At 37.1% G+C, this 70,597-nt stretch overlaps 7 protein-coding genes across 9 annotated transcripts; 3 read left to right on the top strand and 4 right to left on the bottom strand.

Annotated features, from left to right (window-relative positions):
• Nucleotides 1-13,024: 13,024 nt before the first annotated feature.
• Nucleotides 13,025-15,236, bottom strand: LOC118437762 (zinc finger protein 525-like). The gene is made up of 5 exons (XM_035857095.1): nt 15,126-15,236; nt 14,926-15,041; nt 13,909-14,220; nt 13,764-13,842; nt 13,025-13,399 (listed from the first exon to the last, which is right to left on the bottom strand). The coding sequence occupies exons 1-5, from the start codon at nt 15,234-15,236 to the stop codon at nt 13,025-13,027; spliced, it is 993 nt and encodes a 330-aa protein (XP_035712988.1).
• Nucleotides 15,237-17,176: 1,940 nt separating this feature from the next.
• Nucleotides 17,177-18,411, bottom strand: LOC118437754. The gene is made up of 3 exons (XM_035857082.1): nt 18,295-18,411; nt 18,090-18,224; nt 17,177-18,015 (listed from the first exon to the last, which is right to left on the bottom strand). The coding sequence occupies exons 1-3, from the start codon at nt 18,394-18,396 to the stop codon at nt 17,308-17,310; spliced, it is 945 nt and encodes a 314-aa protein (XP_035712975.1). The 5' UTR covers nt 18,397-18,411; the 3' UTR covers nt 17,177-17,307.
• On the top strand, nt 18,358-19,818 carry LOC118437755. Of its 3 annotated transcripts, none has more exons than XR_004836318.1 (4): nt 18,358-18,769; nt 18,855-18,974; nt 19,043-19,682; nt 19,754-19,818. XR_004836318.1 is itself a non-coding variant. In XM_035857083.1 (3 exons), exons 1-3 carry the CDS (start codon nt 18,592-18,594, stop codon nt 19,243-19,245), a joined length of 501 nt encoding a protein of 166 aa, XP_035712976.1. In that variant the 5' UTR covers nt 18,358-18,591; the 3' UTR covers nt 19,246-19,811. The 3 variants fall into 3 exon arrangements, 1 of the variants encoding a protein (XP_035712976.1); XR_004836317.1 differs by having other exon boundaries at nt 19,043-19,374; nt 19,457-19,811; XM_035857083.1 differs by having other exon boundaries at nt 19,043-19,811.
• Nucleotides 19,819-26,729: 6,911 nt separating this feature from the next.
• LOC110856631 (potassium/sodium hyperpolarization-activated cyclic nucleotide-gated channel 1) lies at nt 26,730-33,036 on the top strand. The gene is made up of 6 exons (XM_022105121.2): nt 26,730-27,790; nt 29,655-29,879; nt 30,427-30,838; nt 31,429-31,845; nt 32,476-32,754; nt 32,822-33,036. The coding sequence occupies exons 1-6, from the start codon at nt 27,579-27,581 to the stop codon at nt 32,891-32,893; spliced, it is 1,617 nt and encodes a 538-aa protein (XP_021960813.2). The 5' UTR covers nt 26,730-27,578; the 3' UTR covers nt 32,894-33,036.
• A 373-nt stretch (nt 33,037-33,409) lies between these two features.
• LOC110856528 (potassium/sodium hyperpolarization-activated cyclic nucleotide-gated channel 1) lies at nt 33,410-38,589 on the top strand. The gene is made up of 6 exons (XM_022105012.2): nt 33,410-33,677; nt 34,220-34,444; nt 35,705-36,104; nt 37,222-37,638; nt 38,068-38,346; nt 38,433-38,589. Exons 1-6 carry the CDS (start codon nt 33,487-33,489, stop codon nt 38,484-38,486), a joined length of 1,566 nt encoding a protein of 521 aa, XP_021960704.1. The 5' UTR covers nt 33,410-33,486; the 3' UTR covers nt 38,487-38,589.
• A 12,797-nt stretch (nt 38,590-51,386) lies between these two features.
• LOC118437785 lies at nt 51,387-53,987 on the bottom strand. The gene is made up of 4 exons (XM_035857149.1): nt 53,558-53,987; nt 53,358-53,463; nt 52,870-52,964; nt 51,387-52,390 (listed from the first exon to the last, which is right to left on the bottom strand). Exons 2-4 carry the CDS (start codon nt 53,443-53,445, stop codon nt 52,130-52,132), a joined length of 444 nt encoding a protein of 147 aa, XP_035713042.1. The 5' UTR covers nt 53,446-53,463; nt 53,558-53,987; the 3' UTR covers nt 51,387-52,129.
• A 7,843-nt stretch (nt 53,988-61,830) lies between these two features.
• On the bottom strand, nt 61,831-63,468 carry LOC118437863. The gene has a single exon (XM_035857254.1). The coding sequence runs from the start codon at nt 63,321-63,323 to the stop codon at nt 62,655-62,657; it is 669 nt and encodes a 222-aa protein (XP_035713147.1). The 5' UTR covers nt 63,324-63,468; the 3' UTR covers nt 61,831-62,654.
• Nucleotides 63,469-70,597: the final 7,129 nt, after the last annotated feature.

Genomic DNA, 70,597 nt, shown 5'->3' with positions numbered 1-70,597 from the left:
CGGGACGCTTCTTTGAGAACATCCTAATTTTCTCGATATTTCTTTTAGTCGACTGGATAACCGTCTGACTTGATATTTTCTTGTAATTCATGTCACCGGCAAGCTTACATCTTGTAATTATTAGGTCGACAACGAATCTACGATTTCCTTGCCTGAAGAAGTAATCAATCGTCTTTTTCTAATCACGCCGATATGAATTTTCGTGCGAGTGAAAATCGACACTTCCGAATTTTTGGATTCCGGCTCGTGTAATGCATAGACAAGATTTTTTGATGAAATCTGAAATCAGTTTTCTTAATCTACATGACATTACCTAAAATATGACTTATCTCTGATCAATTTTTTCTCGCCCGTTCCCTTAAAATCAATGGTTGACCGAGTTGCACCTTACTTTTGGGATGCCCTTTAGCTTGTAATTTATGAGTCACTGTATTTTTCTTCTTTCTGACTAATGATTTTTGTAAAGGTATATAACTTTTGTAATTAAATGTCTCTTCATCCCGCCAAATCTTTCAAAAATCTTCGTAGCACGACATTTCCACCTCATTGTCTATACTTATTTTTAATTTCTAAATTGAAATCCAGATTTATTATTGTGCATGTTCAGATATGTGTAGGTAGATTTTGAATGCATGAATGAATGAATTATTCCCTTCTTGGGACCACTCGTGCCCATTAAGGAGCGTATAATAGCGTACAAGTACATACATATATAATAATAATGCTAGGATTGCTTAATTGCTAGGCATAAAATTGTTAACAGTATGAGTTCCAATTTTTAATTATTGCATCTTATTTACTGCGTGGAGTGTACGGGAGAGGGTTGTATAGCTACATAGACTTTAATAAGTACTTAAATACATGAGTATTGTAAGTGTCTACATAATTAGATGAGTAAATAAATTGTACACACAATATTGAAGGGATTTATATTTAATTGTCGCCCCTCGTATTGGAAAAAAGTAGTTTATGAAAAAAATTAGACCTCAAGCTACGTATATAACCAGTACGAAAGCTGTATCAACTTTTGACACACAGAACGAAGTAGAAAATACAGAAAGTCGAGAGTGTTGACTTGAACGAAGACCTTTAATAAAAAGTTGTGTTAAAGTATTTAGCATACATTTTTTGTTTAGATAGGTTTGAAATTTTACGTAATGTTTTGTCACTAACGTAAAATAGGTAAATAAAAAAAATAATAACAACTCATGTATCAAACAAACAGCATTCAGTTATTTAAAAAAGTCAATATTTTTATATAAAAAACATGTAATCATACACAGCAAATGTTTATTTTTTTTAATTCCCCGTACAAAAATTGGAAGCTTAAGTATTGTGAGCATAGGCCAGGTATGCAATTGTGTGTGTCAATTATTGTGCATAAAATATGCAGATTTATGTGTAAATGTAACCAATCAATTGAGAAAAACTCGATTATTAATAAAACCGTGCAAAAATAACTCAGGTTTTTTTGTGGTTGGTAAACGTGACAAATTCTCTTTTCTTTATTTCTTTCCTCCTTCGCTGTCCAGAACATAACAATCCTCATCATCATCCTTCCCTCATTTACTCAACCATTTCTTTATCCCCTTTTTTCTTAACAAAGTACATAATCTTAACCTAATTCTTATCTACATACATACATGGGTTTCATGCATACATTGTACACTGTCGTATTGTCGTCACCCTCCCATCCGGTGGTGAGAGAGGTGAAAGATCAACCTCACACCAGCCAGTCCGTTATTTGACACTGTCTGGCCAGAGGAGAATAAATGGACGAATGACATCATGTTGCTGCTGCTGGCCAGTGTGGTGGTGTCGTGTGAATTTGCGAAGTTGACGATGATGGAGTTTACGCTGCGAAATCCGTGCGACAATTTATGCAGATTTTTTCATGTGGATTTGTATATGCCAATTTTTACAGGCCGCTCATAGTATTTTGATAAATCGTAAACGATAGGAGTAAGCGCAGTGTATTTTCCAGACAAAAAACAAATTTAGCGTCCAACTTTAAAATGCACGAAGTAATCATACATTTGTACAAAATTCATTTACGTGGAAAAATTGTATTACTTGAGAAATTCGAATGTATCTACTTAATAAATAGATATTTATCGAATTAATTAACCATTTAATCTGTGAAAGTGGCATATGTCGCTTTGGCGACTTGTCCATAATTCGTGACAAAGGCATATGTCATCGCCAAAATCCGCTCCATAACTCGTGACGACGACATATGTTGCCACAGAAAACCTTACCTTAATTCGTGACGTAGACGTTTGTCGTTCTCAGGCAAATTCGCCATAATTCGTGACGTCGACATTTGTTATTTAGCCAGAACCAGGGCTTCTGTAATTGTCATGTCCGTTCGTCCGTCCGTCTGTCCGTCTGTTTATAGATAACTCTGGAACGAGTTGGCCGATTGACTTGAAATTTTTACCAGATGCATATTGGACAAAGCTAGGAACCGAGTTCGAAGATAGGTAAAAGCGGTCCCCTGGTTGACCCGTATGGGTCATCTGGGTGGGTGGGTATTATGCACCAAAATTTCGAAATTGTCGTAGAAAGCTGAAATTTGGCACAGAGGTTGCTAATGGCTCCTAATAGATAAAAATGAGTTCAAGTTGGAAAAATTTTCATCTTGAGGAACCCTATGGTGAGGGACCCCAACTGATTTTGCAAAGTCGTAATATAGAACTGAAATTTGGTAGAAAGATTGCTTATGGTCCTAAAAGAAAAATATTTTCTCAAATTGGTAAAATTTTCATCTGGAGGGGTCTTATTGGGTGACCCATACTGATTTTTCAAAATCGTCATATCGTTCTGAAATTTGGCATTTGGTTTTCTTATGGCTCTTCATGGAAGAATATACATTGGAATCTGGAAGGACCCTATGGGGTGACCCCCACCAATTTTCAGGGATTAACATGGAAAGCTGAAATTAGGACCAGAGATCTTTACTGCTTTCTCATGAAATAATAGGAAGTTAAATATGAACAAAAATTTGCAGAGGGACACTAGGGGATGTAGGGTGACCATCCGTCCCGATTTAGCCGGGACATGTCCCGCTTTTCAAAACCTGTCCCGGCGTCCCAAAAATGTCCCGGTTTTGATAGTGTCCCGGTTTATCAAAATCTCAGGAAAAAATTAAATTATCCCGCTTTTTGCAAAAAAATATTGATGAAAAAGTAGGTTTTAGCACATAAATACCAGTAACGTGCATGTAATATTCACTTAATCTCCTACCCTAGCTCTTTCTCAAAATTCGGTTATACTCGAATCGACAAGCACTAGATATTATTGAAAATTTTTTCGCCAAGCACTAAATATTATTGAAAATTTTTTCGCCAAGCACTAGATATTGTTGAAAATTTTTTCGCCAAGCACTAGATATTATTGAAAATTTTTTTGCCAAAATATGTCCCGGTTTTAGTCGGGAAAAATATGGTCACCCTAAGGGGATGGTCCACACCGATTTCTTAAAATTGATATAATCAGCTGAAGTATGGAGTCGAGAAATAACTTAGGATTAACATTTACCCTATAGGGTACCTCAAGATAAAAATCTATTCAATTCCACGTTATATTCTTCCATTGCAAGTCATTATAAACTTTCACGCAAATTTTGAATTTTCGTTACCCTTGACCCCAACACCCATATGACCCCCACCGGCCAACCACTTGACCGATCGAACCAGTCTTCGAACTCGAGTTGTGTATTTGGATGGTCTATATGTGTGGAAAATATCAAGTCGATCGGATAATTTTAAAAAGAATTATCATCATACAGATGGGCAACACGGGTACATAAGCCTTGGGTCGGGCTAGAAATTAAAATTTTTTGTGAAAATGTTGTCACGGAGTAACATATTTGACTGGCATTTTTGGTTACGAATAATGATCCCTTAGAAATAAAGCTCCCTCACGAATTAAGGTAACTCTACTGTCGCCTGATGACACGAATTATGGACATCATGACTTTTACTTGTCCTCTTTAAATGGTTAAAGAATATTGCAAATTCTATAAGTTACGATATCCATCTTACCGTATGTAAATATTTATGTATATGTAGGTAATTTCCGCTGGATATTATTCCTCCGTACGCATTTGTACTAACGTTTTCTTAAATACGTAAAGAAGTCGATAACTGTTTAAATTAAGTTGAAGACGAGAGTATAGGTATTTTAGTAGTAAGTTTTAGGCATTTGAACAGTCAGGATTCTTTCAATTGTGTACTAAAATTTTAGTATTGTGCAGTAAAACTAACTTCGCGGATTGTTTTAATTAAAAAAAGGTATTGAGGGTATTCATTATTTCTTCGTATCCATCGTATCGTAAAATAGTTTACGAAGAAAAAACAAGGGGTCAGGTTTAGTAAAAATCGTAAGCGTAGTAACGTGATTTTCGATGAGAAAATCTTACGACGCTTACAAAATCTCGTAAGCGTCGTAAGTTATTTTACGATACGAAGAATACTAAGGGTACGAAGAAATAATGAATACCCTCATTATTTGGTAGTAGGTATCAAATTACATAAATATTGGATTTGTTCGTTTGTTAGCTGGCGAGACAATAAAAAGCAAGTAAAGAAACCCAGTAAAAAATAAGAAATACATGGAGTAGCTTAAATTACCTATGGGAAAAGAAGCACTATACTCTAGTAGCTCTCTACGCAACATGAATGGCAAAGTAATTTGTTCATCGATTTTTCGGCTAACCGATTTTGTCCCGATAAGTTTTGTCATCATGATTATGGCTACAAGAAGAATGTTACCATTTTGAGAAGTAAACGCACTCTAAATAGTACAAAAATCTAGAGTAAACTTGACAATGTTAAAGATAAGGTGAAGTAACAACTAAATAGATTTCGTGCTGGTGGTTAAATGTAGATTTGGTAATAAAAAACTGCTTTCAGGATTGGTAATAAATACGTATATAGTTCGTCTCTGGGTTTTTACTAAAACAATTTGAATGTACGGTAGTGCCCATTATCACCGTGCCGGTGAAGACAAATATTTTCACTGATAGGTAATGATTCAGTCCATTTCTGCTACGAGTGTACTCTTTATCGAGGTATTCATACCAGGCTGCCTGTTTATTTTTGGGAAAAATTACCAGAAAAAAGTTTCTTCAACGTCAGACTAAACCTTTTACAAAATGACAAGAGTACTGTTCACGACGAACCTCTCACTGGTCCTGATCGTTTTTAAATTATGTAACTACACTAAAATATTCCCGCTCCAGTTCAACAAGAAATTGCGTCTGTCGCCTCGCAATCGTATGACATTGTTTGCCCAGGCACTCCCCATAATTACGAATGTTGGGCATATTTTGGGATCACTGTATTGCTTCCTCACCAAATGGCTAGCGTCAACACTACCAACGTGGAAATTTGTTCTGATTGCGTACACCGGCTTCTTGTACGGGGTAATTACTGTGGGATTGCTGCATTTCGAGAGGGTGAAGAAAGACTGCGTTACGCTGGTTAATTCGTGCATGGAGGCAGAATTGAAAGTGATCAGTAGCTCCGACCGACCACCATTACCGCACAACTCGGAAGGCACACCTTACAAAAACAGTACATAATATTCTATACATGTTACAAGGATTGAGAAACGTTCAGAAACCATACTGGAATACCGTTGTCTAATCACCTTGCGGAAAAATCTTAATAATTGACCCCACAATTCGGGGGAAATACATATTCAGGTATTAATGTGTGTGGTGCTTACATCTAACCAACTTATCTAAGTAACTATTTGAAACTATTACAGATATTGATACAGTTGTTGGAAGACAACAACATCAAAATGGGTGACAAGTTTTCGGAACAGACCCGATTTGTTCAAAATGGATCGCAATTCTCTCAATCATCTAACCTCGAAATGTTCCAATCTCGACTTACCTTGCAATCGTGCCTTGGATACGGTTCCTTGGGTCCATTATTCAAAGCAACGAATGTAAAAGATAAGTCGCCTACTGCTGTGAAGTTCTTGTTCATAAACTCTCAAAAACAATACGTTATACGCCATTTCCCAAAAGATCTCGAGTCACATGAAAATGTCGTGAAAATAATAGATGTGACAATCATGCATTTTAGCTTCGATGAAATTAGAATACTTCTCCCAAAACATTTATTCCATAGCGAGGAACAGTTCAATCGACTAAATTTCGAGCTGCATTCATATTTGGATAGAGCGGACGTAATTTTCTTCGAAATAGAGCTCTGTGGTAAAGATTTGCGAGATTGGATCACAAAACAAACGTGTTCCCTGACGATAACCTCCTGCATCAACAAATCGTCATCATTCAAGACATCATAGCCGGACTGGATCATCTGCATCGAAACAAAATTATTCATTTGTACTTAAGAGCAGAAGATATAATGTTCTCCATGCTGGAATTCGCGCTTCCCGTCAAAATCGGGGGGTTTTGGAATTCCTCAATAATTGATGATAAGGCAAGTGACGAACTGGGAAATCAATCCGAAGGGTATGACTTAGCGATGCCGGAACTACATTCAAATAAAAAGTATTCCAGTGGTCTTTACGGGCTGGGGTTTGTGATCTTAGGTGTTGCTCAGATTGAAGGACCTGGCTATCATCAGGAGGAAGGCTTGGCAACACTTCATCCAAATATTAAAGTCCTTCGTCATCTAATCACAGCCTTAACAAAAAACGACGTTGCTAACAGACTTCAAAGCATGGACGAAGTCAATCAATTAATTGCAAATTGGGAATTTAGAGATGAATCAATCTTTCCCAAGTTCATGACGGCAAGAAATATGATGGAACTGCATAGATGTTTAGAAGACGCTAGTTCAGGGTCAATCATAACCCTAGGCGAGGGGGTATATTTTGGTGGATTTGTCGTCGCAGGGGAGAACATAACAATAAATGGGAAAGGACCATTAACCATTATTGAGAATAATAACGACTCGCCTGGTCTCATCGTAGAGGGGAAAGGTCACGCTATTTCAAACATTTCAATCTATCAGAAAGGTATGGGTTCAAGTCACCCTTGCTTGAAAGTATTGGGAGATGAAAATTACTTCTCCGGCCTCACCCTATTAGGTGGAATTTATGGATTTGCAGTATCTGGCAAACATAATAAATTTGACAATTTAAATATTTCCGATTGCATTCACAGAATGGTTATGGACGGCCCAGGCATGGTTGTGGACAGAATAAGAATTACGTCAGCCAGGCAAATATTGTGTGACTAGAAGGCGGAGTCCACCATACCACCATATTCCTACAAATTTATAATTTAAGGAAATACACTCTAAATAAATTTGATTAAAATTTACTCAAGGTTGAGTAAAATTTGCGATGACACAACTGGTTGAGTAAAATTTACACTATGAAAGTTAGAATTTATCCAACGTTGTAGAATTTTACTCAACCTTGAGTAAATTTTACCTTCGTCGGGTAAATTTTGCACAACCTGTTGTGTCATCCCAAATTTTGGTCAATTTTATTTGGAGTGGATCTAATATGTACATATTTACATGCGATTGTCACCGTTCGATGGACATGTTTGTGGACAACCCACACTCAACTTTTTACCAATGTTAAGCCTAACATGAGTAGGATAGGGGACCCAAAATCACCCTCTCACTTTTCTGATGACGTCTTATACATACCGACGTTCCCCAAGTGTGGAAAATTATGATTGCCGACAGCCAAGAGTCTTGGCTGTCGGAACTTCTTGAGGGTATTTGAAAACTAAAACTTTTTTGAAAGCTCATTTTTGATGAAATATGTACATTGTATGTAAATTGTACTATTCTAATAAATTTCAGTACATTTTATTTCTAATAATTTGAGTGGATATCTATTCATAATAGCATATACAAATATTTGATTATGTATGTAACAAAATATATGCAGATGCGTTCCTGCTCTCCTAGTCGTTAAAGGTTAACAGGATTCGAAATGTCCCGCGGACAATACCCTTCAAAAATTTGAGAACACTCAACCGCCTAATGACGTGATACCCTTCATACCCAGCGTACAGATGACGAACTGATTTTCTCCATTTCCTCACAAACTTGCTCTGCTCCCCAAGTTGTCGCCAGGACTCCTTATTTCTTTTGGAGGCTTCATAAAATCGGCCACCAAATTCGAGAATAATAGTCCAAAATGAAATCAGACCAGCTTCCATCAAAATCAGGACAAGTCGCAGAATTCCAAGGGTACCCCAGTAGTTTAACAACATCCAGTTGCTAAATAAGGAGAATTGCATCACGATCGACTGAAATGGGATAAATGTAGGGCCAAAAATGGGCATGTAGTAGTTGTGAAGCTGTTCAAACTTGCGATATTCTAACGGCAGGACGTCCTCAGTCCGGAATTCGGGCAGAGATATAAATTTCCCGGATTTTGGATTGACGCAGAATTCCGTATGAAATGGATACGTGAATGCTAGTGAAATAAAAAAGTAAAATCGTTGTTATGAATTACATATTTTTATAATCTGTAAAGCCGTAAAAAATCATTTAATTTTTCCTTACCCACTTGAAACGTAATAACGCTACAAACCGTTACAACTACGACGGAGGAAATGGTTATAAAATAAGCTTCCGTTAGGTAATTAGCCCACATCATGGGAGTATTCCAGTATTTCTTTGGGACCAGCGAAATCCAATTGCTTGGCAATATTTCGTGCAAAACTACCGCGCTCGATGTGACAAACGAGCTAACGATCCCTACCAGGAGAAATAGACACCAAAATCAAGTGAGTTTGATAGGCCCGAAATTCTTCTCGGGTCGTAAAAGAACACCATTTGGATTCGATGTACTTTGCATATCGCAAAACTCTTGTTAAGCTGCGCGCAATTACGTCTCCTCGGACTGACAAGAGGAGAAAGCAAATGATCGGAATTATCTGGCACATTGTGACAATGTAGATCATGTTGAAGGTAAAGATTTCTCCAGATTTTGAATATTTCGTTAGCTTTCTAAAGTCATAAAGACAGAAAATGCTGAATAATATTTGCACTGTGGACAATACTGTGGTCAATCGGCAAAAGAGACGAGTCCATTTCGTGGAATAGAAGCGTTTTGAGGAGATTTCGAACCTAATTGGGGACCCGCCCAGGTAGGAGGAAACTCCTAGAATTACGTAAATTAGGAGAACAGCTCTTTTCGAGTACATGATCTTTGTCTGGAGTATGGATCGTAACTGGAGTCTGGACTTGTGGATTTTTATATGTACTTGGGGATTTTGACTGTCAGTCTAGGATATACTGTTGGTTCTACTTTTAAAATGGGATAAACGTTGAGTAATATATATTATGTATGTACCTATGTTTTATCATGCTCAACAATTATTCTTAATTTTTGCAACAGTGCAAAGTTGTTTGGCTGCGTAATTATGATTTGTCATGGAATTTATACATTTATATCACGGGAGCAAGGTGAAACAGTTTAATTATTTCTGTCCAAATATTAACTTGATTCCAGGACCAGCTAATCGTCATGGCCGACATTATTTTTTTTACCAATTTTCACAATTTTAATGTCTGGTTGGATGAAATTTGAAATCGTGGAAGGGGAATAATGCTCGAGATTTTTTAAAATAGCCCATAATTTTGTGACCTAATTGGAGCTCTATTTATAATAACGATTCAACTTACTTAGACAATACTTAAGTTTTGGTGGAACAGAGCAAAAGTTTTTATTGGCAGTGTGCAAATATTATCCCAGAATTTAAAATTGGTGTTTTGTTCATAATTAGAAGAAAAACCAAATCGTGAAATAATTAATGTCGTTATTGCAACCTTCCAAAGTTTGGGAAAAATTTAATTGGCCCGACCTTGCTACATCCACTATACAATAACTGTCACTGAGGAAATTACCTAAAATCAAATGGCTTTGGGGTTTGAAGATGAAAGTCATGCAAACGTCCCTCATCTTATCTCAAAAAAAATGTTGGGCTGCTTGTAAGAATAAATACTCCCAGCTTTGTGAAATAGTCCATACTTTAAGAAAATTTTTGTTCCAGTGACAGAAAATGAGGAGCAATATAATTAATAAAAAACATAAAATTATATAAAATATCCTTTCGGTACGATGTTGATTGCATAATTACACCTAAATACTAGTAACCAATTAAAATTTTCAACCAGATTCCAACCTTTTTTAGTATTTGAAGGAAAACAGGAAAAATCCTCTTTTTAACATTGGTCGGTATAGGGAAAATTCCGAAATTTCAGAAGGAAAATGTCGTAAAAAATATTATTTTTAGTTACCATCGAATTCGCCACAAAATACCGTAGAAATATTTGTTTTTTAAATAACTTTTGGTTACAGGCTAATTTTTGAAAATTTCTGGAAATAACTATACAAATGTGCGTACTTCGTCGTTAAGAGGTTAATAATCTCCATATTTCAGGTCAAGACCAACAGTTTACATTTCACATTTGTAAGCGTTTATTGGCATAGATGAAAGACATGAGGATTGAAATAGATACAAATATAAATCGCATAAAAATAATGAGCACAATCTTGACTATATAAAACTATAAATCCCCCCAAAAATAAATTCTGGCATCTTTCCACTTTGCCACAATCAGGGTCATCAACTTTTACCCTCTGTTCCACCCTTAATTTTGTGCGTATTTCTTAAATGCTGGGCTAGATATCCGCTGTGAGCGAAGGCTTTTCCACAGCCTTCCACCTCACAGGGGAAGGGCCGTTCCGTGGACTGAACGCACGTGGACATCAAGGTCACCCTTTTGCGTGAACCCTTTCCCGCAGTCTGCGCACGTGTGCCGGATCGGGGCAACGTAGTCGGGCGTGTGCAGGCTTCGCACGTGATCGTTTAACCGGTCACGTGTCCTGGAGGCGTAGGCGCAGTGGGCGCAGGGAAAGGGGCGCTCGTCCGTGTGCGTCCTGGAGTGCCGACGGAGCTCCACTTTAGTCAGGAAAGAATTGCCGCAGGTCTGTGTACAAAAATTTGAAAAAAGTAGTTAATCTTTGCGTGGAAAGGGAACGTTTTTGAAATTTGTAACGCGAATAAGGGTGCGATTGGTACTTTTGTTTGTCCAAAAAATTGAGACATAAGTCCTTAAATTTTACATGTAGGTACATTTCAAAAAATAAATGAATCGAAACAAAGTTTTTAAAAAAATTGAAAACTATTTTTAGTTTAAAAAATTTAATCTTTTTGTACACACTTCAGCCAGATAGCCTCTCAGATTTTTGTGTTCCTATTTTTTCTGAACGAACGTTATTAAAAATGGATTTTTTCCTAAATTTTTAACTACACCTTTTTCCAAGTAACTTTTAAGTTTGTTGGATCAAAAAAGTGCCTCCAATAAAAAAAATTCATTCACTAATTTAAAAAAAAAATTGTAGGGAATCTCGGAAAATGGTGATTTTCTAAAATTTTGTCATAATTTTTAGCAACTCTCGTCACTCTTGCAGGTTTTCTCACCACGGTGCGCCATCATGTGACGTTTGAATCCTGCCGCGGATGTTAACTTGGTCCCACTAAATAAATATTTATATTCCACGTGTTTGCATAGTTTTTTTGGCAGAAATAGAACAAATTTATGGAAGAAGATGATTACCACAGGTCGCAAACCCACGCGTCCGCGCCATGCTGCTTGATCTGGTGCGCCTGTAATTGTTTGGGGAATACAAACTTTTCTCCGCACGTGGAGCACACGAGGCGCTTGGACTCGTCGTGCGTTTTGAGGTGGTTCCGGAAACTTGCGAGGAGGCGGAAAGTCTTGTCGCAAATGAGGCACACGTGCTCCTGCAGGAAAACAAAGAGAGTAGGATTTAGGGGAAGAAGAAGAGCTAAATTATACCAGGCTTTATTTAGCCGATCTGGAGTCAAATTTAGCGCCGTAAGCTAAATCGAGCTCTGAAGAAGAGAAAAATTTAGCTAAAAATGGGGACGCGAACCATGTTCAGCCCAGATTATTTTTTAAACTTTAAGCTCGAAGGAGCATTTATGTTATGAGGGACTTGCGCAGATGCGAAAAATTATGTAGGCTAGTTTTTTTGGGCGCTGCAAGTTCGCAGTAACGCTCGGCTTTCTAGCGGAGTGGCGTTGAATGTTTTCGCGAACTCACGGCGCTCAAAATTTGCCTAATTTTTCGCATCTGCCATTGAAGGGTTAAGATTTTGTTTAACCTTTTCCTTCGTAAGAGAATTCTCAAAAATATCCCGTTGCTGCGGAATAGCAACGCCTCGCAACCACAGCTTGGCGTAGCAATTTTTTAATTACCAAACTTTATCACGGAGCAAATGTAAATTTTAGTGATATGTTCCATGGATATAATTCCAAAATTATTCAACTTTCTGTGGAGGCATTTCATTTCAAAAATGACGTAATCATGGAGACATTTCAGCCCGACCCAGGACTTATGTACCCGTGTTGTCCATCCGTCTGTCTTGCGTCTTGCCCTTCGTGAAACTTATTCTATCAACTTGAAATTTTGGAAAATTAAAAATGGCAAAGTAATAGTAAAAATTTAAAGTCGATAGGATAGATTTACGAGAGTTATTGATAACCAGGCAGGCAGAGACACACCGGACAAAACAGGTACATGCATACATACATAGCCCCTGACTCGGGCTAAAAATCGAATTTTTTTCAAAATGCGTAAATCCATGGAAAAAATATTTTTTCAATGAGAGGAAATATCCTTCACTACGCAATAAAGTCAATGACCAGAGGAAAGGATATTTCCTTCTTTCCGTACCTATGCCGAATTTTGAGACAACGGATAAATCCGTTGCTCCGTCGCAACGCCTTAGAAATTAGGATGGAAATATCCTCTGTTCCGTCACAACACGTTTATGACGACGGATATTTCCATTGTTCCGCAGCAACGTTCGAAATTCGGCGACGGATATATCCATCGTTACGAAGGAAAGGGTTAATTTGTACTTAACAACTATTAATTATAGATCAAATTTAACGTTTTTAAGGTATGGCGCTAGATTTAACTTGTGGCGCTGAATTTAGCTCCAGACGGGATAAATACTTAAAGCCGGGCAGAATTTAGTTCTTCCGGCCCAAAGCCTCAGCCACCTTGTTTCCCTGCCCGTCCTGCTTGGTTTCGGTATGAGCGAGGGCCACGTGCCGGGAGAGGGCGTACCGATCGAAGAAGGATTCCTCACAGTGGTCACATTTGACTCGTTTTTCGCCCGTGTGGCGGCGCATGTGGGCGCGGAGCGTGTATTTTGCGAAGTACTCTTTTCCGCAGTGCGGGCACGTGTAGCGGACGGCCTCGTGGATCTTGCTGACGTGGGATTCTAACTCCCTCCTGGCTTTAAAAGAATCCTCGCACTGGTCGCAGGGAAATGGGCGCTCGTCCGTGTGCCTTCTTTTGTGCTGGAGTAGCCGCGCTTTAGTGACGGCGCGGTAGTCGCAGGTCTGCAAAATTTGAAAAAAATGTTATAAAGCAGATATAAATTAATTGTAAAAACCATGTACAAAATTGGATGTAATTTGTTAAAAATTGGACATGTTGGCAAATATGCAACGGTTTAGTTGTAGTCGATGCAAAAAATATGTTCATTTTTATGACAAGGGGCCGTGCATAAATTACGTGAGACGAAAGTCGCGATTTTGTACACCGCCATCTTCCCCTCTTGTGTTACGTAATTTATTAACGACTCCCACTTAGAACACAACTTGAAGTGAAAAACTGAATAGAGTTGAGAATAACTTAAATTCTTAAATCAGGAACTTTTTTAAAGGGTAAAATTGCAATTTCCCAAATTTCTGTGTAACTCACGTCGCATTTGTGTGGTTTCTCGCCACGATGCGTCATCACGTGGAGTTTGAGGGTAGTCGCAGTTTTTAAGGTTTTCCCGCTAAAATAAAATTCATCAATTAAAAAAATTAACGTCAAGCATGAAAATGTAGAAGAAAAAACTAACCACTCCTCGCAAATGAAGGGGTCGCCCGGGTCAGCACCATGGTCCTTGATCCGGTGCGCTCTTAGCTGGTTGTGGTACACAAACTTTTCTCCGCACGTGGCGCAGGCGTAGTTTTTGATATCGTCGTGCCGCCGGACGTGCCCCTTGAAGGACTCGACGCGCCCGAAACTCTTTCCGCAAACGGGGCAGACGTGGCGGGTTTTGGTGTGGACGCGCGCCACGTGACTGGACAGGAGCGCCGTGTCGATAAAGGATTCCTCGCAGAGGTCACATTTCGCAATTTTTTCACGCGTGTGGCGGTAGCGGATGTGTCTGAAAGGAAAAAGGAAAAGTGTTAGCTGCTAATTATTATTTTTAATTGTTGTTTTGTTAATTGGAAAAATATATTATTGAAAATCATTATTTTTCAAATTATCATTTAAAAAATTTGAAGGAAAATTTAGACTTTTCCTTTATTTTTTAAAAATTAATTAAGTAATTTATTTGCATTTGTTTTTTATTACAAAACGTGACAAGTGACAACAAATCGCAGCCTCACTATTTATTCCACTACGTTAGGAATTAGTCACCATGTGGTTACACTAATTTCTGCGAAATTATTATTTTTTAATTTTTATCACGTGGTAACAGTTTTTTTCAAGTAAAGTAATAAATTTTAATTTCCGAATTAAGGATTCCCGAGTAAAAATGTGTGTGGCAGATTGTACATAATTTGACAAAACCATTATGCTTAATATTTTACGAATAAAATTGTCTGGCGGTTTACGCAGAAAGCAGGTAGGCGGCTTTGTCGAAAAAAATATGTATAGAGGTCCATGACGTTTTATGCATGGCATATAAGCCCAAAAAAATATGCATAAATTTGTTCCCCTTTTATGAGTAAAATTTTTGCCATAATTCTTAATGCTAAACAACTGTGTCGAAAAACATTATTTTTTCTACAAGGTTCTACTTTATTCCAACTCTACATTATTCATCATTCGTGTTAACGAGCGTAATTCACCACCAACATCATACAAGCATATAAATTTCCAGAGATCAATTTTATCCATTGGCAATATTCTAAGATTGTTGCTCACGGCCTGAACTTGAAAAGAATCCAGTGATAGCTTCGAGGGTATTGTGCTGCACTTCTTCAAAAACATTAACGGGTGTATACATTCACTAAGTAATATTATCTTATATATAACAAAAAACTGGTCACCACTTCGAATTACTGAATTAACCCCTTTTTTGGTATCCCTTTGAGCCGTGTTAAAATACTTTCCTGCTATTAAACATGAGTTATACGAAATTCCTTGTGTTTCTAAATATCCCAATCGTGACATTTTATTTCTTTCATTATTACTAAAGATATACAATTTTCCAGTCCCAAACACAGTGCAACAACCAGGGGTGAATGACTTCTTGAAATGCTTGATATTTTCTGTGAACGACAAGTGAAGCGATTTTGCTTCCGAATTTCTAAAGCTACATTCAGCCGTCGAGAGCAAACGCTGAGTAACCACTATTCGTTTCACGATTTGCATTCCGACTTGTCTTGTTCCGCAGAAGCTATTAGTCAGAACACCGTTGAAGTTTTCAAATTGAAACAACGAGTAACTCCAAAGCGGACCCCAATTTTGTACACATTCCGCTGCATGAAGCAACAAATGGGCATTGAACGAGCAAAATCGGTCGCCATACAAATCAGGGATCGAAAAGCAGAATTTTTTGAGCAACTTCTTAGGTATTTCGGTATCGGTCACAATATCTTGGCAAAGAAGATATACTGCGTTCACCAGTTTTGAAAAATGTTTGAGATAACAACTTGGCAGGTTTCCTTTCAATAAATAGGTAGCCGTTAGCATCCATAATTTCCACTCACTTGCTTTCCAATATTTCATTTCACTTGTCTCCCGAAGATGCCTTCTACAGTTTTGGGGAAATTTTAGGGACAAGATCATATTATTTACTTCTGTATACTTGTTGCCAATATAGAATGGTTCCAGATGATTTTTAGAATCCATCCAAGCGTATGTGAACGATCTGACAACTCCCAATAAAACTGTGTGCATGTAATCGAACACGAATCCCCAAACGATGTCAAATTTTGGCACGAGCAGTAATTTCTAGGGTTGCCGCGGGTAGTGAAAATGCTACCCGTTACCCGACCCGCTACCTGCAGTCCAAGTACCCGTACCCGCACGGGTACCTGTGCGGGTACCCGTTACCTGTTACCCGTTATGAGAATGAAGTTAAAAACTAACTGAGGTCCAAAATAAAATCGATTTTATTAATTATTTGCTCTTTTCCGATTGATAAGCACTTTTAGATAATGCATTAATACATGCCGTAATAAGCTAGATGTCATTACCACCAAGCTTTTGCTTTAGCCCGATTTGCTGATATTTTGATTTAAATGACGTCCTTATTACGTAAAAAAAATCGTCTATAGACAAAATTTTTGCTATCAATTGGATTTAACTTTTCGGTTATCACATGATGTGATTCACATCACATATTAAGAGATTGTCAGTCAGCCTAAATGCATTGACATAGAGGTTAAATTAATGCTAAAATTCTGGAGCAGGCTAGTTATAAATACTTGCGAAGCTATAATTTCGCCGCATTTCCCCGAATTTAAATGAAACCTTTTTGCATGCCGTACAGGAGTTTTCCAAGGCGTTGTATAAAAAATCGAGCTAACAATTACGAATAAATTGGTACTTGTGTATGTACATATTTTTCCATTGATTGGTCCTTTGAAGAAATATTGGCAGCAAATTTCAATTTTATAGTGAATTTTCTGGTCATTTCCTCCCTGCAGTGAATACTAAGGCGCTCATACAAACTTTCCCCCCAAAATTTTTCTCGTGGACCGGCATTTAACGGAAGGATATGCAACATGTGTTGTAATTTTTGACTTATTTCTTGATGTGTAACTAGAGAATTCCTGTATAGCGATTTCTTAGAGAAAAGTATCTTTGTCGTTAGACTGTCGAAGACTTCTCCAGTTTCTAAAAAAACGCTCGCAATAAACGATTGTTGCTAGCAAATGACATAGTCTGAAGTAAATAAACAATAAATTGATGCTTTTGTTGGTAAACGGCCTGATGAGCTGTTAACTTTCCATTTAAACTGAGTTAGGAAGAAAATTAAATAAAAACTGAACTACCCGTTACCCGTGCGGGTAGCTTCAGATACCCGCATATAGCGGGTACCCGCAAGAATCGTGCGGGTATGCGGGTAACGGGTACCCGACCCGTTACCCGCGGCAACCCTACAAGACACCATGGGCAGCTATGTTCCCCGTTGAATTGATTGATTCCTTGCAGTTGACACCGAGCTACCGAATCGGCTGCCAGTAAGGGAGTAAGTATACACGACTGTATCTTTTCACATCTTTGAACATCCAATTTACGCCATTTCTTGATAATTCGATTGCTTGTTGGATAAAGGGTGCAAGAAAAATATCGAAATTTGGTTTTCATCTCCAAACCACAAACCAGCAAGTATTGTGAATTTTCTTCGCAGTTGATAACCCAGCTCGTTAATGGATATTAGTAGAGGCCAAATGCTGTGTTTTGAGCTATTGAATATGGAGACGCCATCCGTATTGATGCAGCAACTTATGTCGTTGTCCTTCAAACCGAGCCTGTGGTACATATCGCCATCTATGATATCTCGTATTTCGGACACCGCACCCATCTGTCTTCTAGTCAAATTTTCTGCCAAAGATTTCTGTATGGCTTGAATCTGTAGTAAATCTTGTAGGGACTTTTTGATGTCAAAGGAAACGAAAAAGTTACCCCTTGTCAAACACGTCGAGAAAGTAGTCGGAACTTGACATTTGCCACATTTAGAATCGTCCTCCTTTATTTCAACTTTGCAGTCTTTGCAGTAAGCTACCTTTTGAATTCGGCTGTAATCTCCTCCGACCTCTTTATCAAACAAATATGTGGACGTTGGAATAGTAACGCCATGAGGAACATGGTAATTGATTAAGTTTAGCAAGTCTGACAGTGCTGTCTTGGTAATTTTATGTCGAATTGAGTAACCCAGAATTAAGAGATTGCTTTCTTTCCGAGATATTCGTGCTCCTGTGTACAGTTCTTCAACTTCGACCTGCAAGTAATAATTATTTGCATGCCAGCATATTATAATAAAAGAAAACTTTCTAATTGTAAATTAAAGCTCACTTCATGTTCGCTGAATAAATCACTGGAATCGGAGTCATCCTCATTTGCGTCAGACGACTCGTTTCCAAAGTCCACCTCCGGTGGAATTTCAAATTCAGGAGGGCTATTGTTTTCCCGTACAGTATTCAAATAAGCCTGTAAAAATGAAAATATTTTACAAATTAAAGAAATTGTATTTACAGTTATTCATTGAAAAATTAAGTACCCTAGCAGTCCTCTTCCTGTGTCTTGTTCGTTGAGGAATATTTGATAAGGCTGCACTTCCCGAGCACGAGAAATATTTTTTGTAAGATTTTCTGCTTGACATTTCAGCATATTTGTTTTCAATAAAGCAAATTTTGAATATTTCTTCCGTGAACGGGGTAAGTGTGGAATGACGACAGCGCGGTATACCCAAGCCACAACATCGTGTTCTTATTTAGCTGGCTCCTTCACTCCGTCTATTTTTTTGAGTTGCCAAAATTAACTAACAGATAACTTCAAATTTCTGTCGAAATTAGAAATGACCTTCCTATTGGTAGAGTGGGTGTCACAAAAAGTTCCAAAAGAATATTCGGTAGTTCCGGCGGAAAGTATTGAGGATGGAGCTATTCGGCAAAATGCGAAGTCTCTAATAAACCAAATTGTGCGTATAATTTGGAAAAAAGGTAAAATTTTCCCTGCCGTAATTTTGGAAACAGGTGAGTTTTATCAATTTATTGTACAACTTTAATTATCGTGTCAAATGAAATCATTCATTACACCGCTTCATTTAATTAATCATAGGGGACGATGAAAAGCATCTCTGGGAACGGGCAGACTTCTACGGCGAAACAACAAAAGTTGGAGACATTTCGACAAATAAGCGAAGTCATGAAATTCTTGAAATGCCCGTGAAGAAAAAGGGTAACACGTCTTGCACTTGAGTTTCTAATCACCATTGAACCTTAATTAAGTGTCTATTTCTTCCTTAGGGAAGCAAGCCCGATTAGTAGCCGGTCGAGAACGAGCAGATGCCATCCAAGTCGTTCTTGACTCTCTAGAATCGGACCAAATTATTGACCTAAATCCTGACACAAATTCGTCCGTACAAACACCTAGTATCGTTGACGAGAAAGAAGGTCGGAACTTGGGCGAAGGAACGACAAACTTTGAGGGTGATTTAGTCATAACTTAAACGTTTTTATTATTTTTAATATTTGCAACATAATTTGCAACAGAAAAGTACCAGTCCTTGAAGGAGAAGCACAAATGGCTGAAGCAGAAATACAGAGAATTGAAGCGCAAATTTGATCAAAGTGATAATGTAAGCGATGTTTTATCATTCTAGATCTCTAAATAAGCTTGTATAAATATATTATCCTCCGTATTTTTATAAATATATACAGAACATCGAGCTTTTCGATGGATCAGGTGTAAGGATCGAGTCTTCTGTGCTGGCGTCTATGAGAGTGATCTCACCAAAACCTACGATACTTGCAAGAAATCTTTTTAGACAGCTATTCTCTGCTGAGGAGCTATCCAACCACTCATTGTTTGGGAAGCAATCCAATGCTAATCGCGGACGGGAGACGCTCCCGGAAATTGATAGTGTTCGCAGAGATGCCGTAATAAGTATGTCCACAAAATTGATTAAAATACATGATTGAAAATTCGATCCGTTTGCAAATAATTTTATATTGCAGATTTCATACTGAAAGACGAAGGCTTTGGTGAAGCGCCGGACACGGGTAACCCAACTGCTGACAAGGTCAGGTCAGCTGTCAAGGTCCAAAAATTTCACTTTACGCCAAAAATTTCACTTTACCCCAAAAATTGAACTTTACCCCAAAAATTTCATTTTACCCCAAAAATTTCATTTTACCCCAAAAATTTCATTTTACCCCAAAAATTTCACTTTACGCCAAAAATTTCACTTTACCCCAAAAATTGAACTTTACCCCAAAAATTTCATTTTACCCCAAAAATTTCATTTTACCCCAAAAATTTCATTTTACCCCAAAAATTTCACTTTACCCCAAAAAGTTCATCCTACCCCAAAAATTTCACAGTACCCCAAAAATTTCATCCTTTCCCAAAAATTTCACTTCACACCAAAAATTTCATTTTACCCCAAAAATTTCACTTTACCCCCAAAATTTCATTTTACCCCAAAAATTTCATTTTAGCCCAACAATTTCATTTTAGCCCAAAAATTTCATTTTACCCCAAAAATTTCACTTTACCCCAAAAAATTTACTTTACCCCACAAATTTCACCTTACCCCAAAAAATTTCATTTTTCTAAGTGGTGGCTATTAATGGGCCCTGAGATTATCTTAAATCATCAGATAAAAATGTCGTAATTTATCGGGAATTTAGGAAAAGGTAGCCTTCAAAGTGTCTTAATGAGCCTTTTTAGTCTGTAGCCTCTGACTAGAGCCTTTTTAGAGATTTTTTATCAATTTGTTACTATTGTTCAAAATAATTTTGTCATCTGACCCAACAACAGGCAACAACTTCAGGGCTCTTTGGATATGAACTAACCCCTAAAAGGATATTTTGATTAGAGGACCCAGCAGGGTAACCCATGCTGGTTTTTGAAATTGGTTAAAAAAGCGAAAATATTGCATGCTAGATTAAGGGAACGGATAGATGCAAGTAGTGGTTGGTACGGGTCATCTTATAAAATCTAGAAGTGAGCTATGACCTGACTATAAATTAAAATTTTGAGCGATAAATTAACGCTGCACATAGATTTGTCATGTAAACCAATGCCACTGGTTGGAGATTTTTATAGAATTTGTATCAACCGAATGGGTAGCGCAACAAGACACCCTGGATTAGACTCCAAAAATATGATATTAACCTAATCAAAATCGGTTAGGAAATGACTGAGTTGTGTTGTTTTCTCACTTTTTCGAGTTGAAATAAGGGCATACTTGCGTGTTTTTAATCATTGAGTTATTTGTGGTTTATAAATATATCTGTTTCTACGTTTCAACTAAAAAATGTTAAAATTTATTACCGGTTATATATTATATTAAGACATTTCTGAATTTTAAAATATTAAACTCCTGACAAATTAAGACATTTTCACCGGACGATTTAAGATAATCTCAAGGCTCATTAAATTTTACCCGTTTTCTAAGGTCAGGTAAAAACTATGGTTATATTTACACCTTACATAGTAGTTCCATGTGTTATGTGCAATGCAATTCGCTTGAAGATAAAGTTAGTTGGAGCTACTAAAGAGAGTTGTACTAAGTTTTTTGTAACCCAATGTGGCAAAATGGCAGTTCGGCAACGGCAAAAACATGTTGGGATTTTTGAGCAACATTTTGGTAAGCAAAAAATTCGTCATTTTTGAATTGCTTAATAGAAATCGGAATTGAACGCAAGGTGGTCAACCGTACCATAAAATGATACACTGACACTGACAGTGTTGATAACCTAAAAACAAGCAATGGCAAGAGAGGGCACCAAAATTCATGACCACGCGGAAAACTGAATTCGTCCGAATCCATGCCGGACCCAAAGAAAAATTCCCTCACAAATGAACCGATCAAGTAGAAGTAAGTCCCAAGCCCTTAAACTGAACCTTGGCCTTATATCTTCACGACATAAGGAGAAAAACTTCCTAGCTACACGCCAAGCAAAAACAGACCCATTAGAACCAGGGCGCAAATCATGCGGTACGCGCTTGAAAAACAGAATTGCTCAGCTTTAATCAGCCAGCCACACTTTTGTGATTGAGGCCAAATAAAATAGCAAAAGGACCGCGTTCATACTCCCCCAGTCCAGACTATTCATAAAAATTTCAAAAACGTTGATTGGATTTACAATCCTGCTTCTGTGATTTTTTTATTTGGCATAAGTTGGATTTGGTTGTAAATATGATTTTTCTTCCTCTGGAGGTGAACCATAGCGGCAAAAAATATTTGTTGAAGCTCTCGAGCGAATTGTGGAACCCCTGAACCACCTCCAATTCAAAAATATGCACTAGACATTCAAGTAGGGTTCAGGCCCTGGTCATTAGGGCAAAATAGTAAAGAGCTGGCTGGAATCGAAAGTTCTTGACTCGATTTCATATCAAGAAAAAAAACTGTCACTTCACTGTCACTGAACCTCGACCTTCTGGACTATGTCATATCTTCCAAACTGGAGCCAGATGCATCTGCTAAAATTTGTAAAGGTTTGAAACCCGAAAAAAATCCATTGTCTATAACTAGGACCATTATCTCCTGGATCGAGTGCGTACTGCGGGTGAGACGCGGACGCCAAGACTTTGGGCTAGTGTCGCTTCGAAAGGAGGAAATTTTGAAAACTAGTTGGCTTATTTTGGAGAGAATTTAATGGGCTTTCTCTTGAAGAGGAGATTGGTGGAAACTTAACCAATATCAAGTAACCCTTTGAACTCCTGGAATGCCATTTAGTAGAGGAAATCTCAATCAACAAGGCAGCCTAGTAACAAGAAAATTTGAGCAAGTAACGAAGACAAACAGCAGTCCAAGATGACGGATTACCAATTCCAGAAAAAGATCAGGTACAGCTTCTCTCTAAGACTCTGCAGATCTCCACTAGATTATGAAGAACTTATACTGTTGGGTAGCATATTAATCATGCATATTAAATTGCTGCTTTTTTATTATTATTAGAAATTAGAAATTGCTTTAAATCACTCTGCAATCTCTTCCTCGCATTGTGAGAGGAATAGTTGCATACTTTGTGTGTTAAACATAACACAGCTAACTTTCGGACTCTCATGCCACTCACTAAAACCAGTTTTTTGCTGATACATAGTTGCAGGTACGTCTTCACTCTGCATTATGTAAACCATGCAATATTATTGCAACTCTTTCTGATGCATGATGTTGCATTACTCTTTCAATGCAATAATGCACTTTCTCGAATTGTACATACATTATTATGCATTAAAATGCAGCTTTCCATTTCTTGGGATTATAATCTTTGTTGTCCAACACTGCAATCTTATGCACTTTCCATTTTACGTAATTATGTCCTCTTTGCTGGTGTTGGGATAATTTCGAAGTTAGTTGTAATTTGACGAGCAGCAAATGTACAGACTCATCTGAACGAGAACGGGACGAAGCAGCCCAAGTTACGTTTCAAACGGGACCAAGCAGTCCACAACACATTAATTCTTATTTTCCCTATTTTTATAAATACATTTTCAAGTGTAAAATAAATTCACTTTTTAACTTCAACCAATCAGTTACTTTTCATACACATAAATTTCATCTACAAACAAACATATACATAGGTGAGATTGCAAGGAAGGATGCTAGCAAGCAGAAAGAAGCAACTTATAAGTTTAGTTCCGCAAATGCAAATAGAAACTCAGTTATATTCAATTTGCAACAGTTAAAAATAAATACCTATTAAAGCACTAAATAGTTTAATAAAATTAATTTAGTAAATTTACACATTTAAAAACCTACGAAATTTTCAAACATTTATGAATGGCAATGAAAATAAAACACTTGAGTTTACATTAAGTTGTCAATATTCGACCCATTCTTAAATTTTTGATATTATGAACCACGAAATATTATGATAATTTAGTTAATAGTTGAAGTACAAATAAGATAAATACAAGTGAAGTAAATAAGTTTATGTATGTGTGTAAGCGCGAGGAGAAGAAGCCAGCCGGCTATGCCGAGTCAAGCTGAGTTGAAGTGGCAACTCCAGTTGCAGAATAAACCGAGAAAGCAATTGAGGTCCCAAATTTTTTCATCAGTGGTGCTGAATTGGACTGGAACATAGTTACATAATTTTTAAAACTTTTATCTCAAACGACGCTATCCATGTTGGGGTGTCACCTCCAGCAAGAGATTTGATGATGGCACGTCTCGTTTGGCCGCAGGAATTTTTTGAAAATTGTCAAAAGTATAGCCGAAATTGCCTAAATCTGCACACTAAAAAATATTTGTGATAATTTATTTAACAATCGTAATGTGTATTCCTTCCCTGCTGCTAGCATTAAACCGAATAAAGCCCGGTATATGGCTGAACGGTGAGAGACTTGACGATGAGGTCCAGCAGAAAAATTGTTAACTTTCGAATTTTCGTTAATAAGTACAACGAAATATTTTTTAGTGTGCAGATTTAGGCTATTTCGGCTATATTTTTGACGATTTTCAAAAAATTCCTGCGGCCAAACGAGACGTGCCATCATCAAATATCTTGCTGGAGGTGACACCCCAACATGGATAGCGTCGTTTGAGATATCTACGAAACCATAAATCATGTCGCGCACTGCGCCACAGGGTCGCAAACTGGGCGCAGAATGCAAAATTTCTGTGTTTAGAGGCCGATAACTTTGCTCTGGAGCGTCGTACGTTGGTGTAACTTATATGAATTTGGGTTATCTTTCAAAGATCTATCGAATGCAATAGTTTTCAAAGCCACACCCCCTCAAATGGAGATAACTCCTCCCCCAGGGGGTGTGGTTGTACTACAGTTATATAATTTGTGTCATCCGTCCCCAAACTACCTCATATGCATAAATAGCTCAAAAAAAGTCATAAAATAATTTATTCCATTTCCTACCATAAGGCGGCCCCATTGTGTACCTGTGGGACGAGTCAGAAGGAGAATTGGTCAGTTTTCGCCACGTGCCTAGTTAAATACATAGAAGAGAAATTTACCGATGACCTCCCAATCGTCATTTATAGCGATGGATGTACCAACCAAAACAGGAATGCTATGATGTCGACTGCATTATTGGATCACGCAATTAAAAATAATAAGACTATTACTCAAGAGTTCTTTGAAAAGAGTTCTTTGGGTCACACGCAAATGGAGGTCCATTCGGTCCACAGTGCCATCGAATGCAACTTGAAGAAAGAGCTAATTTATTTACCAGCTGACTACATTCGAGTTTGCGTCGAAGCAAGGACAAAACCATCTCCATACGACGTAGTATATTTTAACCCCGAATATTTTAGTGACTATTCTTGCAACGAGATGCAGCGGTATTCTAGCATATGACCTGGGTCAAAATCGGGGGATCCATTGTAACGGACATCCGGCAACTCAAGTACAACCCAGCCGGGACCATTGAATATAAGCTTTACTATCGATCGGATTGAGCAAACCTGCCAAGACACCCAAAACTTCTTGCGGAGATTATTTTCCCTGCGCTGTACGGATCGAGGTTAAAAATTCCCAAGCGGAAATATAACGACCTTCAGGATCTTCTACAAGTGACTCCGCAACAATTTCATGATTTCTACATTAATTTGCCTAGGCAGGCTTAATGGAACTTTTCAATGTCATTTAACTAAATCACAACCTCGAAACAATTGGTTTATGTATTACATAGATATGACTGGGATTTCAATCAAAGTACAATAAACTTGCTTAAATATGCATTTGTATTTCCATTTACAGTTTGATTTTGCATAAAAAATTACCACACCACTATTTTTGACGTCCACTTAAATCGTTTTACCATTTTTAACTTTGCATTATGATATTTCTTATATCTAGGGCTAATCCTATTAAGGTTTAACTTCAGCCACAGCACACTAACAGAGGGTGTTGTTTTAGAATTCCAAAGAATGAGTGTGGACCACCTACTAGACGTAACACAAACATGTACAAAAACATTTTTTGTTTTATTCATTGAATCGGTGGCACGGACCACACCCTCTGAGAGCTATTTTACATTTCGAATATTCTGCATGGATTGCCTCATCTGGCTGAGAAAAAAGATACCTTGCATGCCATATTTTGTTTAGTTTAATATAGGCGCCGAGGACCACGCCCACCGAGGGGGTGGCTTTAAGACTTCGAATATTCTATCGGAACTAGCCTCATGGGCCCAAATATTCATATTTCAGGTTGCAGTACCATTTTCATAAATTGCTAACTCGTTATAATTTTATAATTTCAGTTATCTCTTTTTACTAGTTTTTATTGTGCAGTTAGCTGGTTGTAAAATTAAGCGTTGACTGCACTTACAATGCGATGGTGTGAAGTGTAACCCTCCGATTTATCTTGAAATTATGTGATCCGTGTCAATACAATCAATGTTTCTTCAGGCAGTTTGTGCGATGGTTAAAATTTATCAAACTATTTGAGGTCAAAGTTAGAAAATATACGATTTTTAGGACGGGAAGAGAATGGAAGTTGAGTTTGCTCCCTCCGCCTGGTAAAAATCGCCCGTTTTCCAACTTTGACCTCAAATATTTTGACAAATTCTGACCATCGCACAAACTGCCTGAAGAAACGTTGGTTATATTGACTTGGACCACATAATTTCGAAATAGCAACCAAATCGGAGGGTTACACTTCACACCATCGCATTGTTAGATGTTTTTAGAATAAGTACGGCGATATCGCAAATTAACCTCTATAACTTGGTTTTCAATGATTTGTTTTTACTTTAAAAGAATGTTAAGTAATTTAACTATCCCGCGATAAGTAAATTAATTTTTGGGGTAAGATGAAATTTTTGGGGTAAAGTTCAATTTCTGGGGTAAAGTGAAATTTTTGGGGTAAAATGAAATTTTTGGGGTAAAGTGAAATTTTTGGGGTAAGATGAAATTTTTGGGGTAAAGTTCAATTTCTGGGGTAAAGTGAAATTTTTGGGGTAAAATGAAATTTTTGGGGTAAAGTGAAATTTTTGGGGTAAGATGAAATTTTTGGGGTAAAGTGAAATTTTTGGGATAAAATGAAATTTTTGGGGTGATTTGAAATTGTTCGGCTCGGCCACGGCCACGGCTGTCTTGCATCTCGGCCACGGCCACGGCTAACTTGCATCGGCCACGGCTACGGCTAAATTGCATCTCGGCCACGGCTAACTTGCAGCACATCAAAATCCGTGTGTCTCTCTTTGTCCTGTAGCCATCATTTGCATTTCAATACGGAAACAAAGGAATGCTCCTTTTTCCATGAAAAACCGTCTCAGCTCAGGTTGTATCCTTTAGTCAGTCCAGTATCGGCATTGTTCTTCTCAACCTTTAGAAATAAATTAAGCTTCATTTAAGCGAAATCTATTAAATAAATGTATAAAACCGTGTTTAACCCACGGACGTAATTTTCACATTAGAATAATTCTTTACGCTTTGTAAAGCATTTAAATTTCTTACACGCAATTGAAATGCTAATTGAACAGTGTATTGCATTGGTACATACATACGCAGAAAGCAGGAAAACAATGGTTAAACAATGCCGGGAATATATTATTTTTATAACAGGGAACGTGCATAAATTACGTCATGATTTTAGTTGGTGGGTGATTTTTGTAGGTCTTGATATCTTTCCCATGTTAAAATTCCACATATCCTTTAATGTTTGGTGGTTGCTAAAATGGAGAATTTTTGATGACGTAATATACGGATGGCCCCAGGTGACGAAGGTAATCCATTAACTTGGGTTAAGAATGCAATTAAAATTCTGACTAATTAAGTAATCCTAAAACTGTATAGCACAGTCATTAGTTCTGCGTCTGACTACTCGCTTAATCATCTCTCATGTTTTTAGAGTAGAGTGGGGGTGGAGAATGTCTTTAGAAACGATTTTATCCGATATGGAACGCAGTGCGAGGAGTAGTTGGTTTCAAAAGTTGAGACGGAATTTGAGAAATCTTTTCCTAATTTCGATAAATCCGAGAATAAACGGGGCAGCGGTGCGATATGGGCAAGCCGTTTTTAAAGAGAGGCAGCGGCAGATGGAAAAATATCCGAGAACTATTCATCCTTATAGTTGTTTCAGGTATGTATCTGTGCTTTTCTTATGAAAATGCAATTTTTGACGTCTACACTCCGGACAACACATGCTTCACAATACTTGCATGCTAAAGTTAAGTCGGAGCTTAGCCTCCTGGTGAAGTTTTTTGTAAAAAACTATAAAAAAATAAGGTTTTTTGGAATTTATTATTTTTACAAAAAAATACCGAAAAATTACTGCTACAAAAACTCAAAATAAAATATTACTATTTTGCGTATGCATTAATGTAACCTGGCAAATTTTTGTGGTAGCAAGTCACACGGTAATTTTTTGGGAAAATTGTAAAGGAGAAAAAAGTCTTAGCTTTAATGTTGGAAATGTTTGAGGTTTTGTTTACGAGAAAACTCACGAGGATAATTTCAGACATAGCTTTGGCATGTATTGTGAAGCATAAAACACGAGGAAACCTAGCTTGAATGACTCGCATTAAAGATCGGTCACGATGGTATCGGACTGACGAAATAAAATGCTCAGAACTTTTTACACAGTTAATGCAATTTCAAAAAAGTTGCATATGTTTACTACCAAAGGGTTTGGATTGCCATACAGTTAAAATTTTAATGATTCAATTCCGCTGTCTGCTACAGATTGCATTTTCTTCTTCCGATTTCGCGTCAAATTGCGCCCATAGACTGCACCTACTTTCAAGCTGATTTTCTTCCATCTGTTCTTAAATTTTCGTAAGATGTCTGGGGTTTCTGAAAGCTTAGAATATTTGGACTTAGTCAGCCCTCAGAATTTCTCAACTGGTCGCAATGGAGGAAAATATGGTGGGTTTTCATTTTTTGGCACAAATTCAATTTTTTTCAGATGAAAATACTAAGTGACCTTTTTGGCGTCATGGGACCTTGCGAGGTCAGGCCAAGAGAAAACTTTATTTTTTTATGATCTTTGGTAATAAACGATTTCAATCCCCCTTTAATGCATGATTTAAGATAAACCCCCTGGTTTACAGTACCCTCCAAAATGACGGGATCGGAAACATGACCAATTCTAGACTTGCCTTGCCAAATTCTTCATTTTTTTGTGAATTAGTCTTTCTGTTGGACTTTGTCTTCATATTTTACTTCACAAGGGTTGGAGCTATGGAAAAAATGCCTTCCTGGAAGATTTGAAGGGTCAGCTGTGACTTAGGGCTCATCGTCCATGATGACCACGTTTCCCCGAATTTTCTTCAACCATTTCTTGCATGATATATGAATCATTTCATTTTGTGTTGGTTTGTAATTTTGTGCTGGTTTTTTCCCCTGGCTATAATCCCTGGTTTATGGACTTCGATTTTGCTCAGATAGCTTTTTGAAATCTTGACCTTACTTTCCGCTGCAGCCATTGTCGTTGATGGATAATTTTTGAAGATTTTTTTATGCGATTTTTGGCTTTTGTCGTCGCTAGCTTTGCAGGTCGACCAGTGGGGACTTTGAATTTGAGTTCATTGGATTCCTCGTACTTTTTTTATGTAAGAGTTGACATTTGAATGAGGAATACCTTCTTGCTTGAAAAAGTGCCAAGTGATTTTAGAATCATACTTTGTTCGATTTTTGTGAAACTCAATCACTCTTTTTTCAACTCTTGCCTTTCAACCCAAGTTTTTCTAGTCTTAGCCATGACTCAATAATTGTTGGCATATATCGATGGAAAGCTTATACTTCGGTCTATTCAAAAATAATTTTTTCGAAATTTAATTTCGCTGTGTTCCCGCCTAGCGCACCCTTTACGGGGCAGTCCGATACCATCGTGACCGATCTTTAATTTTAAATTCAATTTTAAATGAAAATGCTCCAACTTTATTGTGATGAGGCTTACAGAGTTTCATTTACCCAAAATAATTAAAATGCGTATTTATTTCCAGATGGTATTGGGACATTCTGCTGACGATCGTTCTACTATTTTCACTAATCGAGAAACCAATCCAAATTGCCTTTTACGACATCGAGGAGGAGGGCTACTTCTGGGTGACGGTGATAAGTACGGTCACGTCCGCTCTCTCATTTTTAGACATCGCTTTCAATTTCTGCACCGGAGTTCCAGATGTCATGTCCGACACAATCATTTTGGAAAGGAGCATCATTTTCTCGTAAGTGGTAAAATATTAAGAAAAACTAGCATATAAGCCCGTCTACCGCCGGACGAAATGAGTAGGATTGTGCAAAATTTGCCACAATTATGTACATTTTTTAGTCCATATTATATGTAAGCTGAAACTGTCAAATTTTCATAGTATGCAAATTGTGGTAGAGTGCAATAGTTTTTCTGGAAAAAATAATTAAAGGGTTCAATAAAAATACAAAGCATATGCTTTGTATTTTTAAGTTATATTTTTGTACACATTGCTCAGGCAGAAAAGGGTATAATTAAGAAATACAAAAGTTAGTGATTGATCAGTTTATACAACAATTCTTAACTATTACGATTTATTTAATAAACCTCCAGATTCTAAACAATATAAATAAATATGTCATATTTTAAGGTTAATTAAATGATTAAGGCCTAAATAATTTTTCAAAAGAAATTATTTTTCACTTGACTTCAAAAATCGAATATTTACCTTACTTTTGCGTAGAAACCAAATCTAGCCTCGACGGACACCTAGAAATTTCCCTTGTTTGTTCTGTTTTTTTCAGAAAATACCTGAGATCTTGGTTCTTCGTGGATTTCTTCTCCAGCATCCCGTTCGACACGATATACTACATCTTGACATCCATCGAACACGTGCATCCTGAGCACAACCTGTTCTTCAAGTTCATCCGTCTCCTCGGCCTCCTGAAATTCTTCAGACTGATCAGAGTCGTCCAGTGTCTGAAAAGAATTGAGCAGGCGTTTCACATTTCAGAGCTTCGCATTCGTCTGATTAACCTTTTAGTCACGATAATAACGATCATCCACTGGATGTCCTGTTTCCACTGGTTGTCTGCGGACTTGTTCAATCCTCCCGAGAATCGAAAGGCAATGAGTTGGATAACCAAGACGAAGTTGTGGGATAAGCCGGTCTGGCTGTGCTATATCAATTCAGTGCTGAGGACGGTCTCTAATATGGTAATTGATCTTATTATCTACCTTACTTAAAACAAGCGAGTGTGTCGCTGCTGAGTGGCTTAGTTGAAAATTTAGCCTTTCATTTTCTCTCCATGAGTCAAGAGAAAAGGGAGGCTAACTTCGCTAATGTTAGGGTAACGGCAGGGTAAGGGCATTGCTTTTGAAAACCCATACCCATGCGTTGGGTTTTGATGGTAGTCGGGTTAGTCGGATTTGTGGGGGTAAACTGAGTCAGTGTCTCATATATTAAGTTTTGGAAACAATCGGGTTTTTTCCTCAATTTCGTAACAAAGCTGCGTACTAATTCAATTTCAATGACTGCGTAATTTGTATAATTGTTTGTCAAGCCCTGTTATCATACGTTATATAATTTGAAAACCCCGACTACCCGGGGGTATTTCTCCTATTTGCCACCCCAAAACCCCCCAAACTCGCAAAACCCTAATACCCCAAAAACCCATACCCTGCTTTGAGGCAAGAGAAAAAGCAGGCTAGTTTCCCTAATGCTAAGGTGACGGGTTAATCGACCGGCCGTGTGTGCCCCTCGATTGACGGGCTTCGACACTAGTAACTTATATAAATAAACCTAGGTCACATCCGGCTACGGTGGCGGAGAAACTCCCACCGAACCAGAGGACATTGTCATGACCTTGATAAGCATGGCCCTGGGTTGCACCTGTTTCGGCCTCTACATCGGAACAATGGGGAGCATTATGCAGAGGGTGAACGCATCCGGGAAGAAGTTTGACGAGATGATTCTCGAGGTTAATGAGTACATGAAATTCCGCAACATTCCTCCCCGGCTGCAGAAAAGGATGCTCCGCTACTACGAACAGCGATACCGAAAACATTACTTCGATGAGAATCAGATACTTGAAAATGTCTCGGATGTCTTGCGGAATGATTTATTGATGCACAATTGCAAACATTTGATTGAAAATGCGCCACTTTTTAGGGATCTACCAGACTCCTTTTTGAAGATGATAGTGCAAAAACTTACTTTTCAGGTGGGTAAGGCAAGGTGAGGGGCCGTTCATAAATTATGTAGCGCGAGTGGGTGGGCAGGGTGGGTCTGAGAGTTGCAAGAGGGGGTTGTGGAGGAGTGGTCAAAGTCACACGATGCGTCACGCAAACTAAATTATGCTAAAATCAGCAAATTAAGATGTAAGAAAATTAAATTCGTCCTTGCTGTCCAAAATTTTAATTAATCAGAACAAAAAATTGAATCAAAGGGTCAATCAAATCCCAATCAATGCTTACCTATACAATTGGGTAGTGGTATATGTGTGTGTGTTACCAGTTGAACTTAGCGCTGGAGTTCACATTGCCCCGGATTCATTTAACTTACCCTAATCCCGTCAAGACGGACCATTAAACTTGTCAATAAAGAAATGACAGCAGCATCAACTGTTCGAACTTTAATTTTGAATCTTTCTTTTTTGGTGGAAAATTAGACTTGCATTACAAAGTGGGAGGGTGGTCTTGGGTTTACATTAGTGTGGCAGAGGGGTGGGGGGAGTAGAACTGCAAAAAGTACTTGTAAAAAGTTGTCGATTTTTGGGTCACATAATTTATGAATGGCCCCTTAATTGTATTTTTTATTTTCATAATTAGTGATATGTGATTGTCTTTCTCAGGTGTATTTACCTGGGGACCTCATCATAGAGATTGGGAGTGATGGTCAGGGCATGTATTTTATTCAGGAGGGACAGGTAAACATCTTGTCGGGGGATGGACACCTAATTTCAACCCTGGATGGTGGGGACTACTTCGGAGAAGGCTCGCTAATTTTAGACAATCAAAAAACGAATGCCAACGTGACTGCGAAAGACTACTGCGACATTTATCGTCTGGATAGGGAAGATTTCATGGAAGTTTTTGTCAAACATCCAGAAACATTGGCGAAGATTAAGATTGTGAGTGGGAATAAAAATTGGGAAAATGTGCTACGCTAGGTTAATTAATTTGCTTAATTAATTTCAGTTGGCTCAATCAAGGCGAGCCGAGACGGACATGAAGACGAATGTTTCCAAAAGCTTGGTTTTCTCGGAGTAGTTTTTTTAAAATTATTTAAATATTCTTAAAACATTTAATGTGTACGCATTTCACATGTAATTGTCCCCATCACATGACGATGAGTCTGAACGCAAAAGAATAAAATTACGTGCAAATTTTTGCTCTTGTAGTAAAATTGAACGGATATGTAATCAATAGGGGCCGTGCATATATTATGTAATCAAAAATTGGCGATTTTAACATGAAACCGTTAAAAGTATTTGTACATTAACGAATATGGAAGTTTAACACTGGAATGACAGCAAGACGAAAACCACCAACTTAATAAAATGATGACGTAATGTATGCACGTTCCCATTTATGAATCACCTCTTAATAAAAATTTGTGCACTTTCAACAATAGAAACTGGTCCACCGAGTAGAGTTCAAAGAAAAGAATCTCATTAAATTTCAAGTCCATTCACAACCTAATTAGAATGCTAATTAGGAAATTAAATTAAGTCTACGGCGTCGTTAAAATCAGTGTTTATGAATTCTATTGTCAGAAACGGAGAGTACGTAGAACTGTTCATTTTACTTTAAGGTGCCAATTTTTTTGCAAGTACAGATTCACTTTTGAATAAAATTTAAAAATGAGAGAGAAATACGAATTGGACAATTTTTACAATCGGAATTTTTCTACGGTGTTGCGGGGCTACTTTCTCGCCTCGTTAAACAAGCGGATTTACCCGAGAGGGGCGAGATACACGAAAAGAGTGTTGAAAGAGAGGGAGCAACATTGCAAAAACCATCCTTGGACTATTCATCCATTCAGTGTTGCCAGGTATGTAAATGGTATAACCTGAATTTGAATAACATTTTTTACCTAGAGTGGCCATATTTTTCCGGACTAAAACCGGGATATTTTTGGCAAAAAAATGTATCTAGAAAATTAATGTTTGACGAAAGAATTGTCCATAATTTTTTTCAAAGACTTTTATGAAAAGCGGGATATTTTCGGGGGACCGGGATTACCCCGACAAAAATTAAATTAGGTATCTTACTTTTTTGCCAAAATACGTTTTGTATAAAAGTGAAGATTTTAGCACACAAATATCAAGAATGTGTTGGTAATGTTTACTTGATTCCATTTCCTGATTCTCTCTCAAAATTCGGTGATATTTGAATGACTAAGAACTATATTTTTTGGATAATCTTGTCACCAAGCAGTAGATATGATACATAATATTTTGCCAAAAATATCTCGGTTTTTAGTCTCCACCAATATGGTCACCCTAGCCGGGACAGGTGTCGAAAAGCCGGGACCCATGGTCACCTTATCATAGTCTTGCCTACTAATAATCACCTTCTTTTTCCTTATCGTAGATGGTACTGGGACATTCTTTTCATCCTGATTCTTATCTTCTCACTGATCGAGAACCCTCTCCAAATCGCCTTCTACCAAGCAAACAACCCTTACTACACGTTATTCATGGTCTTCAGCATCACCGAGTCAACTGCATACTTTCTGGACATTGTTGTCAATTTTTACACCGGATTTCCCGACCCAACTTCTGATCTGGTTATTCTGGAAAAGAGAACTATTGCCAAGTTCGTACTTACAATTCGATCACGCCAGCGGTCTCCCTCCGATTTTGACGAAACCACGATAATTTTGTAGCATTAGACAGAGCTGGGACAATCCAGATTAGGGATTGGTGGATTGGTAATCCGGATTAGGGATTAGTCAATCCATAATCCCTAATCCAAGCTTTGAAAATATTGAAAATAATCCACCAATCCCCAATCCCGAAAAAAAATCATTCAAATCAATCCCCAATCCAACAAAAATTTCCAAGCTAATCCCCAAGCTGGATTGGTCATAGATCTTGGATTAGTTTTAAATTGTTTTTCACCTGCGCGTTTCAAATTTCCCTTAAAATTACCCAGTGCATTTGACTTTTTAAAATTTTTTACACAAACAGAACCGGTTAACTACTTAATGTGTTGTTATTGCAGCTCTAAAATGATTTAAACTGGTTTAAAATAGTTGTCTTTTACTTCATTTCTTGACGTGAAATGATAAAAACATTGTTAAAAATGAATTAGAAAACAAAACATTTACAAAAAATCCTGAAACTTGAAATTAATTGGTTAATCCATACTGCTATATTTTTGCATAAAAATTAACCTCTTTGTCTGACGAACTGGTTAATGTGCAGTTGTAATAATATGATAATTTAACATTAATGTGTTTAACAAATTTTCTTTTAATTTTTCATTCCCTTTACTTTCTTTTGTATAGGGTGAAATCATAAAAAAATGTTAAACAAATTTATTAAGCAAAATAACATTGAAAAATAATCCCCAATCCTGATACTAATCCAGATTGGCCAATCCAAATCCCCAATCCAAATAAATTTTGTAAAGTAATCTCATCCGAAACCAATCCAATCCCCGAATCCATGCTTAATTCTAATCCCCAATCTAATCCAAAAATTTTGGTGACCAATCCCCAATCCGTAATCCGAGCAAAAAATCAACTAATCTCCCAGCTCTGGCATTAGATAAATAAGTAAACACGTACGTGTTTCAGGATTTTTCATAATGCTAAGGTTTAAACGAAGTTATGACGGGAAACGTGAACGAGAATTTCCATTTTCACCGGAGTTTCTCGAAATTACGGATGCCACCATAATTTCGTTTCAACTGAGCATTATGAAAAATCTTCGAACACGTGTTTAGCTATTTCTCTAAATTTACATAAATATCGTGGCGTCGTCAAAATCGGAACGAGACCGCTGGCGTCATCGAATTGTTAGAAAGTTGATTTCCTCCTGAAAATATAACCATTTCTAACTTTAACTTTAGAAATTACGTCAAATTTTGGTTCTGGATCGACCTCCTTTCCAGCATTCCTTACGACACGTTGTACTTCTTTGTATCCAGTCTACCAAACCATGAAACATATTTTAACGTACTGAGAATTCTTAGCATTCTAAAAATCCTTCGAATATTTCGTGTCTCTCTGGGAGTTCGAAGAATCCAGTGTGCCTTCGAGATCACCGAGATCTACACGCGACTCCTTAACTACATTTTGACCGTGTTAATCGTGGCGCATTGGTTGACGTGTCTGCAGTGGCTGGCTGCAGATTTCTACAATCCTCCCGGACATCGCAAGCCCTTGAGCTGGATCACCAAGTCAAACATGTGGGACCAACCGGTCTGGTTTTGTTATATCAATTGCGCGTTGCGAGCTCATTCGAACATGGTAACTGTAGTGTAAATCTTAAGGTGGTATGGTATCCGGGTAATGAGTAGGGCTGACAAATCCGGATACTCCGAATTCGAAAAATCCGGATTTTTCGGATTTCGGATACTTCGAAATCCGGATTTCATTTAGTAATGAATCCGGATTTCCGGAACTTAAAGAGTCATATTTATTTACGATGTAAAGATACAAATCTTTGCGAAAAGTGTGAATTTAATAAAAATTAGCAATATATTCATTCCAAATATAGTCTGTTTATCATATTCGACAGCAAACTCACTTTTTTGAAATTCTACATTTTTTCAGTTCATGAACTGAGAAAAATGCCCAGAAATTACGTGCATCGTCAGAAAATTTTCTGAAATATTGAAACTTCTAAAAAAGCTGAGATTGCAATTGAAATTAATAATTCTACTATCTGACGTCTATCTTATTGGTTCAAATATCAAGGAAATAAATGATAACGATGAATAATTCAAATCCGGATTTAAATCCGGATTTGGGTCCCAAGAAAAATGGACAATCCGAAATCCGGATTTGAAAATTCGGAACGGATTTGTCAGCCCTAGTAATGAGTTAGAATTGTTGTGCCTTAACTTTCCCTTCAACATGTTCAAACTACAATTTTGAAACCTATTCATCTCCGTGGATTTTCTACAATATAATGATTTTAATGCAAGTAAAAATCAATAATTTTTAAGTTTACAAAGTCAAGAATGTAGAATTCTGATTTTTTTCTTCTACGAGAAAATAAATATAAAATAGATACAAAATACATAATGCGCAAAAACTAGATATTTTCTCATTGAAGAAAAAATCGAAATTCTACACTCGTAACTTTGTAAACCTAAAAATCATCGATTTTAAAATCTTCATATTGTTAAGAACTCAGAGAGCAGTGAATAGGTTTCAAAATCACTATTTGAATATATGGAAGAAGGGAAAGTTGAGACACAACAATCCGAACTCACAACCCGCATACAATGAGACCTTAACTTCAAATTTTGCCAATAAGCAAAAAATAATTTTTTTAAATTTTTTTAATTAAAAAATAATAATTTATTATTTTTTAAATTTTTTAAAAATTTTTTTAAATTTTTTTTTGATATTTTATTAGCTTGGAAACGGTTACGGCATTGGGGAATGTCCCGTCGAGCCGGAGGACATAATCGTATTCATTTTCTGTTCCTTAATCGGCTTCTCATTCTATGGAACGTACATCAGCATTTTGGGCAGTGTCGTGGAAGCTCTAGATTCTCCGGAGAAAACTTGGATGGAAATGATGACAGAGACGAAGGGCTACATGCGATTTGCCGCAATCCGGCCGAAACTTCGGGGCAGAATGAAACTCTACTATGAACAAAGATATAGGAGAAAGTTCTTCCATGAGGGGGACATTCTTCAAAGTGTGAATGATGTCTTAAGAAATGAAGTACTCATGTTTAATTGTAGGCATTTGTTGGAGAATGCGCCCATTTTTAGAGAAGTGCCAACCGCATTTTTGAAAAGGATTGTTCAAAAACTTCGATTTGAGGTAGGAATTTGAAAATATTTGAGAAACAAATAACAATGATTTTTTTGTGGAGTGGTTTAGGGGACGTCCATAAATTATGTAATGCAGGAGTGGGGTCTATGCCTTTAATGATATGTTACAAATGTTTATGGGGGAGGGAGGGTCTGGAAAATAACGATTTTTGCTTCACGTAATTTATGGATGGTCCCTTAAACGTCACGCTACAATTGAACATTTTTGAATGGGAAAAGCCCTAAATCTCCATTAGTTACAAGATTTAAAAGTGTCATTAATTATTATTCAAACAGTTCGAACACTGAGAAGAAAATTCTCAAAATGTTAAATTTTAGAGGCAAAATTTTTAATGGAAACTAATGGAAATTTACGAATTTTTCCCATTGCATTTTTTCTTGTGTAACATTTAGACCCTATAAATATGTCTATTTTCAGGTTTATTTGCCAGAAGATAAAATAATTACATATGGTGAAGAGGGTCGATCCATGTATTTCATAAATGAGGGGAAGGTCCTGGCGACGACGGCGAATGGAGAGTTTATTTCCTTAATGGAGGCCGGGGACCATTTTGGAGAGGCCTCAATTGTCAATGACAATCAGAAGACGAATGCAAACATAAGGGCGAAAGACTTCTGTGACATTTATCGCCTCGATAGAGAGGACTTTAAGGAGCTTTTCTGCAATCATCCCGAAATTCTGGAAAGGATTAAATCGGTAGGATTATTTTTTTGGTTGTTACTTATTTACCTACAATTTGGTAAACTTTTTATTTTTTTTTTATTTATGTATTTTTTAACTAGATTGCGAGAATGAGGAAAGGAGAGCGAGGCGGAGGAAATCTCAAAATGGATTAGATTGAAAATGAATAAATTATGTAGCTTAAAATTATTGAGGCATTTAGCCTAACCGAACTGAGTCAATAAATATGATACCCTTCTAATTGGGACTAGGTGCAAATATAGTGTTCTTATTACTCTTGTGTTTGATTTTTAACGTTACTTTAAATTTCTAATTTGGACTTTAACATGACACCATGCAGCTGGATAAGGACATGGCTAAAATAAGTAAAAACAAAATGCAACCAGCATTTTGGCGTTCAATACCTTTTTCTAAATATTTTGTTTCGAGGTCGATATTTGTCACGAAATTGTTTTAACGCTATCACAAGGTCTAAGGTGGCAATCCAGGATATCTAAATAATTTACCATCATTGTTGTGTCTTAACATATACCCCTCGCGTTCATTCATATCAAAATGTGTTGTCGTGTTCTACAATTATGAATCAGAAAAAGTGTTCTTTAGTTAAACGAAAATTATGAAAACAACTTATACATGTAGCAAGAAACCTGCGTGACTTTAACACTAATAAATTATTAATAAAATATATGTACCTTGGTTCAGTTTTTGATTAGAATTTTGTTTGTTGACGTGGACTTTTGTACACATGAACAGAATGCTGACTTAGAATACATTCATGCTTAATTACTATGGAAACATTGAACATGAGAATAATATAAAGACAGACGAAAAAAATGTTTTGAATACTATTTTAAAATTCTGAAACATTTGTGAAAGAATAAGTGAAAACATGTTAACCAAATTTATACAATATTTTTTACACTATACATTCCTGTTCTGCCAATTTCAAGCACAAGTTTTACCACCGTACCTGGATTATATTTCAAATAGTTCAGTTCTTCATATTTTCATTGACCTGGTCAAAGTAGATCACAGTTTGGTTGAGCAAGATCTACTTGACAACCTACTTGATGACCATACCCGTCCGAAACTAATTTTCAACGTGCCCAATCTGATCCTTGGTCAGATCAAATATTACCAAAATTGTTACCACTATGCATACACTGATCCCAAATTGACCCGAAGATTCGATCAGAAAATGATTTATTTCATAATTCCCGCCATCTCAAAATGGCTTGATGCAAGGAATCTTTATCAAGTCCAATTGAGTCTGTCATCTTGCGGAGATAATCCAGACAGTGTGTTTCTAGTTGATACGGATGTTACGGGTAAGTCACCGATTTCACTGACATCGTACCCCTTAGTAAAGTGGACAGCTAAATTGTTCGTGATTAACCCTGCTCAACTCGAAACGTTTGTAATCTGTCACTCATGTGGAAGCTATCCCCCCGTCATGTAGAAAACAATGCCCAAAATTTGATTAGAGAATGGGAATTTTACAATCTGAACTTAAACGGGATGCTAATCTTGAGCAGTCATGCCTTCTCGACAGAGATGGTTACCTGCAGCAGCCTCTATTACTCAGGTAGATCGTACCCATGGTTAGCAGTCTGTCTGCATCTCACTTTAAAAAAATTGCTGAATTTTACCGATTCCAAACTCGACGATGGATCCGACTTAACTCCGGAAGACCCTAAAATATTTTACAATCTAATTTTGCCCTCGTTTTGTGTGGATCATTTTATTTTAAGTAATTCGTCATGGAGGAAGTCGGTATTTGTTTACACCATCAAAATAATTCAAACCAAAGTAACAGCCATCTCGGTCAAGTCGTCGTCTTTTGTAGATTCGTTTGAAACTTTCCTTCTTCCTTTTGACACACCCACGTGGATAGGGTTACTACTTTCAAGTGTAGCAATAGCTTTAATAGTAGCATCTCCAAAACTGCTGGAAGAATCTCTGAAAAGTGGAGTAAATAGTTTTAGCAAAGCTTTATTTTGGACATACGCCTGTCTCAGCGGGCAGTTTTCTGGTACCGGTGGGATCATGCGGATGCTGCCGAACTCAAATCCATTTATTTGTATTTCAGTCTGCTTCTTCTTCATGATAGGGTCAGAATTTTATCAAGGCTCACTATTGTCCTCCTTAATCACAAGAGCGCCTCCGCATCTACCCAAATCTAACCAAGAGGTGGTTGATTTGAACTTGGAAGTCATTACAACCGGTGTTGCTGGAGCAAAGATGAAAACTTCGATGGTTGTAGACGGCATGATTCCGGACAAAATGGGAAGAATTGATAAAGATTCTAATTTATACAAAATGTTGATCCAATTAAAGAACAGGACCATTTTAATACCCAGCTATTATCAGTTCGAGCTTGGAATGAATATTTCAGATTCGTTCGAATATGAGTTTAACGGTAGCAAGAGAAAACTTAAAGAAACTTTTGCAATTTTCGATAATGATCAAAATGTTGACGATTTTGTTGAAGGGTTGCGAACTAAAAAGAATTTGAGGGTTAAGACATTAGATGGACTAGGGTTATTTTATATTAATCCTATCGTGATGGACCGAACGTGGTTGTTTCCCCTATTTTCGCGAGGTTTAGGGCGAATCTGCCAGTCTGGTTTGTATGACCGGTGGAGAAAGTATGATAGATTGGGAGGGTTACGAGGGTATGTCAAAAGCCAACCGAGGAGGCGATTATTTCAGAAGGTTAGACACCAAATTATTTCCCAGGCGGTGGCGAGAGAAATAACTTTTGAGGAGGCAAATCAAGTTTCTGCGCTTGCATTAAGGCATGTGTTACAGTTGTATTTTATGTTAATCCTTGCGGGTAATTTTTTATTTATTTTAGAGTGCTCAATTCATGCTAGACATAAAGTTCGCATCCTGGGTGTAAAAGTTGTTAAGTTAATTCATAATTCAGTAGTATTAATTTTCAACGTTGGTTATGAAGTGGGGTTAAAATGTCGTATGTGGTAAGGAATAGATTTCCAGCATGTAGTGTATAAATATGAGCTTTCATGTTTGTTATCAAAGCAAAAGTTTCTTACTTTTGGCATTTACACAAGGATTTGACAGATTTCGGTTAACCTGTAGGGTATGTAACTTACAATGGTAAACCTATGGTCTCAAACATTAACCAAACTGTTATCGATGGATCATAAATTAAAATTTGAAGGATAAAGTAATAAATGCAATGGCGTGTGCATATAGACTGGAACATCCTCGCAGAAACTAGTGCAATGGATTTATTCACTGGCGTAGAAAATAATTATCACTATTATCATTCCATTTGATGATTCTAAAAATGTAATTACATTAAATTGGTATGTATAATTCAATTCCAATTATTCACAATGTTTAGCACAATTCTGTTAAGGCATCACGTCATTACGGGAAAAACGTGGTTCTCACGTTATGAATAAATTTATAAAAATTAGTCTTCAGTTTAACTTTCGTCATTAAAACTATCATTTTCAAAATTCTCCAGAATTCAGCAACCATAGCAAACAGCGCTATTGCCAAAGAACAACCACTTAAAATAAACAGCGTTATAAGTGCACTACCCCATCCCAATGGAAGATCGTCTCGTGCCGGTTTCTCCAATTTTGAACGATGCATGCTAATCCTCCTCATTCGTCCCTCATAATCCAGCCGTCCCTGAATTCCACTCTCTACTAAAGACTTTAAATACTTGGGGACTCGAGACTGCCCTTCACCCTCAAAAGTCCACCCAAATGGTGCCAAGCTCAAGGTGTCTTTACTTTTGTGGAATTTGATTCGAGGGAATTTCTTAGTTAAATATTCTATATCGGCAACACTATCAGACGATTCGATTATTAAGACGGATTTATCGCACTTTTAATTTCCTCTTCAGTTAGCAGCAAAGTTTGAGATAGCTGGGGCATTAAGGGACTGTACAAAGGCGTAACACCAAAGCCTCGTGGGACCTTGGCATATTTCGGGTTTCCTAGGAGAAGGATGATTACGGTTTCTAAGGATAGATGAGAACCATCCTCTTCAAGTAAGACGGACAAATATGTCTGGCTCAACAACTCTAAAAATACAAATCGATAATCGTTATTCGAAATCGTGGATAATATTATGAAGCAGGAGGTTGATCTTCTATCCGTGAAGGTATGAATAGACTGAGCAAGTGTAACCTTTGCAGTATTAAGCCAAGATGTTACATTTTTTCCATCGCCATACGCTTTGATGATTTTCGCATCTTCATCATCACAAAGCAAATCCTGAAACTTTTCAGGAATATTTCCATGCGGAAATGGTGAATTTAGATATGAGATCATCAATCCATTGTAGCAATTTGTTAAAATTATAGACATTAAGATCCAGCCTCCCAACACTAGGCGAAAAAGGTTTTGCTGCTCAGCCTTACGCGGTATGTGACTTGATTCTTCAAAAATGTTTGCTAAAACGTAAAGATATGGACAAAAATTGTCGCCAGAAGAAGCCTCATAATACTTTTGATACATTCGCGGCGTCAGCAGAAGGACTAAAATTATTCCGCCTAATGCGCCCCATACTTCAGGTTGGAAAGGGATTATGTAAAATCGGAATGAAACGAATGATTCTGAGTGACAAGTTAAAAACTGATATCCATTAAATTTGAATACTACTCTCGTTCTTACCCCATAATTGTTATGCTCCAAATTCATCCTCCCAAGACTCATGCATGCAACGGGGGGCTTGTACATGTCAAGCGTCTGCTTATACCGGCTTGGAAAAACGTAAAAACTAGTGTTGGCTTTACTAAAAACTGTGTGAAGAATGTGATGATATATTGAAAAATTTCTTGTTCGATCGAATGGGTTTGAATTTACTAGCTCCACGGTGACATCAAATTCTGTTGTTTGGTCAGAAACAATATCCATATTGTCCACGTCTTCAAACCTCCAGGATTTAGGATAAGAGATTAATTTGTTAAAAAGATATAAAATATTTCTTTCTACTGGTTCACACTGCATCGTGGAATATCGATACGATACAATTCCTGAGGGTTGAACACATAAAATATGAGATTTGTTTTCATTTGAATACAAAATTCCAAAATTGTCGAAAATAGGTGATCTCCCTGTTTTGCGAAATCTCCTTGGATACATAGAATATTTCTCAAGTTCTGATTTTCCAATAGTTGATATAAGAATTTTTCCAACATTTTTATACTGATAGCTAAATCCGGAGTAGTCCTTGTGGCTGTAACGATAATCTGATAGAAACAATAACCAACTTTCCAACTTCTTTAGTCTCTCTTTTAAAGTTGCTTTCTTAACGTTCGAAATTTTGCAGACTATCAAGCTTATCTTGCATTTTTAATCTCGAATTCGTGATATATCTCTGACAAGTTGACCTCCGAAACTACCGGAACGTTGCGAAACCCTTCCTAGAAAGTGAAGTATAGTAATTGGACGTAGATCACGTGGTTTGACAGCGATGCGTTGAGTATTATCGTAAACAATCTGCATTTCGCAGTTAGTGATACCATCCATAAATTCGGAAATACTCACAATGTCATTATCTTCGAAATCGGCTAGCGCTAACGTTTTTCCTGGTAGGAATGCTAAGATTAAGAACGTCACATTTATAGAGTACAGCATTGTCTTGAAGGCTATCTGTATCATTTTGATGAGTTTGATTTTGCAGACTACTTAGATGACTGCGAAAAGACAGAAAAATGCTTACACCTAATTTATGAAATGGAATGCAAACTGTCAATCATGTGTTTATTTTTACATTTTGTATTTTTGAAGCAGAATACCGGATGAAGGCATGGCTTGAAAGGTGAAAATGTAGTGCCAGCGAATAAATAAGTAAACCGATTATAGGGTTGCCGCGGGTAACGGGTCGGGTACCCGTTACCCGCATACCCGCACGATTCTTGCGGGTTCCCGTTATCTGCGGGTAGTGAGAACTACCCGCACGGGTAACGGGTAGTTTACTTCTTATTTAATTTTCGACGTAAATCAGTTCACAAAGAAAGCTAGCAGCAAGTTGGTCCATTTACCAACAAAAGCGGTAATTTATTATTTATCCATTTCAAAATTTGTCACTTGCCATTTGCCAGCAAGCGGCGTTTATAATAACGAGAGTTTCTTTAGGAGGTCACAGAACCCCACGCAGCCTCATATGCTTTTCACGTCCCGAAAATGCGGAGAAATTATTGCTTCTGAAGCATAATTTGCCTCCTCTAAAATATCAGTAATAATTTGACTTGCATTTGTGTGTATTTATGTATGTAAGACTGACGAGATTTTAATTTGTGCGTTGAAGATGAAAAACCTGAATCCGGTTGAAAGCAAAAAATTTATTTGTAGACAATTTTTTGAACAAAATCTTCATTTAAATTAAAATTTGAAAAAGTCAAACTAAAAATTGAACCGTTTTCTAGCTGTACCAAGATTGCCCAGGGAGTATATCAAAAAGTCAGCTAAAAATTAGGAATCGCGCGACACTTACCTTTCCGTTGAATGACCCATTCAAAGTATAATATTAGCGGCAAAGTTTAGTTTTAAATAAATGTTCTGTATCTTTTTCCTCCACTGGACTAAAACCATGCTGGACTTTGAACTCTGCCCTCCAATAGTTTCCTTTAAGCGGGTCATTCAACGGAAAAATAAGTGTCATATAATTCCAATTTTTTTGGCTGAATTCTTTGATATATATAAATCGCTAAGCAATATGCTTCATACCGGTATAGCTTGAAAAACGATCCAATGTAAGCCAAAAAGTTTGGTTTCAAAATTAACGAGTGGCTTCTACGAGCAAATTATTTCATGCATTACTTGCATAGCATTATCGCATAGTACATATGTGTCAACCCAAACGAACAAATAATTGATCAAATCAAATTTATTCTGAAGTTGGGTTAGATTTTTCTTAATTCTCATAACGGGTAGCGGGTAACGGGTACCCGCACGGGTACCCGTGCGGGTACGGGTACTTGTGCTGCGGGTAACGGGTCGGGTAACGGGTAGCATTTTCGCTACCCGCGGCAACCCTAACCGATTATAAATACTTTATTCAAGACATTAATTTATACTATATTTGTTAAGTTCCACATATGCTAATAAACTTATTACACGGCTAAGGAATAAATGTCCTTTGCATTTCGTGTCTGTGTACATCGTTATCGACTGTTTTTCAAGCAGTACAATATTACCCGTGTAGTATTTCTTCCATTTGTCTGCGTGACTATGCAAATAAAAAAGTCGACAAGCACATGTAACTGCATATAAATGTTACATAACAAATATCTAAATTTAGAAGTTTTGGCTGGTGCACTTATTCGGGCACATAAAATATTCTAACCATATGCACGCAATGATTTATTTGTAGAGACCAGACCAAGTATTGTAATTAGCGTAAGTATCTGGCCACCATGTCAGTAAGGGAAAATATAAGTCGCAAAAATTGCAGCGGAGCATCCATGGACCACAAACTAACCAATGACCCATTGTAGGGCTCGGCCTATTTTAAAAAAAATTTTCACAATTTTAATTTCTCGCCTTAATCTCAACCAATTCGCCCTCAATTAATTCACGAGGTTATTCGTCTACGCCGTTACTCGCCTTATTTTAAAGAAATTGAATACCCCTGGGTTTTTAGCAAGTAAATAGTTTATACACCCAGTAAGTAAATATCCCTATAAGTTTATACCTCATAATTTCTCCCACCAAAACTGCTGTAGAAATTCCTAAGGAGATTCCGCAAACGTAGAAACCTGACGTAATTTTCGAACTAAACCCTAATTTCGAAACGGTCTCGACTCGTGGATGGGTCCAATTTGCAAAATGGTCCAGAAGCCTGTCTGGTTTCCACCTCTTATACCAATATTCCCAATGCGCTGAAATAGCCGAAGACATCATAACTTTTAGACGCTTCTCTGGGTAACTTTCTCTCACAGGAGGCAGCACCCAACCTGCATAGGTCGTAAAGAAAGTGTCTCCACCTCCACTTGCAAATGCTATCCTTTCCTTATTATCATTTAAGAAAGTTGTTATCCTCGCAATATTTTCTTTTGACTCCAGCAAAGCAACCTTTCCACAACGGGACAATCTTTTCACGATGTCATAACTATCGGCCTCATCGTACTCTACTGGCTGTATTGGTAAATCCTGGAATGCCGTTTTGTCCAGAAGTGCTGACTTGTCATCAATATCCGGGTCTGAAAATGTCGTTTTCTTGAGAGGCATTAAATACTCGTCCAGCCTAAATCGACGTAGTAGTATTTCTAACAGGCCTTTGGCTTTATTCCTATACGCAATAAGTCGCTTAGATGCTGTGCTCTGTTCTGCTATTTGTTTACATCGCAAGAGAATTTCAAAGTAGAAGAACCTGTATTGTGCACCACCGGCCAGAGGCGGTGTATCATACTGATTGTCTTCCAGTAGCCAGAGAGGCATAAGAACTTGAATCCCCTCAACATCCATAACTCTTTCCCACGGGGATTGGTATTTGGTGGGGATTATCATTTCCATGGTGAACCAAGTTTTGTACCAATTCGTTAAAATTGTTCCTACTAAAAGAATCCAAATTGCAACAATGGTGTAGATCCCGATCGAACTGCCTTCCTCTCGCCGAACTGTTGACTCGTAAAATCTTGGGGATGGTAAGACTGAGCTTTCAATGGATATCCCGAGAACAATAAACACCTCGTCTGAAATGGCTTTTCTACGCAGTGCGATCAAAATTGTAACTATCATAATGAAGCTTGTTCTAAGAAATGTCCAGCTTGTCTTGTCAAAGGGACTTGATAGTGCCGAAGCCATGTCGAAACTTGATCTTGTATTATAACACGATACAAAACTGTAAGACTTGACGTCGTGGAGGAGAATTGTGAATCCGTTTATATGATCGTGTCTGTCAAGGCGTAAAATTGGTGACATGGAATGAAATGCCGTTACATTCCTTAAGTCGTGTTGTAGTAGGTCTTGTAAAATCAAGAACTTGAAAAAACCGCTCAGACTGGTGAAATTAGCTATTCTACGATGCCCATTATGGGAAAGATCAATGTTGTCAAGATTAGTAAACTTAAAAGGCGATTTCCAAAAATATTTGTTTAGTTTGGAAACATTTTTACTTGTTGTGCCCAGCAAGGATAAACAATTTGCTGGTAAACAATCAATCGTGTACCACGGTCGAGAATTCGGAATTTTAACGTGGGGTGTCGTAATGTGATACAAATTATGGTAGTGCAACCGTAGCAAACGACCTGCCTTCATCAAATTATTCATATCCACTATTATAACCTCTCGCAAACCGAGCTTATCTAACACATTCCAACGCGTGAGATACCTTTGAACCTCGAGTTTAGTAGTTGTCATCTAAATGAAATATTGTGACGGCGAGTATTGCCCAATAAAGCAGGGTTGCCAGATGAAAGGCTTATTATGAGGGAACAGACCACTTTTCTCTGGGAGGATGGCAAACGTTGCCCAACAATGCTGCACAGGATTTCGTCTTCTGTGGATAGTAAATTTGTGCATAATATTCTCCTTAGTTCCCATGTACTGAGAAATGACGTATCTTTGGTACTCAAGTAAAACAACTGGTCCAAGGATGGGCTTGATGAGAGAACGCCAAGGGTTGTTTCGAGTGAAAATCACTGTCGTACAGTTTTCAAATGGGTCCAGATACTCACTAGCTTTATCAGGTATTATGAATTCCCTATTATTTATTATGGAATTACCACGAATAAATGTTATGAAAACATGAAAAATAAAGAGACGACTTGGAGCAGCGAACGACATTGGGCTTTGGTAGTGGGAATAGCGATTAACTTAACTTCAGGCTGTATAGTTTTTATGACCGTCTCAGGTCTCAGGTAGGTTTGCAGTTATGAGAAATATCATCAGAAAATGGTACAATTTAGTTTTGCTGCTCTACACGGGAATCTGCTTTCAGATTCACTTTAATATTGTGTAGGACAACCTTTCAGACTGTTCGGAGAATAGAAAATTATTCATTTTTCTTTCTTGCACCTAAGCCAGGTTCTTGTCCAAACGCAGTTTTTTGAACTTGAACATCGTAATAACTTCAGTTGTAAAGTTTTTTCACACCAGAGGCACGTAATACGGCGCATTGTTTTATTGGCGTCTCTTCCAGTGTAACCTATTTAGTTCAGAATTTGGTTAAAAAAAAGTTCGTCGCTGCTCAGGGAATATAAAATTATTCGTTTTGCACTGGCATCATATAAATACGAGGTTCATGTCCATACTCACGCATAATTGATGAGCGTAGTTATTCACATGGACTTAATTATTTTAATAATTTCCTTTGTAAGGTTTTTTGCAAAAGTTTCTATGGAACAAATAGGCATCTCATACATACATCTGGCTCATTGTTTATTTTTCAAGCAGATATGTAAATATGTACATATGAAACTAACTTATTTGACACTAGGTATTTAAGCTAAGAAGTACATAGGTGGACAACAACCGGATATCATTCAAAAAGAAAGGACTGTGGAGTGGGTAGGACAATACTAAATAATATTGAGTGGAAATGGATTACCGAGCAAAATTACTTAATTATGCCCATTGACGCAATTACGGGAAAGGCCAATAATCCACAATTTGGCACGTGAGACTTGTTGTTGTTGGGCCGAAACTTACATTTGTTCAGTCCTCAAAATGTGTGTATCCTTTGGGTAAATTTTGCCTAAAATCATTTACATATGTACCAATAAACTTAACGGAACCTTAATATTGTTTAATGAATTTAAAATTATAATAGTCTTTTAGGAAAAAATGATTTACTTTATAATACTTAAAATGCAGGTCTCCCAACCTATGCTCACAGATTTGGACGAAACTCATCCGACCCCGGATATTTGAACGAGGCGAGAGGACCCGAATTTAAAACGAGACGACAAGAAGAAGGACCAATTAACGAACCGGAAACCGTGGCTCAAGAAAAACAACTGCTCGAACTTCTGCAAAGGTTGCTAGCTATGCAAAATTATTTGGCACAAAATCATGTCATCCAATTTTGAATACTTTCAAAGAATTTATATATAAATTCTTCGAAAGTATTCAAAATTCCGCTTTTTATAATTGCAGACATTATGGAGACGTAATACTTAAAGAATAGGCTATGTAACAGCCTTTTACCTAAAATGGGTTAAATTATTTAGACGATGAATTTTTACGTATAAAACATTGATCTTTATTCTATCCTTTATTTAGCGAAACATCATAAAGGGTTGCTCACAAGTTTTTGCGGTATGCAAATTGATAAAAATATATAATTTTTTATATAGGCCAAATATTAATAATGAATTTACGACTTAAATATGTATTTTGATACCGCTGTAAAGGCTGTACAACATATGGGTTATTCCTGATCAAAACGGTACAAAACGATAACAACAAGAAAATTTAATAAATGTGTATCACAATAAAGTTTTCTGTCCCGCATGCAAACTTGTTCAATTGTGATGTCACCTAAATATGTGTATTATAAATTGTCAATAAGCCGATTAGCGTATAATGCAATGAGTTTAGAATATGGTAAATCAGCAAATGTTATTTATTTGAAGGCTATGACGTTCCTATGTGATAAGCTAAAATAAATTAAATTTCCATCCGTCCAAAAATTCGAGCAAAGATACGAGAATTAAATTAAATTTATGCAAACTTCACGTTAGCAAAGTTGAAAATTCATGCAAAATTTGCGTACTCACGTCAACCTTCGCATATCTCGTAAGTCCCGTATCGAAACTTAACTTGCAAAGGTTTGTGGAATTTTCGAATGTCACCAAACTTTTAGTTGAAAAACTATGATATTTTTTTTCACAAAATTTATCCAGGAATTGGGCACGTTTTTATTTCGCAAGATTATTCGGCAAACTAATTCTCAACATCTGGACTAAAATAAGTTATACAAATCCGTGGAAACATTAGCAAAATATGTGTTTTTTTAAATTTGGGAACTCGTATTTTGCAAATCCCGTTACGACGATAATTTTTTAACGTTCGCAAGTTTGCTTAATAAGAAATAAGACGTTGCCATGAGTACCCTCAAACTGTAGATATTTCATTAGCTGTAGAATTTATGTGCATCACCTACCTCACACTTTACGTGACCGTTTGTCTCATGTATGACGACGTGATGGTCCAATGCGCGCTGACGGTTGAAAGTCTTGAAACAGTGGGGGCACGCCTTGTCTTTGTTTGGCCTGGACGCCATAATTATTTGACCAGGTGGATTTTTCGGGCAAGAAACTTTGGAAAGTAGGGAGAAATTAAATAATCTCTAATTAGTTAACTCTTGAATTTTTTGTAACTCTGTAAACACCTATTTTTGCACAAATCAATAGTATTCTAGAACATTTCTTAGTTGTAAATTCTTATAAAAATAATTGATAGGGAGGAGGGTGTTTTTAATGCTTTTCGGCTCGGGGTGGATAATAAGAGTGAAAAGGGCACCTGATTACTTCTTCCATCTCGAAAAGGGTACTTCTGTCGTGATGCCTTTTTTAAAACTGGATTGACAACGCGGCAGGGGATATGACCCTTTCTGTCTACATACATATCTATGTATATTTATAAACCTTATTCGAGTGGGGTTAAGAAACTTCATTTGTTTGTTTGCATTGCAGAAGGGATTTAGTGCATAATATGCACTAAATGCATTTACATATTATGTAAATGCTATATTTTAAAAGTATGTATTATGTATGCACATGCTTTAAAATTTTATTGGGAAACTTGCAAAATAAAATAATAAATTATGTATAAATTCTTGCGTAAAGATGCGTTTATGCTTCACGTAATCGTCACGTCCTCCTCCAAATCCGATTTTTTGATTGGTTAAAATTTTTAATTGTCGTAGTGATATTTTCGGTCAGCCAATCAAAAAATCGGATTTGAAGGAGGACGTGACGATTACGTGAAGCATAAACACCACTTAAGTACTTCTACTTTATAGGCAAGCGATAAAGACACTAGTTAACTTACAGTGGTAACAGAGAATGCGTTTTTGAAATGTTGGAAATATTATGTACATATTCGAATGATTTTTGTACTCAATGAATAATTAAATACTTGTTTACTGATCGTAAAAATTATTAAGTTGGAACACGAAATTACACATAAACTTTAGAATGGATATACTTTATTCATTAACCGTACAATTTTTTGATGGTGGATGAAGAAGGGCCAAAGCTAAGTTAACTTTAAACTTAAATACGTCAAAGTTAATTCAATGTAAGTATTATTGAAATATGTGTTCCACTTTGACGACAGAAGCATATTTTTACAACTAACGTTTCACGCTGGCGTTAGAGTTTTATACGGAAGAATTAAAGTACATCATACATACATGAAATTTAAGTCATGTATTTTGTATGCGTATAAATTATTTGATTATATATATTTAAATTTAACCGAATAAAGTCTTATGTATGACCAACAATCTCCCATTTAACAATACGATGGTTTGAAGTGCAACCCTCCGATTTGGTGGACATTTTTAATTTATGGGGTCCGAATCAGTACAACCAACCTTCTTGTGGTAGTTTCTACGATGGCTGGAATTTGTAAAAATTTTAGAGACCAAAGTTGGTAAATGGGCAATTTTTCCCTTCGAAGGGAATTGGAGTGGAATTTTCTTCCCGAGCTTCATAAAAATCGCTCATTTGGCAAATTTGGTTTTGCATATTTTGACAAATAAATATTGCCTCAGGCCACTAAATTTAAAAATTTGAACCACATCGGAGCTTTACACTTGACACCATCGCACTGTAAATCAACAGAATTACTAAATCGGAAATTCACTTTTCAATTATCTCAACCGTATCAAGATAGTTGTCAGCGTTGTTAGATTTCTCAGCTTCCATTTTGACCTTCATTTCAACTCGGAAGCAACCAACGAGCCAAATTGCGTAGAAACTGGACAAAGTTATGAAAACCTCTTCTTTCGAAATGGAAAGGTTTTTACCTTCCATGATATGCGCGAAAACCATTAATCCAAAATAAACAGTGAAGAAGCCGACCATACTTTTCCAGCAGCCCGTGACGGCCTCGAAGCTCGCCTGGAATTAAATGTTAAAAAGTGGCTTGAAACTATTTTTATTTGTAAATCTTGTCAAATTCGCAATGGCTCCAGTGCATTTTTTAACAACTTCTGAATTAAATTGCAAATGTGTGTCAGCCACCAGTCTGGGACTATTCAAATATGTAAAAGCATACCTGTTCACTATCATTCATCTGGCTGATTATAATACTTAAAGAATGATAGTGTATGAAAATGAATTTTAGGTCATTTGAAAATGAGTGACAGATTCAGTCATTTCAGATGAATGAGTAAGAATGAAAGGATTTCTCGGTCCCTTTAAATCTAATCATATTCTTTATACAGGGCGAAGTAAGAAATGAACCAATATAAAGTGAAATGAAACGAGTTTGAGGGAGAATGAGTGAAAATCTTGAGTCAGAAATCGGGATGACTGAACTTTGAATGAATGAAAAAAGTTTTTTTTTTGAACAGGTATGTGTACAAGGCAAATTTCACCTGGTGTATTCCCCCTAAAAGGCTGACGTGGATTAAAGCCAGGATCACAGAGAGGACAATTCCAAAGATCATGAATCCCTCAGAGATGGACGAGGCTGGAAAAAAATGAGAAATGTGGTCAACGTGAGTCACAGCCTACGTCATAAGAATGACGTCACAACCCCAAAAATCTGCATATTTTTAATTAATTGTCAGCTACGAGAAGGAATTTGAAAAAACTGCTTTCTTTATAAATTAATTATGCCAATTTTGTCCTACTATTTTGAAGAAGGGATTCGACATTTCAGTAGTTTTTGAAGGCTGAGGTACATACAAAAATTATGAAAGACCACGTGTCATTAAATTTATACATACCAGCAAAAATTGATAATGGAAATTGAAAAATTTCAAACCCATCCTTTCAATAACTCAATTTTCTATGTGAAATGGCGTAAGGCAGAATTTCTAAATTCAATTTTAAAGTTTGGGAAAATAGTTTTAAAATTTACACGTATTTTTCTCCCTCGCAACAACGATCGAATTTTCTACGCATGCGTCACGTTCACCAAAAAGGTAGAAGTACGACGTCACCAGCATAAAAGACGAGAAGAGGATCTAAAAAAAAAATTATTACGAAAGTATTTAAATTTTATCATATTTTTGTAAATGTGCTAGTTTTTGAAAAACAATAAATCGTAATTTTTCTAACAATTCCCAAAATTGCGACGCAATAAGCTGCTGCCTTGAGGGAAATCCCGCATCCAGAATATTCTCGGATGAAATGTCTGAATAAAGTCTCCGGCTTGTTGTTTGACCCTCCGGCCGCCGTCTTGACCACGGGGGACTAATACTTGCGCTTGGGACATTTTAGCAGTTTTTTTCATATAAATATAATGCAGAAATCGTTTCTTGTATCTAATTTCTAAAAGTGTGAGGTGAATATTCCGAAAGAGTTGATGCCAAACGGGAAGAAGAAGTGGAACAATATAGGAATTTTTAGCCTGGTTTTGACTCTGTGAGACGGTTAAATTTTATACACGTAAGGGATATTTATACATACATTTGTCTACGTATGTATTTAGGATTGGCGTGGTTGCTTATTGCATCTGTAATAATACCTAATGTAGATATTTTAATACTTGGTATGATTAACTGTCCACACTTTACTGAAGTATGTATGTACAGTCTTGCGTTATTTAAAAAGTTTGAAGGGAACTTGATATTGAGTGAGTAAGGTTGAGGTTGCTGCCATGGAACGGGCTGGAATGGACGAAAGTTACGAGATAAGAAGGCTTAATTACGAGTTTGTTTTGTCTCTTTTCGGGTGCAGAGTTTCAGGGGATCTGCAGAAAGGATGGAGTGGGGTTCAGGGTTAAGGGGTACCCCATGTTAATTATGACATTGGGTATATATGTATGTATGTACGTCACAGCGTGGGTGGTATGTAAAGGTCCTCGAAAATCGATTTCGATCGCAACCTTTGTGTACGGCCCCTTATTTTGACAACCTTTCTAAGAATTTTTTTCTCAGCTTTGTCTTCTGATAGAAGGTTGCACTTTGGACTGGAAAAATTGAAATATTTATGAGTGACTAATAATGTAATGTAATGTAAGATACGACATCATGCATAACGGATAGGATTGATAATACATAGATATGTATGGGAAAATGAGATGTAAATACATACATACATATGTAAGTTTCTTACAATGCACATGTCAGACATGTTTCACACGGATCTTCTTGAAACCAGCGCTAAAATATCAAGGAACTAAACACAGACAACATTTGGTGTGACACTTGAGCACTTCTGCAGAATTCGCGAAATGGCGAAGGTTTTAAGTTGGCAAAAATGCGTATTTTCACCATGCGATATGCAATATGGACCATGATTTTCACCATGCAATATGGACTAATGGAGTCACCTTTCCGCTTTCCGATTTTCTCCTGCGCTTCCTCTTCGCCAGGTCATTCGTTTTCACATTTCATTTAAAATTCAGTTTATTATTTTCCCAACCAAGTTCTGATCCAATTTTTCATATTGTTCTTAAATAATTTTGTAACATTTTTAAATATTTTAAATAGATCCAATTAACTTTTTAAGTCGAAATTATTATTTTTTAATTGGTTCAGAATAGTGGACTCGATTTTTCAAATTTCTTTCACAATGCGTATTTTTATTTGTAAACATATTTGAATATATTTAAAAAACCAAATATACCAAGTTTCCTATACATATGTGATAAGGGCCAACATATCACACAAGCTTGTAAGATTTTTTGTCGTCAAAATTAAAGAACAACCCAACGCGAAACAAATTTAAAAAAATCGAATCCACTATTCTGAACCAATTTTTAAAAAATTCCTACTATGGTGCATCTTAAAACTATTGAGCATCGGCCAATGTTAATAAATCCAAAAGGCTAAATGGCCGACCCCTCCATAAGCTATAACATGTAAAGTTTCGAAATTAATTGCACGGTTATTTCTTGATGGATTTTCAAAATGGCGCCCGTCTTGGAAACCTAGGACCTTGGGGAGAAATATGTATTTTCAGATTTTTCAAATTCGGCCCCACCCCCTCGAAATCCAGGTCACAAGGTCAAAAAACAAGTAACACTTCTTTATAGCATTTTAAAATTTTACGACTGGATTCGACGGACCTCGGGGAAAATTCTTGGCGGAAATAGTCAGGTCATCATATTCAGCGGCTAGTAGGCCGCACCCCCTGCTTTGGAGTCATTGTGGGGGTGGTCAAATGTCAAATCAACAAACTTAATGTAAAAAATTTCCCCCCCCACCGTAGTTTCCGAAATTCAACGTCGCCAATACCCGAAATCTAACCAAGGCCCCCTATGTGAACGACATTCCATTGTCGTAGACCCCGTGGCGACAGGGGGTGTGGTTTTCGGCGTTTCTGCCAATACCCTACCAATGCACGCCATGCGACATATCATTTTTCTCAGGCCAGTAAGGAGATTTCAGTGACATATTTTAAGCTTTAATATGCCACACCCCCTGTGGGTGTGGCTATCGGTATCCAATGGATAAATTTAAACCTGGTCATGTGACATATCAATTTTCTCAGCTCGCCAAGGGGATTTCAGTGACGTAGTTAAAATTTAGTAAACCACGCCCCCTGTGGGTGTGGCCGTCGCTATCCAGTGAATCACTTAAACCTGGTCATGCGACATATCAATCTTCTTAGGACGTAAAGTGGATTTCATTGACGTAGTTAAAATTTAAAAAGCCACACCCCTGCGGGTGTGGTTATAAGTATTCGGTGAATCTAACTCAATCTGGTTATGGGTCATCTCATGGCTGTTGTCTCAGCTCCCCAAGGCGACCGCGACGGGAGGTTTAATATATGCTAAACCACGCCCCCTGTAGGTGTGGTTGTTAGCTTCCGGCGGATTTTGCGAAACTATATCATGTGTTCTGCAAATTTTCGAGAGTTTTAGTACACTCATGGGTCCCTACCACATATCCAAAGGGCATCAAGATCTGTTATTATCAACCTCGCAAGCTCCCCTCCTCAGTTGATCAAATTTGGGAGCAAATTTTGGGTCATATTTGATAGAATCATTAGCAATGAAATGAACAACTTCCACTTTAATTTTATCATAAGAGCTGCATGTCATCTCGCCCCAATTAGCAAAAAAAAGGAACGCCTACATACGTGAGGCAACCACAATCGGGGGACAGAAGGGCAGAAAAATTGCGAAGCAGAAAAAAATAAGCTATTTATAAACTTTTAAAGCAAATTTATTATCATGAATGATGATGCATTATTTCATTATTTAGAAGTTTTTATACAATTTTTATTATTATCTTACTCTCATTTCACGGACACACCGATTTCGTAAATCTGCACGACACACGAACGTCAACTAAAACAAATTTATGTATCATTTATGGTAGGCTGGAAGCTGATTTTGTTGTGCCACAGTTATATAAATTGCAAACGGAAGGAATTTACTTGCAAAAACCACTATTCGTCAAGTTGTGACGAGCGTAGAACAGTGGGGGCAAAGAGGAGAAGTGAGTGCACGAGTAAGAATATTGTCACGGGGGACAAATCCGGCCTGGGGGAAACGCCGGAGGAGTTACGGGGGAGTTGTCACTCGTACCTGAGTACGGGGGACCAGTGGCGCAGCTATATTTTGGGGGCCCTTAGGCAAATGACCAAAAATGTTTTGTGTGTTTATGTATCTTTTTGTGTTTTATCATTTAAGATATTTTTTACATTCCAAAATTCGAAACGAATTATGCAGATTTTGGCTACAGAAGCTGATTAAACGTTTTTCAATTATGTTTAAAATATTTTTTGACGTCAAAAATCTGCATTATGTAGGTATTTGATAACCATTTGATTTTAAAATTCAAACATACACATATTAAGTTTGAAAAAAAATACCATAAAACTTATAATGAAAAGTTTAGGACCAATTAAATTCGTCGATCAAGAGTTTCTTTAACTAATAAAATTTTTTTAATTAGTTAATTATGTATGGTTAGCAGACGTGGGGGCCCCTTGATGTCGCGGGGCCCCTAGTTCTTGCCTACCTTGCCTATATGTAATTGCGCCACTGCGGGGGACATATGGGACCCCAAGGAAACAGGGACAAGATTCAAATTTGCCGACAGGGCATGATGTCCAACAGGCAATACAACACGCACTCCATCAAATCAGTTCACAAGGCTATCCAGCCTCCAATCCACAAATTACACAAGTGGGTTCCTCCGAATTCCTTGTGGAAGAAGGGAATCCGGAATTTTTATCAATCACATTCCGTTCAAAATTTAATTTCTTTCAGGAAGGTAGGATGCACGATTTAGCAAGCTTTACGTGCATACATATTTATGTCTTGATTTGAATAAAAAATTACCGAAACTAGTACCAATATAAATATATACCTATATATATATATTTACGTGTCAACGTTTGAAAAAATATTTTTGCTCATTAATATTCATAGCGGTTAAAACGGATCGCTACAAGAGGAAATTTATCAGAGGCCCTAAAATCGTAAATTTCTATTAAGTTACAGAACATCCTCGAGACTAAAAATTCTTATAATTATAATTTGCAATTTTAGTGTAGATATCATAATTTCAGCTGAAGAAGTTCAGTAACTAACGGAAATTTATTATTTGTTCTTATTGAAGAATTATCGATATTATCGAGGCACTTTAGCTACGACTTCTTAATATGCATATGTACATACATGTGTGTGTAACTGCAATTTATGACAAAGTACTACCGGTTTAGTGACATTTCTTATTCTAAATTTTATACTGATTGGTGACATTTAAAGTGCAAATTTCGTGTCATTAAAACCCATTTTCTAAATTAAATAATTTTTCCAGGTATTTGTTTATTGGGTGAAAAACGTTTATACGTAAAATAAAATTAATCGTTACTTGCTTACCAATTAATTATAAATACTGTCCGAAGATAGTATTCAGAAACTCCGATTTGCATGTATTTTATGTTTCTCAAATTTTCAAAAAAGTCATATAGATTATTCTAAAATTGTGATTTGTGCACTTATACTTTGTACATTTTTGTAAAATTATACTAATTAATCTTGGCAAATTGAATTTGGCGAGAAATTGGCGCACAACGTTTTAAGCGCCTTATTTTAAAGCATAGACTAATCCTAAGGGACCAGACGTACAAAGTTTCTAGAACGCACTTTCTCATTGGTCGATAACCAGCATAAAAACTCCTGATTGGGTCGCTTGTGACAGTTTCTGGTATATATCACTTAGAAATTTAGTATCCCTCTCTTTTACCAAGTAAATAGTTGAAATATCCAGTAAGTAACTATCACCATGAGTTTATGCCTTACAATTTCTCCAAGCAAAACCAAGGTAGAAATTCCTAACAAAATTCCGCAAACGTAAAAACCCGACGTAATCTTCGAACTAACTCCCAATTTCGAAACCGTCTCGATCCTTGGGTGAGTCCAATTTGCAAAATGATCCAGAAGCCGGTCAGGTTTCCACTTCTTGTACCAAAATTCCCAATGCGCTGAAATACCCGAGGATATCATAACTTTTAAACGCTTCTCTGGGTAACTTCCCCTGACCGGAAACAGCATCCAACCTATAAACGTCGTAAAAAATGAGTCTCCATCGCCACTAGCAAACACTATTCCATCCTTATTATCATTCAGAAAGGTTGTTATTCTCGCGATATTTTCTTTTTTCTCCATAAGAGCAACTTTGCCACAACTTGTCAATCTTTTCAAGATGTCATAACTATCGTCCTCATCGTATTCTACTGGTTGAATGGGTAAATCATATAATGTCGTCTTTTCAAGAAGTGGCGGATTGTAGTGGTCTGAAGATGTTGTTTTGTTAATAGGCATTAAACCCTCATCCAATCCAAAGCGATCTAGTAGTATTTTTAACAGGCTTTTCGCTTTATTTTTATAAGCCAGAAGTCCCTTAGATGTTGTACTTTGTTCTGCAATTTGCTTACACTGCAAGAGAATTTCAAAGTAGAAAAACCTGTATCGTTGGCTAGCAGTACGAGGCATGGTATCATGATGAGCGCCCTCTAAAAGTCTGAGAGGCATAAGAACTTGAATACCCTCAACATCCATCACCCTTTCCCACGGGGATTCGTATTTGGTGGGGATTATCATTTCCATGGTGAACCAAGTTTTGTACCAATTCGTTAAAATCGTTCCTACCATGAGAATCCAAATTGCAACAATTCTGTAAATCCCGATCAAGCTACGTTCCTCTCGCCGAAGTGCAGCTTCGTAAAATCTTGGCGATGGCAAGACTGAGCTTTCAACAGATATTCCAAGAACGATAAATACCCAGTCTGAAATAGCCTTTCTATGCAGTGCGGTCAAAATTAAAACTACTATGTAGAAACTCGCCGCAAGTAGTCTCCAGCTTGTCTTATCGAACGGGCTGGTTAGTGCAGAAACCATGTAGAAATTTGATCTTGTCTTGTAACACGACACAAAACTGTAAGACTGGACGCCATGCAGCAGAAAAGTGAGTTCATTTATAGCATCGTATTCGTCAATTCGTCCAATTGGTGACATGGCATGTAATCGCGTAAAATTTCTTAAGTCGTGTTTTAATACGTCCTGTAAAATCACGAACTCGAAAAAATCATTCCAAGTGGTCAAACTAGCTATTTTATGATGCCCATGATGGGAAAGGTTAATGTTGTCGGATACGTGGGTAAGCTTAAAAGGCGAATACCAAAAATATTTGTTTAGTTTGAAAACAGTTTTACTAGTTATGCCCAACTGGAATAAACAATTTGATGGTACGCAATCTATTGTGTACCACGCTTGAGAATTCGGAATTCTGACATGGGGCGTCGTAACGTGATACAAGTTATGATAGTTCAACCGTAGTAAAGGACTTCCCTCCATTAAATTATCAACATCCACGATTATAACCTCTCGCATACCAAGATGATCTAAAACAGGCCAATATGTGAGATATCTCTGAACCTCGTGTTTAATGGTCGTCATCCAAATGAAATATTGTGACGGCAAGTATTGCCCAACAAAGCAGGGTTGCGACATGAAGCGCCGATTATGAGGGAAGAGACCACTTTTCTCTGGGAGAATGACAAACGTTGCCCAACAGTGTTGCACAGGATTTCGTCGTCTATGGATAGTAAATTTTTGCATAATGTTCTCCTTAGTTCCCATGTTCTGAGAAATGACGTAACTTTGGTACTCAAGTAAAACAACTGGTCCAAGCGTGGGCTTGGTGAGAGAACGAAAAGGAGGTTTTTTCGAGTGAAAATCATTGTGGTACAATGTTCAAATGCGTCAAGATACTCGCTAGCTTTATCAGGAATTGTGGATTCACCTTTATTTAGTATGGAATTACTACCAATAAATGTTATTAAAAGGTGAAAAATAAAAAGAAGACTGAGAGTTAGGGACGCCATTGGGCTTTGATTGTGTGAACGGCGATTATTTTAACTTCAGGCTATATGTATAGTTTTGATGACTAGGCCAGCCCCGGGTAGGTGAAATATAATCGGGAAATTGTAAAATTTAGTTATGCTGCTTTCCCGGAGAAATCTGCTTAGTTTTCCAGAATTACGTTAATAAAGATTACGACGACGTTGATGACTGCTCGGAGAATAGAAAATTATTCATTTTGTATTGGAACACCTACGCGAGGTTTTTGCCCAAAAGCAGGTTTTTGGACTTAAACTTCGTAATTGGTTCAGTTGTATTTTATATCAGAGGCACGTAATAAGGATCATTGTTTTATTTGCGTCGCTCTCCACTGTAACCTGTTGAGTATGGAATTAGGTTGCTTATTTACTTTAGGAAAAAGCTTGTGGCTGCTTGGAGAATAGAGAATTGTTTTGCATCATATCAATACAAGTTCAAGTCAATACCAGGTTTATGTCAAAATCCACTTATAATTGGTGAGTGTAGTTCCATGGACTTCGTTGTTTTAATGATTTCCGTTGTGAATTTTTTGCAAAACTTTCTACGCGATAAATACCTCATAGGACTCATTGTTTATTTTTTAAGCAGCTATATATGAAAGTAACATATTTGAAGCTATTTGAGAGAAGAAGGAGGTGAAAAACAACTTGATATCATTCAAAAAAAAACTTTTTTTGAATGATATCAGGTTGTTTTCCACCTCCAAAAAGAGGCTCGTTCAAATCGTAGTGCGGGTAGGACGATACTGAATATTATTCAGTGGGCACGAATTGCCAAGCAAAATTACTTAATTATGGACCTTCACGTAATTGCGCAAAAATCCAATAATCCTCAATTTGGCACGTGCTGCTAATTGGTTTACCTGCCGCAAACCTTTGTAGTGGTTATGTAATTTTGGTAAAATGCAACAATTTGCCGGTTTATAGTGAGAATTGTTAAAATTTTGAAATGCGTCTTTTTTTGAATTTACGATATCAATAATTTGCAAGAATAAAATGTCAGCTTATTAGTAAGCCACATTTCGCGCAAACATGTTTTTATTATCTAGTTTCAAATTATATAAGTCTAATTTTTTAGCAGTAATTATTGAACTAATCTTCAATTTTGTGTAATTAATCGCTCAAAATTTTAATACATGTATTATTTGTATTTGTATTAGTATTATTTCTATTAGCACTTGTACTAGTACTTGTATTATTTCAATTATTAGTATTTGTTCAGTACTCAAAAGTTTCAAGTTTTGTACCCTAGTCGTAAAATTTGCGTAAACACATCTATGTGCCAATGAACCTCAGGGAACCTTAGTGTTTAGTGAATTTAAAATTATATGTAACAATCTTTAGGAAAAACCGATCTATACCAATTTATAATACTCACAATCGACGTCTCTCAGCCTATGCTCACAGATTTGGACCAAATTAGCGTTAATCGATCACAAATATAATTAGGATGACATTTGCAAATAGAACTATCTCCCACTGCTCAACGTCAGCGGAGATATTTGCATAAAAAGAGGAGAAAACGCCCTCCCAATGCCATCAAATTTTTCATTTGTAAAATTTGCTTGACATTTTTCGCACTTTGGATGTAAATATCTACGCTCAACCTGCGCACTGGCAGATAGTGCCATTTGCCAATTTCATACTAATTATATTTATAATTGATTGACACTAATTTGATCCAAATCTGCGAGCATATGCTGAAATCCGTCCATTATGAGTCCCTCAAAAGAAGCAAAAGTACCGACTAAGCAAGGTAAGTTACGAGAATAACCCAATTATGTAGTTGCCAAAAATAAGCATTGCTAATTTTTAAAATCTCCAGTAGGTGTGTTCTGTTTCAAGAAATTTGTTATGTGCTGTGTTTTGGGGTTTTGAAAACGAAAAAGTACAGACACAAACCTACACAGACCAACAGGAAAACGATTAGCAATATTAACCATGGCCAAGAACACCTTCGATTTGAGAAACAAGAAATGCATGACGACATTCTCTGGCAACAGTCACCTTGTACGACGTCACCGTTGATACCAACGTTTTCGACAGGAACGTTGATGACAACGTTCGGGCGAACGGGTGTCACCATCTGCTCCTGAGGAACGTTAGATATCTCGATGGATACAGACGAACCGCCCCATGGACCCATTGCCTCTATCTCTTCCACAATCATAAGTTTACTCTTAACAGCTTCCTCAAGGTCTGGATGCCGATCATCCCATCCTAATTCCTTTTGGGTCTTAATAATGTTCTCCAATTCGTCAACACAACTCCGTAAAATGGGAACTCTATCTACAGAATCATCCTTTCGGAATTTACACATAATTAGCCAATACCTCGATCTCAAATTGTCAGGATGTGTTCGAAATTCGAGAAAATCTTCTAAAATATTATTAAAGATGTTGATTGCGTCGTCATACTCTCCTAGCTCGTACTTGCATTGTCCTATAATTATGCAATGATGCAACTGTTTGTTCATGACGACTCGTAAATTGTTTTTTTCGCCAATTCCATACTTCCTCATGCTTCTCCAGGCTGCCCAGGAGGTCACCTTTTCTGCCAATAATAAATGCTAACACTTGTGTAACCATCATTTCAAGCATTTTGTCGTTGGCAGTTTGGCACTTGGTGATTAGTTGCTTGGCCTCATTTTCCGCCTCGTCGTACCGCTTTTGCCTGAATAACATGGACACGATCCAGTGTTCGGTGTCCAGTGTTTCTTTATGGTTGACACCTCTGAGTTTTATCTCATCGATCAGGACACCCCGAAATAATTTTTCCGCTTTGATATAATCTCCTAAATTCCGCATAGGGTTTGCGCAGCTTTTAGCAATATCTACTGTACTTACGTCATGGTCCCCTAACTGCTTCGCAAAAATTTCTTTTTGCTGAAAAATGAACGACTTTGCGTATGAGAAAAGCCCCAGCTTCACATACCTGGAATATATCTGGTTTGGTATCTCGTGTAGGTCACGATATGTGATTAGATATTTGTGCGAAAACAAAGTCCACATTCGAGCCAATTGTGTGAGTCTACTTTTGGAGGATTCTTGCATAAAGGGAATATTTAGTAATTTCTGGAAAAATTGTGAAAGCTGTAATTCTTCCATATTTTGACCGTTTTCCTGATATTTTCGCAAATTTAGTCGGACAACCTTTTGCACGACGCGGTGCATGGAAACGCTGCTTTTATCGGAATCTTGATCAATACAAGAAAAATTAGAAAGCAGTTGAGTGCATTGGCCTACTTTTGTATAATCGACATTTTGCCAATGGCTGGAAATTTGTTCCAAGTCTTGTAACAAAATGCGATCGCTTTCCATAAATGCGAGAAGCTGCAAAATTTGTACTGCTAGGAAACCAGACGGGTACTCCGTAACAATTTGCGACATAGTCATTCTCATGATAGAAAGCATAGATGCCTTAAAACTTCCCGCAGGTTGCTTGTCAATCGATAACCCAACGCTTTTATAGTCAGCCAAGAATGTTTTGATTGTAATGCCCCTGAACTTAATGGTTTCTACGGCTTGATGAATTGCAAGTGGATAATTCCCTAATTCGCTATTTAGTTCCCTGATATTATAGTCATCTTCGGCTTCAAGATTGCTTCGAACATATTTGTCGGCCTCGTCATTTGCGAAAATAGGTAATTTCATAAATCTCGAGACAATTGTTTCAAAATCTTCTAGGGGTATTATATCTCTCCTTATCGATGTGATGACAAGGAAGTGCTTCCTACCTTTGGAACAGATTCTTATGAAATTCTCAATTTCCTGTTTCAGTTCATCAGTTTCCCCACCAAACAGGTTCAATCCATCGATAACCGTTACTAAGGGGGCCATGTTTCCCTTCCGAGAAACATATTTGAATAAATCGGTTAATGATTTTTGAATACCACCCTGTTCGGAAATGTTATATCCAAGTCTTTTGGCCAGATTTTCCAACGATGTTCTCAAATTGGTGATACTGTGGCCGGAAAGAAATTGAAAGTTGATGCCTTCCTTGAATGTTTTTAGGACGAATTGTGTCTTTCCGATCCCGTCCGGTCCGTGAATGATGCAAATATTTGAGTTGAGCCGGTACCCAAGGATGTCCTTCTCTTGTTCTGACCGTCCGACGTACAGCCTCGTAGGAGGCAGGTTATCGTCATGGTTCGATGAATCGTTTAGACCGAACTGGATCCTAAGTGTATCTAAGGATATGGACAGATTACGTTAACCTTTGAGACGTAATGAGCAGGGTATGCTAGTTATCCTGGGTTTTGGGGTGCCAAATTTGAGCAATACTCACGGGTAGTCGGGGTTTTCAAATTCAAGAAAGTATGATAATATGACATTATTAACAATTCAACAAATTAATTAATCATTGAGTTATTTAAAATTGAATCAGCAAGCAGTTTTGTTGCTAAATTACAGACATGATACCCTACCTCAGTTTGCCCCGAAAATCCCGACCACCCCGAGTACTTTGACTACCAGCAAAACCCAGGTAAAACCCCTGGGTATGGGTTTTCCTTACCCTGGGAATGAGCTACATATATTTGGTTAATGCTGTATAGAAAAAGTGTGAATTTAATTAAATATCTGTATAACTTACCAGCACTTTTTAACTCCCCTTTTTCAAGAATTTCAATCAATTTAATTAAATTTGCGTCCTCCTTCCCTCGGCGTCCTACCCATCTCTGTAGCAAATTAGTGATGTAATCGTAATTTTCGCGATCTTTCAAATGTATTCTTTCGCTTAATGGAATGTTTAACAAGTTGGCAAACTTTTCCATTTGAGTGGCAAGGTAGTCATCTCGATTAAGAATTTCTACCACGTCGGAAAGGGGGAAGTTATTTTCCATAACGGTGGTTCAGATTTGATTGGAATTTCGTGTTTTCCGTGCAAAAAAATTATGCAACCCGGTTAAGGTTGGGTTAAAAGCGGCTACAGAATTTTTTCAGGTACTAATTGGCTTGGAAATTCTGTTACGACTGACTTGGTTAAGTTCAAGGTTGCAGGTTATTAACTACAATATGCACCGAATATCTGTAATCACGAGCGTCATCCATTAATGTGTAATCAGTCTGATAAATATCCTAATAATCTTATCTTCAAAAGTTGGGTTGTGAAGTTATGTGTATTGTTCGGCGTGGTGTGTATGTATTACTATTAGTCCTGGTAACATAAATATCATCATTTCAGGTTCATAAACTTGCTGGACGAAGAGTAATTGCAACCGTAAAATGGTTTTACAATATGTTGTGTGTTGACGAAGAGTTGTAAATGAATTGACCAACAATTCGCTAGAATTAGTCACAAACTTGTACAAAATTGATATTGTAGCCATTTTTGAAGTCACGGCTAAATTTTGGGAGGGCTGATATAAATTCAAACGAAACGGAAAAAATTGGAACTTTGGCTACAACTCATTTACAGTTTGGTCTGAAGTAAAAAAATTAAAAATTTTGTATTTATTTATTTTAATCATGCACCATCTCATCCAAAATTTTTCTGGGAATCTAATAATGCTTATTAAGAGATTTGATTTAGGGCGAGTTCGTGACTATGATCTAAAATCTATAAATTTTTACGGGTTTTGATTTTTTTCTGAGAATTGCAAATACATCGGAGATGAAGTTGATATCATGTTATGATTTAAAATGGGTCCGTATCAAATATCACATTGTTTGGATGAAATTACAATTTTTATTAAGCATTAAACCGTACATGGATCGACCAACTTGGAAGAATTTTGCGAGAGTAAGAGATATACGTATGTATGTAGATCTGCCATATTTGATAAACATCTTCGGAAGTAGGTAGTAATTCTATTTTTTAAACACGAATTTGTAAGCAGTTACATAAATGAGAAATATTTATACACTCAACTGAAATCGCATCACTCAATACACTGTTGGTGTTACATGGTTCCAACTAGTTACATGTCGTCCTGGTGCTTTATGGATCTACATACATACATAGTCGGAACAGGTATTCCCGTACAAGCAGTTCTGGATGATAAATCCCAAAGTATTAGTGCTATCTATTCGAAATTTTTACGGATGAAGAAGGTACTAATATTGGTTAGAAATCATATCTTCTTTTTCAAAATTTCCTCCGCGGGCTTATACAGCAGACATAAGTCGTGACGAAAACTACTCGATCGTGGTACGCGCCATTTTTTTGGGAAAAGTATTTCAGACTTTCCACCGTCAGAGAAAAATTTAATAGAAAAAATGGCCAGATATTTACTGTACGGAAGTCTGACATCCCATTAAGTATGCGGAAGTCAATATGAAGTCGCCACCATGGTGTGAATGCGCACAAGTTGGCTGGAAAAAGCAAATCTCTGTTTTTTTTACCGCAAAGAGTAGCAGTTCAAGCCAAGAAATATTTTTGGAGTGTCCTGGACCCAATAATTAAACCCCTGAACACTGACCCCTCGGGAAATCAACATTGGACCTTTCAGCAAGACTCTGTTCCTGCTCACGGTGCAAAATTGTCCAAAAAACCGCCTTGAACGAATTTTCATGACTTTATTTCATTGCAAGAACGGTCCTCAGCACCTGCAGACCTTTATCCCCTAAATTATGACTGGTGGTCAAAAATTATAGATGCAAGTATGTTCTAAATCTCACACAAGTGTGGAAGTCCACAGGTCACACCAACAGAAGATCTGGTCGCCTTTCCCATGAAAATCGTTCGTCCCCCAAACATGCAGTTTTCGTCACGACTTATGTCTTCTGTACACGCCCGTGGAGGAAATCTTGAAAAAGAAGTCATGATTTCTAAACAATATTAGTGCCTTGTTAATCCGTAAAAATTTCGAATAGATAGCACTAATACTTTGAGACTTATCACTAGAAATGCTTGTACGGGAATACCTGGTCCGACTATGTATAGCAGAGATATGTATGTACATACATATGTTCGTATCAGTCATATATAATTACTTTATGAATCAATTACCCAACTCATTCAATTGTTAATCAATTTATCAGTTTATGCAATGGGCTCACGTATTTATGTGCTTTTGCTCATACTGATTTACATAGGATTCAAATCAAATTATTCTGCATGTTACTGCTTGTTGTGATCGTTTTGTCCGTCCGTAAGAAGGTTGTCTCGAGGTACAAATTTCCCGTGCCTACAAAGTCAAAAATCAATCATTCGGCCGAACCCGCACTTTCAAATTGCCACAATTTTTGCCATAATTAGTTTCCAAATCGGTTTATATTTTAATTTTTTTTTGCTTATGTACCTCCTCGGTAAGCCAAAAGCCTTGGCTTAAATAAAAATTACAAATCATTTAATCAGACGCATATTCTCGAAGTTCTGCTGAAATCGGATCCGAATCCGACCCCCGGTCCATGAACGAGGTGGGGGCACCCAAAGTTAAAACGAGACGACAAGAAGAAGCACCAATTAACGAACTGGAAACCGGGGCTCAAGAAAAACAACACCACAACTGCCTGAACTTCGCCAAAGTTTGCAAGCCATGCAAAATTATTCGGCACAAAATCATGACACCCAATTTTTCCGCACAGTAGAATCAGGTATGTACATACATAGGAAACTTTCACAATAATTTAAAAATAGGTTATGAAACAGGCTTTTATCTAAAATGGGTTAAATTTTTTAGACGACGAATTTCTTAGCGAGAAAATTCTCGTATTTTTACATATAAAATATTGATCCTTATTCTCTCCTTTATTTAGTGGAACATCATAAAGGATTCCTTACACACAAGTTTACACGGTAACGCAAATTGATCTAAATATATAATTTCTTGTATAGGCCAAATTGTAATAATGAATTTATGACTGTCTTAAATATACTGCCGTACAACATATGGGTTATTCCTGATCAAAATTTAACAATAACAAGAAGAAAATTGCATAAATGTGTATCACAATAAAGTTTTCTGTCCCGCATGCAAATTTGTTCAATTGTGATGTCACCTAAATATGTCGATACATATATTATCAATTGTCAATAAGCCGATTAGCGTATAATACAATGATTTTATAATATGAAAAATCAAAAGATTTTATTTATTTGAAACATATGACATAATAAGCTAAAATAAATTAAATTGCCATCCGTCCAAAAATTCGAGCAAAGAACGAGAATCACATCAAATTTATGAAAACTTCGTCGTATTTTGCGAATCACGTCACGACGATAATTTTTTAACGTTGGCAAGTTTGCTTAATAAAAAAAAGACGTTGTCGTGAGTACCCTTAAACCGAATTTCCCCCTATTTTTCATTAGTCTGCAAATGTGGCCGGTCATACCCTTAAAATCGAAGAATTTGTTGGCACAAAAATAACATTGGAATCTTTTCACCCCTTCGTGCACCCGTTTCACGTGGGAATTAACGTTGTTCTTGTATTTCGTTTCGTACCCGCACATATCGCAGGGGTAAATAGGCCTCTCCTTCGGGGAGTGTTTGAGATCCAGGTGATACTTCAATTGCCGAGGGGTCGTGAGTCTCTTGTCACAAATATGGCACTGATTTTGGGCCTTCCGATTTTCGTGGTAATTCTTCATGTGAGTCGATAAGTTGGCACGGAAGGTGAATGACGAAGGGCATAAGTGACACTGGAATACTTCTCGGACCGATTTCCCCAGATGGGTAATCTGCCGGAGAAGAAATTGATTGTTAGCAAACCAATGGAACATTTTTTCAAGCTAAATACGCCGGGATTTTCTGGTCAACTAAAATTTAAAAATCACGTGACACTCATGTTTTTATTGAATAGCCTATTTCAAGAAAAATATTGGAGTCAAAAAAAGGAGGAAAAAGCGAAAGCAAATGTACAAAAAATTGAAATTTCCCGTTAAATAATTAGTTTTCTTCAAATATGCCATTCAACGGGTAGATAAGTGACCCGTAATTCGTAAATATTGGGCTTATAACTCGCTACCCACTCCCGGTGTAGCTATGCAAATATCTACATTTGCATGGTTCATCTATTTAAAACGCACCAATTCACTGCTGAATTTAGGTGCAAACTTTCTAAAACTTTTTTAATTTTGGAAACGTTTGCAAAAATAGAACCAATTCAAAATTCCGAGGAGCTGCCACGTAATCTTGTAGAAAAAATGACGCGTATTTAATAGATGAACCATAAGATTCGGTTAACCCTTTACCTGATGAAGGTTCAATGCACTCGCCTGTGTGAAACTCCTCCCACATGTTTCACACTTGTGGCTTTTTTCCTTCGTATGCGTGGCAATGTGGGCGTGGAGGCTGTGTCTGGTTTTGAACAGCTTGTGGCAAAGTGTGCACCTAAATCGAAGCTGGGAATGTTCCACTTTAAAATGTGCGGAAAGGGTAGATTTTCCCAGAAATGTTTTCCCACAACCGACAACCGGGCAGGGGTGTCGGGGTCTTTCTTCTTGCCTGGTATGAATGCTGCGCATGTGTATTTGGAGATGTTGTTTTCTACGAAATTGGCGAGAGCAAATTTTGCAAATTTGTTTTGATTTGTTGCTGTGAATTCGGGCGAGGTGTTCGGCCAGGGCGACGTGATGCTTTAAAGTTACGAAGCAAATCTGTAGACAATGTTGGGAAATTTAATTAAGTTAACTAGCGTATAAGCCCATCTCCCAGGGGGCGAGGGAACATTATAAGTTGGAAATGTTTGTCAGCAAAGGAAATGAAAAAAAAATTCTCGAAGGGATATGAAGGCACATTTAACACTCTGAGATAACCCCCCACGATAAGCAAGGCAATAAAACTATCATCAGGCATTTAATATTTTTAATTTATTTCATAATAAATTTTAGCGCGAGTTTCCTTATCAG

The sequence above is a fragment of the Folsomia candida genome, unplaced genomic scaffold (genome assembly GCF_002217175.1).
Source record: "Folsomia candida strain VU population unplaced genomic scaffold, ASM221717v1 Fcan01_Sc016, whole genome shotgun sequence".
Classification (NCBI taxonomy): Eukaryota; Metazoa; Arthropoda; class Collembola; order Entomobryomorpha; family Isotomidae; genus Folsomia; species Folsomia candida.
This window is presented reverse-complemented; position numbering and strand designations above follow the sequence as displayed.

What these genes read in the sequence shown, in the direction of transcription:
- LOC110856528 (XM_022105012.2), top strand. Translation starts at nt 33,487, where the DNA reads ATGAGAGAGAAATACGAATTGGACAATTTTTACAATCGGAATTTTTCT. An exon ending in GAAAAGAGAACTATTGCCAA is followed by an intron (nt 34,445 to 35,704) that starts GTTCGTACTTAC and finishes CTTTAACTTTAG; the next exon opens with AAATTACGTCAAATTTTGGT. An exon ending in TTCAAAAACTTCGATTTGAG is followed by an intron (nt 37,639 to 38,067) that starts GTAGGAATTTGA and finishes GTCTATTTTCAG; the next exon opens with GTTTATTTGCCAGAAGATAA.
- LOC118437785 (XM_035857149.1), bottom strand. Translation starts at nt 53,445, where the DNA reads ATGCTGGTGACGTCGTACTTCTACCTTTTTGGTGAACGTGACGCATGC. An exon ending in TGCGAGGGAGAAAAATACGT is followed by an intron (nt 52,965 to 53,357) that starts GTAAATTTTAAA and finishes ATTTTTTTCCAG; the next exon opens with CCTCGTCCATCTCTGAGGGA. An exon ending in TTTTAGGGGGAATACACCAG is followed by an intron (nt 52,391 to 52,869) that starts GTGAAATTTGCC and finishes ATTTAATTCCAG; the next exon opens with GCGAGCTTCGAGGCCGTCAC.
- LOC118437755 (XM_035857083.1), top strand. Translation starts at nt 18,592, where the DNA reads ATGACCTTCCTATTGGTAGAGTGGGTGTCACAAAAAGTTCCAAAAGAA. An exon ending in TGCCGTAATTTTGGAAACAG is followed by an intron (nt 18,770 to 18,854) that starts GTGAGTTTTATC and finishes AATTAATCATAG; the next exon opens with GGGACGATGAAAAGCATCTC. An exon ending in AATGCCCGTGAAGAAAAAGG is followed by an intron (nt 18,975 to 19,042) that starts GTAACACGTCTT and finishes TTTCTTCCTTAG; the next exon opens with GGAAGCAAGCCCGATTAGTA.
- LOC118437863 (XM_035857254.1), bottom strand. Translation starts at nt 63,323, where the DNA reads ATGAGGAAGTATGGAATTGGCGAAAAAAACAATTTACGAGTCGTCATG.
- LOC110856631 (XM_022105121.2), top strand. Translation starts at nt 27,579, where the DNA reads ATGTCTTTAGAAACGATTTTATCCGATATGGAACGCAGTGCGAGGAGT. An exon ending in CATCCTTATAGTTGTTTCAG is followed by an intron (nt 27,791 to 29,654) that starts GTATGTATCTGT and finishes ATTTATTTCCAG; the next exon opens with ATGGTATTGGGACATTCTGC. An exon ending in TGCAAAAACTTACTTTTCAG is followed by an intron (nt 31,846 to 32,475) that starts GTGGGTAAGGCA and finishes TGTCTTTCTCAG; the next exon opens with GTGTATTTACCTGGGGACCT.
- LOC118437762 (XM_035857095.1), bottom strand. Translation starts at nt 15,236, where the DNA reads ATGTCACGATTGGGATATTTAGAAACACAAGGAATTTCGTATAACTCA. An exon ending in CTCTGGAAATTTATATGCTT is followed by an intron (nt 14,221 to 14,925) that starts GTATGATGTTGG and finishes TTTTCCTTTCAG; the next exon opens with ACACATCCGCTACCGCCACA. An exon ending in AGAAACCACACAAATGCGAC is followed by an intron (nt 13,400 to 13,763) that starts GTGAGTTACACA and finishes CAAATTTTGCAG; the next exon opens with ACCTGCGACTACCGCGCCGT.
- LOC118437754 (XM_035857082.1), bottom strand. Translation starts at nt 18,396, where the DNA reads ATGTCAAGCAGAAAATCTTACAAAAAATATTTCTCGTGCTCGGGAAGT. An exon ending in ACAGGAAGAGGACTGCTAGG is followed by an intron (nt 18,225 to 18,294) that starts GTACTTAATTTT and finishes TCATTTTTACAG; the next exon opens with GCTTATTTGAATACTGTACG. An exon ending in ATTTATTCAGCGAACATGAA is followed by an intron (nt 18,016 to 18,089) that starts GTGAGCTTTAAT and finishes TATTACTTGCAG; the next exon opens with GTCGAAGTTGAAGAACTGTA.